A 72,089-nucleotide genomic window follows, 5' to 3' on the forward strand; every position below is an offset into this window, starting at 1 on the left:
GTTTCTGATAAGGAATGAAGATACTCCAGGTCGTCCATGGTCATCCACACCAGCAGTCGTCCAGAAGAAAGCACACTAGCAGCTGTCCAGAAGAAAGGACCAAGACGGGGCTTACGCCATGGCCGTCCATGAACGAAGACAAACCCACATCACTCATCCAAGGAAGGCGCCCATCCCTATTTAGAAGGGATTCGTCCACACGAGGATCCCTGGACGAGAATTTTACACTTGGGAATTACTAAATACATTTCACCACTCCGTAATATACGCATAACTTCTAGTGACCATTGTATGAAAAAATATAACTCCTAAATGGTTATGGGAGTTATCCAAGAACCCCCCGACCTCCTCAAATCCAGGGGAGGTTACAATTTCAATAACTGTCCTCAGGACACTATATAAACATCATTCAGACCAATAAAAGGTATGTTTTTACATTTCTCAAAAAACTGGAACTCCAAAAACACAGAGAGAAAACTAACTTTGCCATCGAAGGGTTCTTGGCCGACGATCCTGGTCACCTTTGATCTTTTTCCTTTGTTTTTCAGGCCATCAAGAAAGCAAGTGGTCCTTTCAAGTCTGAAGCATCCAGCCTATTGATTTTCTTTGCATTATCAGTTGGTTTCTGGGCAAGGCATCCTATCGAGATTGGTAGAAATGCATTTGCCCCTTATACTGGAGAATTAGGGAAAATTTTTGTCTTCCAGTTTCTGTCAGACGAAGGCAAAGACTTAATCAACCTACAGTCATTGCCCCTAGCTATAAACTGATAAAAGCCTAGAGATTGACTTATCTCGGAGGGTTTATAACAGGACAGGAACTCGTCCACGGTGATAGGACGGTTCCCATCAAATACCTCCTTCCATAAGACTTGCATAGAGACAATAAGTCTCCATGCGTTGGGGTTAAGTTGACACACTCCCAAGCCCAGCCTAGTGAGTAATTCCCTAGCAAAGGCATTCAAAGGAAATCTAAGCCCCCTAGCAAATAAGCTTCATAAATACCTATTCCAAAACGAGGTTGGCAACACCGTTCACCTCGGATGGCTAACCTAGGATTTAGGTCGTCAGGAATTTGGAACCAACTCCTAAGAGCATCTAACCTCTTCTCGTCCGTCTTAGAAGGGATTTTTATAGCACAACTATATACAGTTTCTTCCTCGCCCAAAAGGGAGGACGGCGGGACGCTCGTCGAGGTATCTGCCCCAGAGGCTGCCCTCGTCCTAACATTTTCTTGTAAGGTCTCGATGGGAATTCCTGGAACACCAGAGGTATATTCCTCTGTTGTGTGGCCACTACTACTACTATCATCACTGGAAGTATCATAACTAGAAGTATCATAACTAGAAGAATCGTGATACTCGTCTATGGCCTTGTCTACACTATCGCTAGACGAACAGGAAGCCATTGAGGACGTCCTAACACTTAAAAAGGAAAGCTTGAGAGTTAGAGTAAAGAGAATACCTGGCTCTAGAAGGAAGATACTAAGTATGCTGAGAATACTCCTAGACGAGGCGATAGACGAGAATGTCAAAACAGAAAATTTGAAAAAGTGAGAGGGGCACGAGAGAGAAACCACTATTTATAGGTAGAAAAGTCTCGGCATTCACAACGACGAGACCAATGGGAAAGTGACACATGGCGTCTGCCTTGAAGAGGTAAGTCAACGTGACCAACCACCTATGAAAGTATGACACGTGGTGCGCTGCTTAAAAAAAAAAAAAAAAAAAAAGGAGCTAAAAGTAATAAATGATTTTGAAAAACTCGTCCTAAAGCCTGGTGATATACTGCGTGAACCCTGGACGAGGGGCAACTGATGAGGAATGAAGATACTCCAGGTCGTCCATGGTCATCCATACCAGCAGCCGTCTAGAAGAAAGCACACCAGCAGTCGTCCAGAAGAAAGCACCAAGATGGGGCTTACGCCATGGCCGTCCATGGACGAAGACAAACCCACATCACTCATCCAAGGAAGGCGCCCATTCTCGTCCTGAAGGGATTCGTCCACACGAGGACCCCTGGACGAGAATTTTACACTTGGGAATTACTAAATACATTTCACCACTCCGTAATATACGCATAACTTCTGGTGACCATTGTATGAGAAAATATAACTCCTAAATGGTTATGGGAGTTATCCAAGAACCCCCCGACCTCCTCAAATCCAGGGAGGTTACAATTTCAATAACTGTCCTCAAGACACTATATAAACATCATTCAGACCAATAAAAGGTACATTTTTACATTTCCCAAAAAATTGGAACTCCAAGAACACAGAGAGAAAACTAACTTTGCCATCGGAAGGTTCTTGGCCGGCGATCTCAGTCACCTTTGATCGCTTTCCTTTGTTTTTCAGGCCATCAAAAAAGCAAGTGGTCCTTTCAAGTCCGAAGCATCCAGCCTATTGATTTTCTTTGCATTATCAGTTTCGAATAAGAAACAAAATTCTCCACCACCCTTCTATTCCATCCACCCACCCATTCTGAAAATTTGTTAAAAATTATTTTTGAACCCATTAAGTGTCTTTTTAGAAACAGTTTATTTAGCTGAAATTGAAAATTTTTGGCAGAAAATGTTGTAAATAAAACTAAAAGGTAGTTAAAATAGTACAGTGAGACCCATGAATAGTATCAAAAAGTGTAATGAAATCTATGCATAGTAGCAAAAATAAGCTGAATAATAAAAAAAGTTGGCTTTTTAAGCTATGCCAAACACACACTAGTAGACAACTTCTTGGATCGTGATGTCAAGTTCATACTATAATTATCATCTTGCTATTGCAATAGCGAATGAAAAAACACCATAAGTCACCATTAGAGGTGTTCCTTTTATCAGTGATATACACCAAGTACATGAAGATACGTTTTAAAGGATAAATATTAGCAAGGTTTCAAGAACAAGCAAGACTGGAAGAAAATAATCCGCAAGTACCATCAATAATGATTTAAGGAAGTAAGAATGAAGAAGATAACAATTTTCCAATTTTTTTGATTGAATCAAATCTTGAAGAAGGATCTGAGTTTTTTTTTTTTCCCTTCTGCTGCATCGGAGAGTGAAGCAACTAGAGCTGAGTTTTGGGGTGTAAAGCTCCTGAAATTGCTATTTTAGCAACTGAGAACCCAAAAAAGTGCTCCAACCCAGTATATATATTTAGAAAAAATTAGCATCTGTGAATAGTAGATACTTATATTTACAAACTATTGTTCACGAATTTGTAAACACAAAATAATATAATTTATTCTCTCTCTCTCTCTCTCTCTTTGGGGTAATTGTATTGTTTATATTAATTAATATAGTAGTTTATATTATTTTAATAAGTTGTATGTAAAAGTAGAAATTGGAATGTTGGGTAAGTTGTAAAATGGAATAGTAAGAACTAGCATCCGAGGATGCCCCAAAAAAAAAAAAACCTATTTTACATCCTCAAACACCGCTTATCTATTTTACCAATCTATTTTACAACTTACCCTACATCTCAATTTTATTTTTACATACAACCCAATAAAATAATATAAACTACCTAATAAAATAATAAAAGATATTATATATGCAAGAAAAGAGAGACTGTGAGAGATTAAAATATTATATTTTTTATTACAACCTCATGAACGGTAAGGTTGCATATGCAACCTTACTATAGCAAGGATGGAAAAAAATTTGGGTTGCATACCCGGATGGAGCGGGGGAGAAATAGCAACTGGAGGGTTTTTACACCCCTAATGTTAGTGCTAAAGTAGATTTTTAGGGTGTAAAATAGAGATACGTATGCTTCCCTGGATGCTAGTGCTAACTGCAAGAATCATGAAAAAAAAATCTTATTTTAAAATTTAGAGGAAAATTTGAATATGGAACGACAACAAGTGATTAAAATAAATGAGGAAAACTAGTCGTAAAGCATACCCAAATGTTGTCTTTATGGATCAATTAATAACCTAATTTATGCCCGCATAGAACACTGTTAGTTGCCCATTCAATTTCTTTGATGACTCGATCAACGACTATGTCAGATGATGTCGTTTCTTGTTTTGTAGAGACCCAACCTAAGGGTACTTAAATATAAAAAGTACTAAAATTGTTTCTCAAAAAAAAAATTAAAAAGTACTAAAATTATCGCATTAGAATTCAAAATGTATTGAGGCAACCTTGGCTCACAAGGAAGAAAATTGCTCTCAAAAGGCATCATAGTTCACTCAATGCTGCATAGTACCAAACCCTTAGGGCCTATTTGGTTGGGGTAATTTAAGGGAGGATGCCAAGAGGGGAGGAGAAAATATAAGAGAAAATGACTTTTTGTATTATTTGGTTGGGAGAAAAAGATGAAGAATTTTGGTGAGACCGTTGCATTTTCTCCTTTAATCTACCAAAAACCAATTTTCTCAACTTAGGGAGAAAATATGGAAAAAAAAAGGACTTAAAGGCAAAGGGCAATTTTGCCCCCATTATATATATATATATATATATATATATATATATTTATATATATATATATTTTTTTTTGAAGTCCATCCATTTGTCCTATTGAACTTGCTCATATTAGCTTTACCTTCTTTTCTTTTCATTAGAAATTTTTTCTTTATTTTTTATTATTTTATTTTAACCAATTTAATTAATCTCATTTTTTATATATAAAAGATCAATAGATAGAGGAAGAAGTTAAAATAAGTTAATAATTACACTGTGTCACTTGTACAATGTGTCTAATTATTATTTTTATTCTGTAATATGGACATAACAGTAAATTCATACAAATTGCTTTATCCATCCTCTCACTTTTCTCATAAACCAAACAAATGAGGATTGTATCATTTCGTGAGTTCTAATTAGCTTAGCTAGTAAATTTTTTTACGGTTGAATAAGAAATTTGAAATTCAATCATTGTCTACATAAAAAACTAATTGGAATTTTGGTTTGATGATAAAGAACACAATTATTAAAAGAAACTGATGTTATAAGTTAAAACTCAATAAAAAAACAAAAGAATTTTCTTTCATTTCATTTTTATATCCTTCAGACTAAAGTGTGTGTTTGGCAAAAAAAAAATTTACCAACTTATTTTACTATTCAGCTTATTTTTTCTACTATTCATGGGTCCTACTGCACTTTTTTGTTCATGTCCTATGAACAGTGCAAGAGGAGCTGATCAAAAAAAGAAGAAGGCAAAAACGCAGAAATGCAGATGTGATCCAAATAGACACTAAGGCTTTGTTTGAATAGAGAAGTGGAAAAAATGAGGGATAAAAAACGGAGAAGATATGAAAAAGTGGAGAGATAGAAAATATTTTAGTTTTCTCTCGTAATATTTAGGGTCTATTTGAGATCTGCTTATTTTGCTAAAACTGAAAATTTTTTACTGAAAGTAGTGTAGATAAAAATAAAAGTTAGCTGAAATAGTACAGTGAGACCTATGAGTAGTACTGACCGTAGAACTGATAAATCTTACCCGACCTTGACGTATGAGTTACACAAAACTAAAGTCAGAACCTAAAATATTGCAGATATATCCTTATACTTAAATACCTAGAGGTTCTTTCTTATTTTAGACCCAAGATATATTACAATTGTTTGTATTTATCCAAGAAGTGCCAAGAACTTCCAAACTTGAAATCAGAATTGATTTGATGATCTACCATTCTGCAGTTACTTTCCGCTTTTCTTAATATTCACTTTGCTCTGCGTGTGTTTTTTATGGGGGGCAGAAGTGCCAAGGCATCTAGGTTTAATGGGGTTTTTATTTTTGTGAGGGACAAAAGTGCCATATCCTGCCTTGTTTATAAAATTTAAACCTATTAGCAAAATATATTAGAAAACAAACATAGACCAAGTATCATATAAACTGAAAAGGAACTTCATTAGCACAATTTTTCAACAAAGCACAGAAGCGTACAAAAATAAAGAAAGTATTTAAGGAAGAAATCTAAAGCAATTTCAAGTAATATCAATTAGTCAATAAATTTCTTAGTAAGAGATTTAGGAAGCATGAGAGCAGAGTTTAACTTGATAAGCATTATGTTGTAATGCAACTCATATCCTAACAACCCACTCAACCAAACTTTAAATCAAATAAAAATTAAATCATGCCCCAAAGAAAGTAATAGAGAAACAAAGACATAAAAAAAATTATAGATTCAAAAAAGCAAACAAACACTGGAAGCTGCCTTCTTTTTAGTACAAAAGGCCATTTAGACTCAGAAGGGGATAAAAGAAAATATTTGATTATAGAATTTTGGAACAGAGAGTTGAGGAAAATAGATGTAAAGAAGTAGGGCAGGGGCTACACTGCATATTTAAATTTTTTAAAAGAAAATAAAAATGAGACCAAACAGATATGAAGAATGCAAATGCAGGAAAATACTCCCTTACATAAACCATGCATTTCACTTAAAGAATCTGTCTCATAAATATGGTCATTAACAAACTCTTCATGGAAAACAAAAAATAACCTTGAGCAAATATTCAAAATTCCACAATTTCACTCCCCTTTACAAATAACAAAACAGGTAAGAGAGAAAACAAAAAACCCAAAAATTATAATGATATTATTAAGTTTAAAAGATAACCAACAATTAAAATTTAGGTAGGATTCAAAATTGTAGAAATTGTATTTCAAAGAGTTACTATTGTGGAACACACAGTTGGTACACTCCTCCATGGATCTCAATAAAAAAAATACATTTGAGCAGTTCACATCCTAGAACTTCTAAGAACACTGGCTAAGTTTTTCATATAACAACAAAGATATACATCAAATTGAATCTCACATCAAATATTCACCTTTTAAATTGCTACGCCAGGCATTTACAAATTATTTTACTAAAAAATTACAGTATATATTTAATTTGATGCACTAATTCTAGAAATTTAATATAATCTCTTACTTTGGCATAAAAAATTCAGCAATTCAAATTTTTTAGTTAATGACAAAAAAATTGTATTTGTAAAGAACCGGTTATTGTGTAGGAGAAGAGAAAGAGTTTATCGCGAGGTGACATTGTTTCAATCTCTACTACCAAAACAAACAGCCCTAAACAAAATTCTTTTCTTTTGAGTATTCGGGTTAATCTCCATATTTATAAACAAATTATTCATTTCCATTAAAATTTGATTTTAAACAGCCATAGCATAACTGCTCAGATTTTAAAGTCCTACAACAGAAGGTAAGATCCAATTCATGTCTAGTGCTGTACAGGCGCATGATCTGTGCTAATAGTTCAATGTCATATGACCAGTGAATTTTATGAATAAGTAAACTTAGTATATATTTTCACCCATTCTAAATCACAGCAACAACCAATAGCCAAAGATAAATTGTATATGCCAACTTCTAAGTTTTAAATCCAGAATCATTACACATGCAATTACATAAAATATGATTTGACCATGTCTATTCCATTTTTGAGAGCTTAGTGCTTTAGCTTAATTCCATGAACTTACAGATAAATGTAGTCACTATTCTACTAACAAATGTGCAATTAAACAATTAGGAAAAAAATACACCAAAACATCAAAACAAAGAACCATAAACTTTGCATATGAAGAAGAATCCAACAAATTTAGACAATAATTATATATTTTGGTGAAGATAGATTCAGCTCTTACAAAAGATGATCTTGAACAACATTGAACAAATAATTATAATTATGAAAACAAAGAAAGTATTTTAACAATAAATAAACAAAAGGCAGTTGAACAAACAAAACAAAATTGCATGTGAACCGCTTTAATTAAACAAAGAAAGTATTTGCACTAACATAACTGCTTAATTCATTATTAAGTTTGCATCATCCCACTTCATGTACAACCCGGAATTCAAATAGCTACAAAATCTATTAATAAGTGATCAATAAATGGAACATAGTGACTTATCAAAAAAGAATAAAATAGAACATAGTGGTTATAATGAACAGCACTTCATGCGTGGGAATTAGTAAATTCTTTCGCAAAACATAAATCATGCATTTTCAACACTTACAGAATAATCACTAATAGAACTTAAAACCCTTAAAAGCAAGACAATGTAATCATTGAGTTAGACTGAATTGGAAACCTCACAAACACACAAATAAACCAACTTGATTACAAAGCATAGCAGGAAAAAAATCAAAGAGAACTCTAACTATCTATTTGGCTATTGGAAGAAGATTGAAAAAGAGTAATGAAGTCATAATAGTGTCTTAGGTCATTTGAATCCAGAACAAAAACCAATTCAAACCTGAGTCTACTCACACATAGATATGAAAAAACATCTTGATCTCCCTTAAAATTAGGACTTGAATCAAACCATTCACTTACAAACCAACAACTTTGAGTACAACACTACTTATTTAATAGGAAGAACAGCAGCCTGAGCCTATATTCAAAAAAATTTAAATTAAGACCCAACAAATAATTCAGAAAATTTAGACCCAACAAATTGCACTCCAATTAGTCTTACATTTGGGAGGATAAAAAATGACAGTAATAAATTGCAATAATCTAAATGTATAAAAATTGCATAGAATGTTGTTAACTACTGCAATTAGTCATATGCAATAGAACCCAACATTTGCAAATCAGAGGGCATAGAACCAAAGTCTTATTAATCTGATTTATGCATTTAACAACACATAAAATCATTTTTTTTTTTTAAATCAATTACATCAAAGCTTAAATCTCACCATGAAAACATAACAGAGCTAACAAAAAAAACCAAAAATTGAACATGCATAACAGAATGAACAACACATTCATCACAGGAAAAACAATATCAAAAGGGCCTAAAACAAAAATGTAACATAATAATAACAAAAGCGAATATATTGAATTGAACCAAAAAAAAAAAATTAATGAACACAACAATCGAGCAAACAGAACTCAAGAAATTGAAAAAATAAATCGGAAACTAAGGGAAAAGGTAGCAGATCGGCATTAGTGGAGGCAGAAATGCATTTTAATATTCAATACATCCTTATTCTCTATGTTTCAGGGTTTAATTTTTTAAAATCAGAAAAACTACAAACGAAAAACTTTAAATATATGCTGCAAATTAAAACCTTAACAACAACGGTAGAGAAGAGACATGGGTAACGAAAATATGAAAAGAGGAAAATATTTCAACAAAAAATTTATAAAAAAAAAAACATAATGAAAATTTTTTTGGCAACACATAAATCCATGTTCTTCCGTACGAAATCGATTTCAAATTGAGAAAAATCATCAATAAATCTACACTCTACAGTAATTTTCAAAAATTTAAAAACGGTAATTGAATAGAAAACCAAAAGAGGGGAAAAAACATGCCTACCTTCTAAATTGACTTCTGAATCACTTCTTGTTGCAGAGAACGAACAAAATTTTTCAGCTTTGATTGTTACAAGAGATGAACAGAGTTTTTTTTTTTTTCTTTTTTACTTCCTTTTGGGTTTTCTTTTTTCGTATGCTTGTTGGTCTGGAACAAGGTATGCTGATCTGCTGTCTATGGAGTTGCAACGAAGAAGAGGAAGTCAGAGTGAGTGAAATTTCAATCGGGAAATATGGCTTTTGTGTTTTAGGGTTTGTGTTTTTTTTATCTTTTTTTTGGTGGATAAGCGACTTGGTGTTTTTCTAGAAATAGGGTTTGCGTTTTTTTTTTTTTTCCTGAGGATAAGCGGCTTGTCTTTTTTTTCTTTTTTTTTTTTATATAGGAACACGTTTGATGAAAGCGTGCCTCAACAAACGCACCGTGCGGGTTTTTTCACATTACCATTATCGAAACTGGGCTTATTTAGTGGAGGGTAGTGGGAATAACTGCCTTAACCGCCAAAAGATAAAAAGGAAACACACACTCAGAAACAGTGTTTCAGAACCAAAAAAATAAAAAATAAAACACAATACTTTGTGAAAAAGCCATTCAGAGAACTAAAAAAAAAAAACTTTTGTTTTCTTAAACAAAAAAAATCCTTAGAAAAGTGAAAGTGTTTGTGAGAAATGTTAGAAATTTGAGAGTGAAAAAAAAAATGGAAGTGAAAAGAAATGAAGGTATACGAAAAGGGCCGTGGAAGGCAGAGGAAGATGAAGTGTTGTTAAACCATGTGAAGAAGTATGGTCCAAGAGACTGGAGCTCCATTCGATCCAAAGGCCTCTTGCAGCGGACCGGAAAGTCGTGCCGCCTTCGTTGGGTCAATAAGCTTCGACCCAACTTGAAGAAGTATGCCCCCATTCTCTTTATTTTTGTATATGCAAGTTAACGAGATAGAATTTTGTTGATGGGTTTCTTTCCAATTGGGGTTATATGTACAAGAATGTATGTAATTGTGTATGCAAGTTCCTCACATGTAGTGGTATTTGTTGAAAATTTTGATCATGGTTTGTTTTATTTTATATTTTTTTCCAGTTTGTTGTCAAAACTATGTTTTGTCACTCTTATGATGTATAACCATGATGTTTTAGATGGATGTTCTCTAACATTTTTTTTTTCTGGCGTGGGGTGTGTCTTTCCCTAAGTGGGTGCAAATTTTCAGTAGAGGAGGAGAGGGTGGTGATAGAGTTGCAGGCACAGTTTGGGAACAAATGGGCGAGAATCGCTACATATCTGCCCGGAAGAACTGATAATGATGTGAAGAATTTTTGGAGTAGCAGGCAGAAAAGGCTGGCAAGGATTCTGCAGACTTCAGGTACGGCCAACAAACCACAGAAAAATAAAAGGGCGGTTCAGAGTTGTCATGATGTTTCTGCTTCGCAGGTAAATGTATCGAATACATCCAGACTGTGAAAGATGATATTAATGGAATGTCATAGTGGTCATGCATAACACAGTGTCTTTTGATGTCTGCCGGGATTTTACATGAGAGTCGTCTGACTTGAATTGTTTGTCTTGAGATTCTTTGGGTGTACAAGTTTATTAGATAACACGTGTTTTCTTTATCTAGTTATTGTTTTCTGCTTTGAAAATCAATGGGGGAAGCAAAGAAATGAATGAAGCTTCCTTTCATAAAATGTCCCTTTTTGTCTCTTAGGAGTTAGGAATGGCAGAACAGGCTAAAACATGAGGAATTTTCAGTGCAATTCTTTCCTGGATTCCATTGCTCTTATGAAACTTCAATTGTCATCTGGTTATCTTTAAAATAAAAGTTTATGTATTACAAAATAAAATGATCAAAGGGTATTTTGTAATCTTGTTTGAACATTTTTCCAGAAGAATATAAGAATCACTCTATCTGCTTTCCAAAAAGAAAGGAAATTTTGGAATCTTCCAAAAATCAGTCCAATCGCAAAGTGACTAGTAGGTCAGGTGAATGCTTGTGTGAATATATTGTTTCTAATGTGAGATGCGCAGATGATGGTTTTGGGGGCTTTCTCTGTTTTAGGCTACCCTGTTTCTTGCGCTGTTTGAGAATTGAAACATAAAAAATAATAGAAAGAACTTAAAAAGAATCTAAATACACCAGAACATGGGGCTACGTGTATGTGTGTGTTTGTTTATTTGTTTTTCTCTTGAAGCCTTAGCTTTGGAATTTTTTTCTTGTTTGAATGTTGACTTGATGATGGTCATCCAACGATTTGGTTGAATGGATCTGATCAAATTGGACTCCCACATCTTTAAATTTATGTAAGAAAATTTATTACTAGTATTTATCTTACTAATAAATTTATATCACTAGGTAAATGTATTTGACAACCTTTTTTCCCTCTTAAGTTAGACTTATTTTGATTTTAGGGTGTTTGAACCAAAATCGTATATGTTCTCTGGGTTTTTTAAAAGTAAACATTCTTTGCAGGAACCTGGAATTTTACACAAGTTTTTGTGTTTTATTTGCATATGAGAAATGCCATTTCACAGGCATTGTTTATTGTTCTGATTTTAAGTTTGATTGTTGAATAATTTAGCTTCTTTAATTTTAGGTTGCAAAGTTCAGTTCTTCATCTGAGGGAGAATCTTCATCAAAGGCTCAATCAGCCTCATCATCCTGCATAGAGAACTATGAAATGATCAAAATGGTGCCATTAACGGATCTTCTTAACTCGAATTTGGTTTATTTCGGAAATGACCTTGCACATCATGAGTTGTCCCAGGATGAGAAGAACTCATGCACTGAGTCCCAATCACAAATCCCATTTTCTGAAATCCCACAACCCAAACCAGAGCTCACATTCTCACCAGAAAGTCAAGAACTCTTGGCTAAACTTGAAGACCCCAACGTTTTTGATATGTTCGGAACATTGGATGCTTGTGAACTTGGAAATGGAGCACAACTTCCCATTGGGGCACAATTATTTGAACCAGTAGGAAGTTGTAGAAGTGATGCTAAAGAAAATATTGACAACCCCATTACCCCAGACAGCTTCTTTGATGACTTCCCAACAGATGTGTTTGATCATATTTAGCCTCATCAAAGCCCTTCAGAGCAATAATTTGTCATAGCCATTGTTGTTATTTTCTGGTTTTAGAGGCTGAACTTTGTAGTTTGTGACTTTTAGTTAGAAATTGACGAAGTCCTTGTGGCATTGTAATTCTTGTAACTGCTATTATTTGTATTAAGACTCTGTGGATTACATATATAATAGTTTGTTAATTTGCTTCTCTGGTCTGTTGATGTTCATCTAGTCACCAGCAGCCTCATTATTACAGTTTTGTTTGGATTGCAACTAAACCCAGGGATAACAATCACAAAAGCATGTTGTAGATCTGCATAATGTAGATTAAGTTCCCAACATCTTCAAATATTTATCCTCTAAAAAGAGCAACATAGATGGTGGCAACTATCACCATTTCATGCTTGTAAGCTCCTTGCAAAAGAACAGATCGCTAAGTGTGTTAAAAGAGATGTTAAAGCTCGGATGGACAGTGGCCCCATTTATAATGACTCATTCTTAATAATCGTATGCAGAAATCGGAGCCTCAATTCTAATATCCTTGAAAGTCCAAGTGATGGAATAGCCTGGGCTCAACTAGGATCCAGGGGATCTGAATGGCACTGTTCGTGTGCGTAATGGATTTAACCATTAATCCTTAGTGTGTACCATTGAGGCTTGTAGGCTACCTTCTGTATTGGCTTGTCCACTGAACTTTGCACGGGGTATTTCTTCTTTGGTGGTTTGGGTAGTCTTTTATGGGATTGAGAATCTCTTTGTACAGGGAGTTTTGCTGTAACTTGGGTTTTCCTTTGTTACTTTGCCAGATTTTAGGCTTTGTGTATAGCTATTAAGGCTAGGTATCAGAGAAGCTGCAATTTGCTGTACTGTATGATGCAGATCTTGCTCTGCTGTCTACTGGTTTGGCTTTTGCCAGTTTTCTCTTTTGTTGAATAAAATTTCTTTCTGATTCCTCAAGAGATAATATTGAGAAAATTTTGGTATTTTCTGTAATACAGTTGAAATTTATACCATCATTTGGATTTGTTTTCACAGTGACAATCCTATGCTTTGTTTTTTATTTCAACATTTTGTGAGGCCTCTTCCTTTTCTTTCTTTTGTTTGTGGTTGGATTTGATATATGTAATAGCTGCTGCACCTTTTTATGAAGGTATGAACCAGCATTCAAGAACTTAAGTCAGTCATTACTCAGGAGAGTAGATTCGCAGGCACTATGTTGAACGTTTTGGCTTGGTAGGCTTAACAGTGTTCTTGGCAGAATTTATTGTTTTGTGTGGGATATGAAGTGCTTGGAAAAACATGTAGGTTGGATGCAGAAATTGAAGAAAAGCCACTTATTCCAATGCATAACTCTTTAGTGCTTTCAATTCTTTGGTATCAATAGGGCTTGATAAAGTGCTTCCGAAAACCATCATAATCACGCTTGAATTCAGGTGACCTACTAGTCACTTTTCTATTGGAGTCATTGGATAGAGTTGAAAGATTTCAAATCTCCAACTTTTTTTTTCTTTGGCATTGTTACTCTTTGCTGGTTTAACTCAATATACTAAAAAACCGTGTCTCCAGATTACGACTCCATATTCCAAAAACTTGAGCCAGAAAGAAAACTCAACCATAACAAATCAAGGAAGAAACTGAAAGTGATTACTTTCTTAAGTTATTTGATTAATCACAGTTGCACAGCACGTGCAGTTGCCAATGAAGGAAGACCTGGGCTTGCACTTCTCTTTAGTCTTTACCTTCTCGTGCAGTTGATGCAGCTTCCTCACTAGACGAGTTATACAGTTCTCTACTTGCCTTTTTAGGAACAGCTTGGTTTTCTTGTTTCTGTGGTGTGACTACAATAGCTTCTTCCTCTTCCATCAAGAAGCCTAGGAATGGAATTTTTGACTTCTCAGCAGTTCTTTCCAATGTGATAACTTCCTCTTCCACAGGCATTGCTTGATACTGTTCTGTTGGTTGTACTTGTACGGTTGTACAGTTGTACCTTGTACCCAACTGGGTTTCCAAGACTAATATCAGCCTGGCTTGATGAGCCCTCCATCATAGCCTTATCCTGAAGCAGTTGTGGCATTTGATCCAGACTCTTCGCCTCTAGCTTCTCGGAGATCAAGATCAAAGCTTGGTGATTTTCACATATGCACATGAGTGTTCTTTTTATCAGAACTGGACTCGTGGCTAAGCCTTCCCACACTTTCTTGTGCTTCAGTACTCCCATTTAAAATGCAGATACGTCACCTTGACACCTTCTGCACGGGACTGACTAGCAGAAGTTTTCGTTACTGTTATAGTCAACTCAACTGCAGAGATTAAATTTTCTATGTTCAAGCTTGTGGAATTGAAAGTGGAAGCTTTCACAACAAAGAACTCATCACATATTATTTGTTTCAGCTCAGGGATGGGCTTAATGATGCTTTGAATAATAGTCTCCTTCTAAGTCCTTGCAGCTTTCTTCAGAATTCTTATTCTGGTTGCTAACATGCTTGTCCTCAAATTAGAGTATTCTTAATAATCTCATATTCCTTAGGCAAAAAATTAAAGCTAGATCATAGAAAACCGTTCATCATCCTGTTTTTGTTTTGCTTTATTCCCAATCATCCTCAAAGTTTTAAACCATTTCACTGCCACCAAAAGATAAAAAGAAACATTTCACAGACCCGGTGGATAAATAAAAGTAGAGGAAGAAGACGGGGGAAAAGATCCAAACAACTGAGATTCTTAAAATAATTTTTCATTAATGGGAAAATTTTATAATTTTCATAATGAATCTTTTACAAGAAATAATCACTTCAATAAAGAAAGAAATTTTAGCTAATTATATAATAATCAGTACACGTGTCTATATTAGTACTTGAATCTGAAAGGATCTGGTCATTCCATTACCCAACCCATGTTGCTTCCCCTGTCAAATAATTCTGTGTAGCATGATAATGAAGGTGTCATAAGTGCAATACTCAAGCTTTGGCAATAACAATGTTGGCATCAAAACAGGCCTTGCTGTGCAGTATTAGTTGCTAGGAAGTACGAACACTTAATTCGGAGTGTCATAAGCATCGTGTCATGTTATAATTTTTAAGAAATTGCTCGTATCATCGTATCATGTTATAAATTTTTAGAAATTACTCATATCGCCATGTCGTATCCGTGTCCGTGTTAATTGTACTCTATCTACTCAAAGTTGAATCTTATAGTGCCATATGTTTTTTCATATAGGTGTTATCAAATGTTAGTATATTGCACGATAATAATATGTTCATCGTACCACACATTCTAACGATACACATTGAATGGAATACACTTATGGACTCAATCCACTTGATTTTCATCATTATCTTTTGTTCTCAATTATTTTTTCCCAAGGAGTTGGCCAAATAGTTCCTAGGACTCATGATATCCACGAAATCCTAACTTCAAAATATCTTGTCGGCATCTTAGGGTCACCCTCAAGGGAATCATACCTATAATAACTGGGTGTGTGTGGGATGGGGGGACTACATACACTTAAGATAATAGTCAGATATTTGAAGAGATTTGGATACTCTTTGTCTCTAAAATAAATAAAAAAATCCAATAAGTCATCTTAAACTATTTTATCTAGTCCTAGACCCCTAGGATGCGAGGAAAAAATGAAAACTCTTCATAGAAAACAAAAAATAACCTTGAGCAAATATTCAAAATTCCACAATGTCAAAGTCTGTACACTTGCTGCTTACCGTAGAACTGATAAATCTTACCCTACCTTAACGTATGAGTTACACAAAACTAAAATCAGAACCTAAAATATTGCAGATATATCCTTATACTTAAATACCTAGAGGTTCTATCTTATTTTAGACCCAAGATATATTACAATTGTTTGTATTTATCCTAGAAGTGCCAAGAACTTCCAAACTTGAAATCAGAATTGATTTGATGATCTACCATTCTACAGTTACTTTCCGCTTTTCTTAATATTCACTCTGCTCTGCGTGTGTTTTTTATGGGGGGCAGAAGTGCCAAGGCATCTAGGTTTAATGGGGTTTTTATTTTTGTGAGGGACAAAAGTGTCATATCCTGCCTTGTTTATAAAATTTAAACCTATTAGCAAAATATATTAGAAAACAAATATAGACCAAGTATCATACAAACTGATAAGGAACTTCATTAGCACAATTTTTCAACAAAGCACAGAAGCGTACAAAAATAAAGAAGGTATTAAAGGAAGAAATTTAAATCAATTTCAAGTAATATCAATTAGTCAATAAATTCTTCGTAAGAGATTTAGGAAGCATGAGAGCAGAGTTTAACTTGATAAGCATTATGTTGTAATGCAACTCATATCCTAACTGCCCACTCAACCAAACTTTAAATCAAATAAAAACTAAATCAAGCCCCAAAGAAAGTAATAGAGAAATAGAGACATAAACAAAATTATAGATTCAAAAAAGCAAACAAACACTGGAAGCTGCCTTCTTTTTAGTACAAAAGGCCATTTAGACTCAGAAGGGGATGAAAGAAAATATTTGATTATAGAATTTTGGGACAGAAAGTTGAAGAAAATAAATGTAAAGAAGTATGGTCCAAGAGACTGGAGCTCCATTCGATCCAAAGGCCTCTTGCAGCAGACCGGAAAGTCGTGCCGCCTTCGTTGGGTCAATAAGCTTCGACCCAACTTGAAGAAGTATGCCCCCGTTCTCTTTATTTTTGTATATGCAAGTAAACGAGATAGAATTTTGTTGATAGGTTTCTCTCCAATTGGGTTATATGTACAAGAATGTATGTAATTGTGTGTGCAAGTTCCTCACATGTAGTGGTATTTGATGAAAATTTTGATCATGGTTTGTTTTATTTTATATTTTTTTTTCAGTTTGTTGTCAATACTATGTTTTGTCACTCTTCTGATGTATAACCATGATGTTTTAGATGGATGTTCTCTTAACATTTTTTTTTTCTGGCGTGGGGTGTGTCTTTCCCTAAGTGGGTGCAAATTTTCAGTAGAGGAGGAGAGGGTGGCGATAGAGTTGCAGGCACAGTTTTGGAACAAATGGGCGAGAATCGCTACATATCTGCCCGGAAGAACTGATAATGATGTGAAGAATTTTTGGAATAGCAGGCAGAAAAGGCTGGCAAGGATTCTGCAGACTTCAGGGACGGCCAACAAACCACAGAAAAATAAAAGGGCGGTTCAGACTTGTCATGATGTTCCTGCTTCGCAGGTAAATGTATTTGACAGCCTTTTTTCCCTCTTAAGTTAGACTTATTTTGATTTTAGGGTGTTTGAACCAAAATCATATGTGTTCTGTGTGTTTTTTAAAAGTAAACATTCTTTGCAGGAACCTGGAATTTTACACAAGTTTTTGTGTTTTATTTGCATATGCGAAATGCCATTTCACAGGCATTGTTTATTGTTCTGATTTTAAGTTTGATTGTTGAATAATTTAGCTTCTTTAATTTTAGGCTGCAAAGTTCAGTTCTTCATCTGAGGGAGAATCTTCATCAAAGGCTCAATCAGCCTCATCATCCTGCATAGAGAACTATGAAATGATCAAAATGGTGCCATTAACGGATCTTCTTAACCCGAAGTTGGTTTATTTCGGAAAAGACCTTGCACATCACGAGTTGTCCCAGGATGAGAAGAACTCATGCACTGAGTCCCAATCACAAATCCCACAACCCAAACCAGAGCTCACATTCTCACCAGAAAGTCAAGAACTCTTGGCTAAACTTGAAGACCCCAACATTTTTGATATGTTTGGAACATTGGATGCTTGTGAACTTGGAAATGGAGCACAACTTCCCATTGGGGCACAATTATTTGGACCAGTAGGAAGTTGTAGAAGTGATGCTAAGGAAAATATTGACAACCCCATTACCCCAGACAGCTTCTTTGATGACTTCCCAACAGATGTGTTTGATCATATTGAGCCTCATCAAAGCCCTTCAGAGCGATAATTTGTCATAGCCATTGTTGTTATTTTCTGGTTTTGGAGGCTGAACTTTGTAGTTGTGACTTTTAGTTAGAAATTGACAAAGTCCTTGTGGCATTGTGATTCTTGTAACTGCTATTATTTGTATTAAGACTCTGGATTACATATATAATAGTTTGTTAATTTGCTTCGCTAGTCTGTTAATGTTCATCTAGTCACCAGCAGCCTCATTATTTACAGTTTTGTTTGGATTGCGACTAAACCCAGGGATAACAATTGCAAAAGCATGTTGTAGATCTGCATAATGTAGATTAAGTTCCCAACATCTTCAAATATTTATCCTCTAAAAAGAGCAATATAGATGATGCCAATTTTCAGTAAAATGAGCGGTATCCAAATACACGCTTAGTCAAATAAGGATTAATTATTTTTGCTTTCGACTTTGATTTTTTGATTTTCTTTTTTGTGGTAAAATTACTTTTGATTTCACCCCACTAACTTCAGGCTGTTAAAACATTGCTAACAGCGGCATTTTTAAAGTCAACAAACCCATTAATGTCAAAGGGTTCATCACTTTCTGATTTCGCAGTACTAACTGCAGGATGTTAAACCTTAATTATCCATTCCTAACAAAATCACAACTCTAAGCAACATTATGCTTGTTGTGATGCTATCAACACTCCCTACACCCTACGATCAAATGACACCCATTTCACCCAACGGCTGTGATGCTCCTATCATGCCCAAACCCTCGTCTGAAAATCACATATCACTCTGAATAGTATGACCCACAAATAACTTAACTTCTAAACCTTTTTTTCATTTTCAAATCCTCCCCATATGAAAATGAGACCTATTAATTAACTTAAAGTCTTAAACCAACAACCACTAATCACACACACACACACACACACACACACACACACACACAAATCCCCATCTCACCAAAGACCGAAACTGTGATCACCCAATTGAAATACGCCACGTGTACAAGTAACATTTCTCTTGGATCCTTCCTTAGACTGTCGGCAACTTCTCTCTGCTTAGCTGTCACTGCAAACAATCTCACACGCACAAACACGTGGCGCTCTTCCCATTGGTCAATCATTTTCCAAGTCATTTTCCCATGTGTTTGTAAGCAAAAAAATACTTTCTTTTTTCTTTTTTTCTTTCCTTCCTGAAAGAAAGAACATTTATAAAACCCCACATCCCACGTTAAACTCTAGTTTGTGTCGGCAGAGAACACCACCACACTCATTCATTCACGCCTTAGATATTTTTCCTTTCATACTTCCTAGAAGAACTTAAAAAAATAGAAACACAGTTTGGGAAAATATTTTCTGGGAAATTAAAATCTTTGGGGTTTCTTATTGGACCTGACAATGATGAAGAAAAGGTCAAATGGGTACGGTAAAATGAGTGAGAGCTCAACCACAACCTCCACGACCTCTATGCCTAGAATTGAAGAAGAAGAAGTTGAGTGGGAGATGAGGCCAGGTGGAATGTTAGTCCAGAAAAGAAGCGACAATGTTAAGGACCTTCCACCAGCTCCAAATGTACGGCTTCGTGTTGCTTATGGTGCCCTCCGCTACGAGATCTCGGTCAATTCTAGTGCCACTTTCGGTAAGATCAACTCCACCGATCTATCTTTGTTAATTTTTCTTTTTCCTCTTAAAGTCGTGATTGTTTTGTGTTTGGCTGCGGAGAAAGTAGAGGAAAGGAAATGATAAGAGTGAAAACATAATTCAACAGTTAAAAAGTGATACAATTATATTCATTATCATGATCAGTTTGTAATTTTTTTAAATTAATTTTGTAATAGGCTTGACGTTTTCCATATGATAATGTGTGATATTACTGTTTTAATTAATCATGTTATGGAAAAGAAAAGGTAGGTTCGGAACGAAAAAAGTAAGCTTGAAATTTATAATTATGACTACGTGGGGTTTGTTGCATGGTTATTGCAAATATCTATTTCTTCTGTTCTCTTCTTGAATTTAGTTTTTTACATTATTACTAATTTTTATATGATTTTAGCAAACGAAGCAAATTGGTACAAGTACAATTACCATTCTCAGATCTCGACCTGGAGAATAATGATTACTAATATAACATTAGTTAATTTCTTTCCATTTTTCTTGGTTACCAAACAATCTTTTTTACCATCGATGGTAATGATTGTTTACTTTTGACTATTTTGGAGGGAAAATAATGACGTACTTACTTTATGTTAAATGACCATAGTACCCACGTTAGAGATTGAAGGTGATTTATATGTTTCAATAAAGCTAGGGATAGTGGGATACAACAATTCACAACATTTCTAAATTAAAATACCCTTTACGCATGAGCCCACCACAACATATAATTTGAAGTTTTCTTTTAACCCTAATTAGGAAATATTGTGAAATTTTTGTGAATTTTTTATGTGTCATAACTCATTGTGTTTATGAAAATAAATAATGAAGTTTTGGAGATATTGTGTGTTGACTTTGACAGGAGAGGTGAAGAAGGTTCTAACAGCTGAGACAGGACTACAGCCAGATGAACAGAGGGTAATGTTTAGAGGGAAAGAGCGAGAGAATGGCCATTACTTGGACATGTGCGGGGTCAAAGACCGTTCCAAACTCATACTAATCCAAGACCCTTCAAGCATCGAGCGGAGATTCATCGAGATGCGTAGGAACGCCAAGATCCAAAATGCTTATCGTGCCATCTCGGACGTGTCTATGGAGGTCGATAAACTGGTGGATCAAGTAAGCAAAATCTCATTTCCTTTTTGCATTATATTTTATTTTTTTAAAGTTTGCATTATATATATATATTTACAGTATTTATTTATTTATAGTGTGGTATTTTTTGTGCTTTAGTAAATAATTTTCGAAAACCAAAATATTAAATTCTATAGTTTAGGAGTGTAACTCATTAAGTGATTAAATGGTATAATATTAAAAGTAATAAATTAAACTTTTGAGATATCAAAATACAATGAATAAAACTATATATAAGAGGATTCCTTCTTTTAACTGGATTTTTATGTAGTTCAAAAATACTCTCATTAATGAAGGGTTACTTCATTTAGAAATAGAGTCAGAAATGTGAAATAACAAATATCATTTTAAATTCAAAAAGAAAATTCCTAAAAGTTAGGATTCTTTCCCATGTTAAAAAAAAATTATAATTACTGATTATCTCTAAAGCTTATCATAATTTTTTTGAAAAACAAAAAAAAAAAAAATTTAAATTATAATAGATGCAAATCATTAACTTTTATCCCAAAAAATAGAAGAGCCTTTGAGTACGAAACAGAAGAGCCTTACTCAGGTTAGTAAAACTATAAAATCATATTGAACCTCAAACACAAAATCATATTACTTAAATGGGTTAATATTTTGATTTTAAAAAAAATGTTAAGATTTAATTTGTTACTTTTTAGAACTCATAATTAAATTTTTTATATCCCATGAACTATATAATTTAAAATGTATTTTTCTAATAATTTTTTTATCTTTATCTCAGGCCTAAAGAAATTATGCTTAATTATGAACTATGATACTTGACAAATTTTTAAAAAAAAAGTTAATTCTAATGTTTATATAAGATTTAACTTTATTATTTCAACACAATTTAAAATAATCTGTTATACCAAGTAAATAAATCATTTATATAATATTAAATATTTTTTAAATTATGTTTTTAAGACACTCCTTAAAGACTTTTTTTAATAAGTCAAATTAAACACAAATATTAAAAAAAAATGAAAAAGCAAGTGCATTTTTACCTTTTAAAGACCATCAACATGTTAGTAATACAAAATCTTTTACAATTTTTTTTATATGATAGTATCAATATGTCTATAAAATCTAAAAATGATGTTATTTTAATTATAAATTGAAACATTAATAAATTTTTGAAAAAAAGTTAAAAATAAGAAAAATATAAGTTACAACTCCTAATAATTAATCCTTTTAATATTCCAACAATAAGTGGATCCGATAGTCTCCTTATTTTTCAATAGAGTGTACTACTATTTGTAGTCTATGATTGGTGATTGACTGATTGGCTTTGTTTGTGGCGGGTGAATATGGGCCGTTAGATGGGTGGACCGTGGAATTGTGGGATTTAGTAGTGTGAGTGTCGTGGTCTGACAGCTGGAGCGCGAAGTGGGGGGTCTTACATGATAATTGGGCATAGAATCTTAACCGGCAAGTTGCGTTTGGGGTGGGGCCCACTCATTTATTTGGTGTACCAATTAGGCTGTGGCCTGTGGAGGAGTGTCCCCTGGCCACTGGTCGTTTTGTTGGACTATAATTATTAAAAAACAGAGTGAAAAATCAGGTATAGTCCCCATGGACCACACGGCACCAGTCTCCAATCTCATTCGTAAGTTCGGATGGTACTGGACTGGACCACCATGTCTGCCTATAATTTGAGACTCTTCTTTTTAGATTGTCAATGTCATTTGCCAGTTATCAGCTGATTTTCTAATGGGTTGTGTGGCTATCCTTATTGTTCCTGTACACTGGATGTGGCAACGATAGATCACATGTCGGTTTGGTGTCATGTTCAATGCACGGGAACATTGAATCAAAGCCTCACTTTTTTCTAATTTCATTAGCTTTTAAGGCACTAATTTTGGTTGCACCTTGCATCTTTAGTTGCGTGTTACCTAGCTAACTTATGGATTATTGATACACGAGTAATAAGTTTAAGAGTCATGTCATTTTTTTTTTTTTTTTGAAAATAGAGACACATCATATTTCATAACTCTTGAAACAAATTGTATTATAAAGAGGTATCAAATTCATATAAAAATCAATAATAATTTTTTAATTTTGGTGACAAATATTAGGCTGGTATAATTACTCTTACATGAAATCATGATAAATGAAATTGTAGATCAATTGGTAAAGCCTCTTATCTTCGTGTAAAATATCTAAGAATATTTTGACAATATATTATTATATATAAAGCTTTAGTATTCATTTAAATCATTGTTATATAATAAAATATTATTGTTAAGAATTTGGGTAAGACTTTCTTCTAAAAAAGAACCTCTAATATAAAAGATATAAAAATTAGTGTATGAACTCGTTCCAAAATCCTTCGATTATATGTTGTAACAAAAGAAACAAGTTGAAATAGTTTGTTTTGGTAGACAACATTGTACATATTTACATGCATACTTTTTTTTTGCTGAATACATGCATATGTACTTAACAAACCATCCCAAAAAAAACGAACTCCCAATGGTAATTTCCTTCCATTCACCTCCTCTCTCTCTCTCTCTCCACAAACCGACTTTTGTTGACTCTCTCTTACTTTTTTTCCTCCTTCCAAATGGCTTTTATGCTCAAACCAGGCATATTTTCACTTAATTTTTCAATAGGATTCTAAATTTGGCTTTCAAATGACATAAAAATAGAAAATGTTTCTTATCTAGGGTATGCTTTTTTGAATGAATATTTTGTTCATAACTATTTAAAATTGTAAGGAACATTAAGTTTTTTTTTTTCAAGGACAAAGAAATAGGAAAAAAAAAAAAGGAAAAGGATAATCAGGTACGAGTACTTGTTAATAACACTTGCTTACAGAAAGAGTGGCTGAATGAATCTAATTTGTTGTACATTACTAGTTAATACTGGTAACTTATGGCCCGAGTAGCTCAGTGGGATCTGATTTACTGTAAATATTTAATCGATTTGATGTTTGCTCTGAATGCGACCTGCCTTGCGCGAGTAATTAATCTTCAGTACTCGTCAATGTATCCTGTAGAAAGTAGAAAAATGGCATTTACATTAGACAGTCCATAATGAGGTTGTTGCATAGAGTTTGAAAGAATGGAACTAATTAGTTCTAGATAGAATCATAAAGCATTAATCTTGATGTTCAGTGCTGGTTTGGATCCAGCTTATAAGTGCGCGTCTGCGTTTTGTTTTTTTTTTTTTTTTTTCTTCTGCTGCAGAGAACAAGCGTGCAGTGTGCGCACTGTTTATGTATATTTTTAGCAATTTTTTTATTAAAAATAGGTCCCGCAGCACTATTTACATATTTAAAAATTATTTTGCTACAGTGTTTTCAGTTTTCAGTTTTCAGTAATAAGTTCTATCCAAACGGACCCTCAATGTTCCCTGCACAAAGTAGAAAGTTAGAAACATTGCATTTACATTAGCCAGACCGTACATGAGGTGTTTTCATAAGGTTTGAAAGATTATTCAGAAGGTTGTTTGAAGTTTATGTCATATCATGACTTAATATGCTCTCTCTTATTGACAAGAAAATCATTTGGTAACCATATGAAAATAATTACTTTTCTCTTCAATAGGTCTCTGCCATTGAAAAGTCCATCTCAAATCGGGTTAAGGTACCGGAAGTTCAGATCACAACATTAATTGAGATGCTCATGAGACAAGCAATCAAGCTAGATAACATTTCTGCAGAAGGAGATGCTTCTGCTCAGAAGAATTTGCAGGTAGTTACCATATCATATTTATTTTGCTTCTCTTCTCTGTATACTACTTCCATAACGGTACTAATTGTCCTTCTCTCTTGTTCCCTAAGGAGATAATATTTCACTGCCTTTAGCAATATAAATAGATATGCTAATTCATCTTACCTTAATGCTTTGCTACACTGCTATGTTTCACTTTCAATCTGGTGTGAATTTTGTGATCTTCTATATTGTTACCTGAAATGCACTAGTTTAGTTGTTCTTTGACATTAGTAGTGCTAAAATTATGCCCTATATATAGGTAGCTGATATTAATGATATTCATTTTGCAGGGCAAGAGGGTGCAAAAGTGTGTTGAAAGCCTTGATGTTCTGAAGATATCAAATGCAAAAGTAAAGCCTGTTATTGTCACGACCAAGTGGGAGACATTTGATCCTCCACCTTCAGTAGCCCAATGGGAATTTTTCGATTGATCTCTCCCCAATGTTTTTATTTTCTTTCTCTTCCTTAATTCACTTGAATGTACTTATCTTGGGAGGAATATAAGCGAGCTGCTTGCTACGTTACTTGTACTTAATAGCCGTCCCTCCTCCCTATCAACTTTGCCCATAAGCATTGGTTGTGATATATACATAATAAATTTTTTTTGTAACTCTTGGTCCACTACAAATAACTACTAGCCATCCATGCAATTATATATAAATAAGATAAATAGTAGGTTACAGTTACTTGAATTGGTAAAGTGTGTTGCCCTTGAATAAAGGACTTAGATTCAAATCCCACCTACATAAATAAACCAATTAGGATTTTAGCTTAATGATAAAAAAAAAATGATCATTAAGAAGTGGACGCCTTAAATTCAAATCATATCGTATATATAGAAAATCATAAAATTCAACCTTAAATTTAGTAAAATATAACTTCTAAGTTATATGAGAGTGTGAATTGTTGAAAAATATAGCAATATAAACAAGTTTTGATTCAATAAAGTATACCCTAAACAATTAGCAATAACAAAATAAATAGATAGAGTTAAAAAGATCTTACAAATTATAGAATCACGTAAATAGCGTTGTCCTTAAAAGTTGATTCGTACTGCTCAGAGTAGAACTTGGTGCAAATGACTCCCTTGGCCAAACAACCTCCTATAATTAGACTATAGTAATTTCTTCAAATTTGACACATACCCAAGTAAAAAAAACAAATAACAACCTTATTTGCCTTTCCTTAAAATAAAAAATTAGAAGTTGAAATTTTTGTGGAGAAAAATAAGAGCATAACAGATGGAGAGAGATGCAGTTGTGAAGAGCTGAAAAAATCCTAAAGAGAAAAGAGAGGAACTATGGTTTTATGAGCCAACACAATGAAGACTATTGGGCTATCTAATGGGCTAGACCTCTAATGGTCACTGTGCAGATTTGGTGCCCAACGGATTGCTCAATCATTGACCATCGGGTTAAAAGAAAGAAAATGGGTTGCTTAATCATTGACCAACTGGCTAAAAGAAAAAAAAATTGAGGAGAGAGTTAAACTAATGACATGTTTGGATGGAGGGTAGAAGGAGGGGGAGTGGAGGAGAGTAGAGTAGAATTGGCTAAAAATAAGTTAATTTTGTGCTAAATCTACTCTACTCTACTCCACCTTCTCCACCTCAATTCAAACAGACCATAAGGGTTTTATAAGTCAACACAAGGAAGACTAATGGGTTATCTAATGGGCTAGACCTTCAATGATTACTATGCAGATTTGGTGTCCAATGTGTTGCTCAATCACTAACCATCGGGCTAAAAGAAAGAAAACGGGTTGCTTAATCACTGACCAATGGGCTAAAAAAAAATTTGAAGAGAAAAAAGTGGAACTAAGGGTTTTATAAGTCAACACAAGAAAGACACTAGTGGGCTATTTAATGGGCTAGACCTTCAATGGTCAAAAGAAAGAAAGGGAATATGATAAGGCCCAAGAAAGATATAACAGATCCTAACTCAAACCTAGGCCAACACTTAGCCCATTATATTCCAATTTATTACTTAAGTTGTGCAATGGTTGATAAACATGCAAGATGACTCATCTCTAACTAATGTGGGACACAAAGCAGAAGACTAAGTGTTTGAAACACAACCCATTAAAACATGCATACCTTAGTATGGGTTTTCTCAATTTTCTCTGAATTATCCTAATTTTTATGATTTTTAATTATCTATTAGAAACATAAAAACAAAAAACAAAGAAAAGTACCAAAAGTGATCCAAAAATCTCAAACACGTTTTCATGGGCTTGTCCTCAACTCCTATTGGAGGCTGGCCCAAAAAAATCCCAAAAACATGTCACATGCCCCATGCGTGCAAGGGGGCCCTCAATGGCTATTTTCTATTTAAAAAGTCTTATTACATTTTATTTTTCGAACAAAAATTAAAAATATATATATTGAAAAATAGTAGAGGTCAAGATGGTTGCAGTAGACACAACTAGAGGCTGAGTGTTGAAAGAATCTTTCATCATACTAGAAATACATACACACAAAATATGTTAGGAACTTAGGATCAATCATTGAAAATATTGAGATTTCACAAAGAAAAAATATGTTGTAACACACTGGATTCAACACAATCAACTACTCCTATATTAAAAAAAATGTCATATATTTTCACACCAACATATCTAAATAATACATCGTCTATTCCTATGGACTCTTAAGTTTGAGTGAAGTTATATGGTATCAGTGGAGTGATTGGGTCAAGAGAAACTTGATGGCTTGTGGAGTCATATGAGAGTTAAGGCTAGTGGCAGTGTAAGCTTTGGTTGGAGGCACAATGCGATTGTCTAGGCTTTGTTAGGGGAAGGGGGTTGTGATTAAGAGAGAAAAAAATTAAATGTAAATGATAGTGAGTTTAAAAATATAAGGACCAATATGAAAGCAACGATAATTTGAGGACCAAATTAAAAATATGGCCAAAATATAAGGACAAAAAATGTTTTGAAAAGCACACTATTTTAACTGATTATAATATTGCAATTTGCAAATGCAAAATTCCCATACTCAAAAGTTGTTCTATTTTCAAAAACCCCCCATAGTTTACTAATTTACTTTTTAGCACTCCAAACAGCAAAATGAGGCGCGTTAACTTGAGAGGTTTTGGCGGGTCAATAAAAATTCAAAAAGCAATTAGAATCATTTTTTGTGAACAAAGTAAAAGCTCCCCATCTTCGCACCATTCATCTCTCTGACCTAAACTTAAGACTTAAGACTCTTCTTCTTCTTCCTTAACTTTCTCTCTCTCTCTCTCTCATCGGAGCAAAAAAATGGGTGATCCGACGGCCCACCTGGAAAAAATGGGCAGAGAACTCAAGTGCCCCATTTGGTATATCCACTCTCTTTTTTCTTTACCAATGCCCAAAACCCTTAATAATATTCTTCTTGTTTTTCAAAATTTTCTCAGCAGCCAAACAGACCCTTTTTAAAATTCTTAATTATTATTTATATTATTTTGTGGATATCTCAATTTGGGCTGAATTATCTCACGTTTTATTCTGCAGCTTGAGTTTGCTAAACTCCGCGGCTTCGCTTACATGCAATCATGTGTTCTGCAAGTGAGTTCAATCTTTCTGGTACAGTTCAAATGGGTTCAATTTATTTATTTGGTCAAAATAATTGAAGCTAATATTTTTTTTTTCCCTGATTGTTTTCAGTTCGTGCATTTCGAAATCGATGAAATCGGGCTCCACTTGTCCGATTTGTAAAGTCCCATATCGGCGTAGAGGTATGAGACTTATGATTTTATTTTATTTTAGTTTTTGTTTTATTGATTTAATGTCATGAGCATGATCTGTTTGTGTAAAGTCCCATAATGTTTTGGGGAACATGTTGGCTTTGTGGCTAATTAGAGATAGCACAATAAAATGGGAATGTGGAAAATTAGATATGGTTTAGCATTAAGCCAATATAGCCCATGGAGATGAGTAAAAGTTCTCGAATCTTGATAGATTATCGATTTTTGCAAAAGCTTAAGCTGTTAGAAATTGGTGAATACAGTTTTTAAATGGGAGGTAGATTGGAGGAAATTTTCAAACTCGTAAATTGTTGATTGTTCCAAAAGTTTAAGATGTTAGAAAATTTGGAATTTTATTAATTAACCATTATGCTTTTGTTGGTAACATTTGGTTAGCAGTTTGGAAGCATTGGATGTGTAATATTACAAAACTATGTTTTTGTTGGTTGTGTTTTTAAAGTTACATGGTCTTTTCCACTGGCTTCAGTGCTGCTGTATTTGTTGTTCGTTTGTGTTTAGTGCTTATGATTAATTTTTGCTGCAGAGGTTCGTCCTGCTCCTCACATGGATAATCTAGTGAGCATTTACAAAAGCATGGAAGCTGCTTCAGGAATCAATATATTTGTCACTCAGAATGCACCCTCAAATAAATTATCAGGTGGAATTTCAGCACACACGTGGCATATGAATAATGCAAAGTATATTTTGGAATCATTCAGCTGCTATTGGATTAAATAATATAGGGATTTAAACTTTAAAGACATTAAATTTTACATGCATAGGTGGTTTCTATCACCAAAACTTACATTTGTATATCCTATATCTTTTGGAAATATGTTTCTTAGTTGGACACTGTTCATTGTTCCTGTGCTTCCTTTTGCCATAAAAACTCACTGATTCTTCATTTTCATGAGCTATGAAGATTGTCACTATGTTTTAAGTATGGCACACCATTTGGACCATGTGACATATCCTCCCAAAAAGAAATGGGTGGAGGGTCAGTTTACAATTCAATCCCATAGGAGTGTGAGTTCTACTTACGTAAGAAATATCTTGCAAAATGATAATGAAGGCGTTAATGCAAAAGGAGATTTATTTTCACAAAAGAACAATATGAGATTCATGCAAATTTTTGCAGTATATACTAGTCCAAACATCAGTTTGTTGCCTTGTACAATACAAGTCAGATATACTTATTCTGTCACCCATAAAATTCAATTAATATGTTGTTTTTTTTTTCTTTGTTGTTGTACCATTTTCTTATGTTACAGACAGTGAAAAGCAAGCTGAAGGTGATGACAACCATGGTGAACAAGTTATGATAGGAAATTGCCGGGATATTGCAGAGAAACAAAATACCTTGAAAGGAAAAGGGTCCAGAAAAAAATTTAAATCCAACATGAAAAACACTAGTTCTATCTCTGTGAAACCTTCATTTCCAACCAAGAAAAGGGTTCAGGTGCCACAGTGTCCTCTTTCAGAAACCCCAACAAGGCCCTCAAAGTTTGAAGGTCAATTGAGTGAAATTGCCAAAGAAGATCCTAAAAGAAGTTCAACCACTTCAAAGGAGAACTCTGCTCTAAATGACAAGGGAGAACTAGTGCTTTTACCTTTCTTTTGGTTGAGAGAGGACAATGCAGAAAAGTCAAGTCAGCATACTGATGAGAGTCACTTCATGGATCTGCCACAGCTAGATGCTCCTGCCTTCAGTGATATTAAAGACTCAGATGATGAAAACCCTTCCAATTTGACCCCAACTGTGAGTACATAGTTTATTATGAGCTTGGGAAATGTTATGAGTAATATTGTTTAACTAACTTGGCGAAAAATTATCAGTACTTATTATGTCTGATAAATTCTAAGTAGACTGGTTCTTGATTTTGAAAACTTTCTTAGATTATCTCAAATTTGAAAAATTAGCCTATTTGTTCTTCCTGTAATTTCTAGTGAAACTATCTCTGTATGTGATTTGTCATGGATTATGCTATCTCCAAACTAAAACAGGTTGATTTGATCAAGCTATTTGTAGTGTATGGAGTTTCTTCACTGTATTAGCTTCGATTGTTTGATTCTGTATTTTTGTTTTCTTATGTTTTGCTAATATAATGTAGGGGGGATTGCATGGCAAATGCTCCACTGTTTCAGATCTTTTTGATAGCGAGATGTTTGAATGGACACAAAGACCTTGCTCTCCTGAACTTTGTTCAAGTCCTTTCAAAACACAGGTATTGGTTTCATTGTTTGCAGTAGTACATTTTAATATCATACATTTGTTCTTTCTCTCAAGACCTCTTTCTTGAGTCATTAGGCTCTTACTAAAATTAGAAGTGAAAAGCAGGTTGCAAATGTGGAAGAAATTAATGGAATTCAAGAAAATGAGGTAGATGTAGCCTTACAAGGTGCGACTGCTGGTAAAGAACAAAGCACTGAAAATGCAAAATGCGTGAATTCTAAACAAGGAAGTGTTATTGCAGATGAGCTGTCCAATGCGTCCTCTCCCAGAACTAAAGGTTCCAACAATCAAAACGAGAGCAATAAATCTAACAAGGGTCGTAAGATTGGGAAGGCAAGTAAAATAGCCCAAAAGAAGCCTGCCAAAAGACATACAGATTTGGATTTTGAAATTTATGTTGATTTGAATAAAGCATCAGAAAATTATATCCAAGAGCCAACTCATGATAATAAAGACGGTTTAAAGTTAGATGAGACAAGGAAAAGGAGAAAGAAGACTTGTTTTGGTACCAGTGCAATTAAAGCAACACCTAAAAATGTTCATGCTGTCTCCGTGGGAGCAGAAACTCTGAAGCATGGTAAAGAAAGCATGGCTACTGAGACCCCTGCTTCATTAGGTAAGAAAGAAGGCAGTGATGAAAATTCCACCTTGAAGAATGCTAGAAAAGGGCGTAAGAAGATTGATTGCTTAATAAGGTCTGAGAAACGGAAGCTTGATTCTGTGAAGGACAACATGCTTGAAGAAATATCTAAGATTGAAAACCATAAAAATGAGCATAAAATCCCAGAATTGGCCCCTGTATCTAAGTCTGGTGATCGAGAACTGAGAAGTAGGAAAAAGACGAAAGCTTCTGCTGATGGCATATTAAAGGATGATTTGGTCGATGACAGCCAAAAAGGTCATACTTTTGTTTCTGCAAAGGAAACCCAAATGAGTGAAAAAATTCTATGCAATCCTGATGTCAAAATTCAGGATGATTCATCAGTGGTGCAGAAGCTACCTTCTCGGATAAATGAAGTAGTCTTACGGAAATGTGAGACTGTTTCTAAAAAGTTTCAATGTGCTTTCTGTCTTTCTTCAGAAGAATCAGAGGTATCCTGTACTCCCTCAATTTTTTTGGCCACATGAATGCCCTTTTTGTCCTTATATCTACTTCAATTTATTTTGATCAATTAACCAGCAATTCCATTTGCAAACCAAAAGCAGGCTTCAGGAGAACTAGTGCACTACTATAATGGTAGGCCTGTTGCTGCCGATCACAATGGAGGATCTAAGGTCATACACTCACATAGGAATTGTACTGAATGGTAAAGATCCTTCACATTGCCAAAAGAATTGATTTCAAAGTTCTGTGTGGGGGTTAGATGAATTGCCATCTTGGAGCAAATAATAGCTTATTGGATTAGTTAAATCTTTTAAGTTGCATAGCTCTTGATTAGAAAAGAAAAATCCAAAGTAGTTTTTGAAATTATTTGTTTAATAGATTCATTATCTGCTGTCTATGCCAAATATGCTAGTGAAAAAGTCAGGTTGTTAGGATGAGGATAAGCTGTTCAAGTGTTTATTTATTACTCGTTACTACTGAGATGAACTTCAATAGGGTTATGTGGTTTTTAACCATGACTAGTGTTAGGATAAGATCAATTTTAAAAACTTGGTTTTCTAGTTTAATTTCCAAATATTTTATGACTTTAATGTTGTCAATCCTATTAAAGGTATTCAAAACTATAAATGCAGGGCCCCTAATGTCTATTTTGAAGATGATATTGCAATTAATCTAGAAGCAGAATTAACTAGAAGTCGGAGAATTAAGTGTTGTTGCTGTGGAAATAAGGGGGCGGCACTTGGCTGTTATGAGAAGACCTGTCGCAAGAGTTTCCATTTTCCTTGTGCAAAGTTGATCCATCAATGTCGATGGGACACTGTAAGTGAAATTGAGATTCAAGTGCTATTTAAGATTTTGTACCAAACATTTTTGTTCAAAATTTTTTATTTTATTTTATTCCCTTGTCTCTTGAAATAGGATAACTTCGTCATGTTATGCCCTCTTCATGCCTCTTCTAAGCTTCCCAGTGAAAGCCCTGAATCTCAAGGAAGGAGGAAGGAATGCACTCTTAAAGGGTACCTTTTCCATTAAGTGTTCAGTAACAGACACAAGAGCACCGACTCTCTTATTTTGGCATTACATCAGAGCATTTCTTACAATTTCTCCTTTTATGACTTTTCTTTTTAGGCGATTATCTCAATGTGATCATGTTGCAAGTAAAAATGATGACATTACTGGTAGAAACTGGAATTCTTGTGGATCCCAAAAGAAATTGTTTCTCTGCTGTTCAGCTATCACAACTCTAGAGAGGGTAAAACAGAATCTGCTTATATTGTTTATTTATTTTGTGAAAGAAATCTGATTTCCAGTATTTCCTTGATGGCTGGAATTGCAGGAAACTGTTTCTAAATTTGAGAAATTATCGGGAGTTACAGTTTTGAAAAAGTGGGATTCGTGTGTCACCCATGTTATTGCATCAACTGATGAAAATGGGGCATGTAAAAGAACCCTCAAAGTATTGATGGGTATCTTGGAGGGAAAGTGGATACTGAATATGGAGTGTAAGTACTATTCATAAATCTTTTGGTAAATGAGTGTAAGGACTATACCTTCCATTCAGAATGTATTCCTTTTAAGAATTAGACTTCTATATTTTTACAGAGCATAAAGCATGATATATTTTGGAGCTATCTACGCATAAATATTTTTTGCTGAGTCATAGATACAGACTTATTTTACGTATATAATATAGATGTGCTCATGCTTCCTTCTGTTTATGCATGTGTCTGTACAGGGATTAAGGCTTGCATGAAGGTCATGCAAATTGTTGATGAGGAGCCTTATGAAATTACTGTCGACATTCATGGGATCAAAGATGGCCCTCGACTTGGAAGACTAAGATTGCTCAACCAGGTTGGTTGCTTCTTGCCTTAAACTGTAATGGCGATGATAGTTCCTTAGACACTCCTCTAGAAGATGTGAATCTCTTTTAATTTTCATAAATTAACAGCATGTAAGCATACTCTAGTTGTGATTCATCTAATATAGCTTTTGTCCTGTTCTTCATTGGCCATCTTTAACACTCTATGTTCTAACAATGAGGAGGTTTCTACTCCTTCAACTTTTAATATACTTAGTACTAGCACTTAAGTCTGGGAGGAGTCTTATTATTTAAAGACCTTCATATGGTTATTGTGTTCACTGTTCATCCCTCTAAGATGCAAAAAATTATGAAATTAGTTACCACTTGCATTTGAACTGTACCTGGTTGTGTGCAAAAATGTGAACTTGCATCTTTTATTGATAAACACTTCTACATGCAGCAACCAAAGCTTTTCGATGGGTGTAAGTTCTATTTCATGGGAGATTTTACACCCGAATACAAGGGATACCTACAGGACCTTGTAATTGCTGCTGGAGGAACAATTCTCCATAGAAAACCTATTTCAGAGGTTCAAAAAGCCATGTTATCTGGCTCCTCAACATGTCAAACCTTTATAATTTACAGTATTGAGCTGCCAGATGAATATGATCCTAGCAAGAAAACTACAATTATCAACCGCAGGAAGTTTGATGCAGAGGCCCTGGCAAGTTCAACTGGAGCCAAAGTAGCCAGCAATTCATGGGTTTTGAACTCCATAGCAGCCTGCAATTTGCAAAATCTTGCTGAGTAAAATACCTCTTCCAATTCCAGGAGCCTTGTACATGTTTAAGAAGCTTATTCCGAACTTTATATATCCTTTTCTTTTAAAATTTTGTTGACTTTATACATCTTTCTTACAAAGCTTGTAATCCCTTGCATTCGCACAAATGCATTAGAGATAACGTGCAATTAGACACATGTTAAAGGTTGCACCTAACTTCGAATGTTAGTTGGTAGAGTATGTAACTTCGAATGTTAGTTATTAAACAAAATGTAGTTTGTTGATTTATTTATATAGTTGGCTTTTACTTGACATAACTTTCGGTATTGTGATGCAATGAATATATTAAATATCTGATATTTTTCAAAAAAGTTAAGAAAATTGAGTTTTTATAAAATATATTGATAAGGAAAAATCTTTTATTTAGAACTTCATAAAATTTTCATTGAAGTTTGAATTTGAATTAATAATAAGTTTTGGTAAGAATATTTGGTATAGTTTGGTTTTGTTTCAAATGGGTTGGAAGTAGTTATGAATGGATTTGAATTTATAAGTTGTTTTAAATGGTTTGGAAGTATTTTCAAAATGGAGGGATACTTGGCATAAAATTAGAGTATGAAAAATATAATTGCAATGACATTTGACACAAAATAAGTCTAATTAGAATATAATTTAAAATTGATGGGAAAAACACATTAGTTGAAATTGGGTTTAATGAGGGATAAAATGTTTCTATCCATGAGTAAACATTCAAGCAAGGTTATTTAATTTATTTTCTTTTTCATTAATTTTCCTTGCATAAATGCATTCTATTCCTTTATGATTATTTCAAACCATTCATTTTCATTCGCTTATGAACTCCTAAATGAAGCCTAAACGAGCATTGGGCAATGAAATTGGATACCAATCAAAACACACAAGCAAAACCCCAATCACATGTGAACCAAGCATATGAAATCAACCATCTTGCATTTAATTTAAAATAGTACTAATTAATTGATAAATAATTTGACTCTAGAAAGATAGCAAAACAAGAAGAAAAACAAAAGCCTCAAATCATTACTCTGACTGAAAACTAGAAATTGATAGTAGGCTACCCATGTAAAATAAGACATTCGTTTCAGGACAAAATTCTGGAATTGGGATGTTCCTTAGCACACCAGTCTTTAGGTTATAGGAAAGAAGATTTTCATTTTGCCTTAATAGTATTCGGCCAAGCTTGCATAGCCCTATAACTTCAACCCGTACATTATGACGATATTGCCCCTCAATTTGGGAATTTGGATCAATTTTGTATTCTTTGACCCATTCTTTCTTTTCATATTCCTTCGTTACCCATACGTCAATGTGTCTATTAAAGTATTCAACCATAGCCGAGTGATCAACCATAGCCAAGCTTCCTCCTAGAACAAGCAAATATCCAAGGCAATCATATTTGGGCTTAGAAATCAAGCCAAATTCTTCCTTCCTAACTTCAAAAGAAACAATATTCCCAATATCACCATTATATTTACAAGGTCCTTCCCAGTGAAGAGCTCCACATGCAAATATAGGCTATCCAAATAAACGGCAAGGAGGACCTTGGCTAAGAGGCCTCCATGAGCTTGTACCAAGAGTGTAAACTTCAGCACCCAACTGGTAGCATGGTTTCTCATCAACACTTTCGCGTAAGAAAACTGCAACAACAACATTGTTGTATGTGTTCTTTGGACGATCGAACCAGAATCCATATTTTCTACTGCCTAGCTTAGGAGAGACTGTAGATGGTGGCAGTGGTAGAAGTTGTTGCCTTAGAGGATTAAACAAAACCAAGAATCTATCATCATAACTTTTTGAAAGGCAAAGCAAACCATTGCAACAATCCTCTAGGTAACATGTCACTGATTTTGTGAACTTTGCAACTTGTTAACATGTATAATGTCGTGGGCTTTAGGCCCAACTAGTTTACTTGTATATTACTCTTACTTGTACTACACTCATATTTACTTGTACTGCACTCATATGCCTCCTATATAAAGGCACTCATGTATATTCTTTCAGTGAGAAATACAATATAATCATTCAATATTTCTAACATGGTATCAGAGCTACTGCTCTGACTTTTATTGGTGTTACTCCATTCTCAACATCGCTTCAGCCGTCACAACAACTGCTGCAGCCTTTCGCTGTTGAACCTTCGATGTCTTCCAAACATCATCCTTGGGTTCCGGACCTGTAACAGTCATCGTTGAGGAGTCACCCGTCACGTCATCGTTGACTTGTGTTGACTGACATTGACTTGTGTTGACCCGTGTTGAATTTGACTTGAAGGTTGACTTTGACCGTTGACTTTTCTCTAGGGTTGACTTTTATTTGCAGTCCAGGTGCTCCTTACCCAGTTTTTCGCGTAGATTTCATTTTTGCCATCCATTTTTGCATATTTTGCTTCTAAATGAAGAATAAAGACAGGTCTTCTTCCTTTTGCAACAATCGTCGTCGACAATCCAGCAAACGTTTTTGCAATTTTTGCAAACGTTTTGACCATAATATTGAGACTTGCCCTCAGCGCAACAAATCAGTTGTTTCAATTTCTACTGCCACTATTGAGAGTGTCCAACCAATGGTTCCCGTCTCTGCACAGTCTAAGTCTTCAGGTCGTACTTTCACCATGTCCACAGATGACCTTAAAAACATCATCGCCAATGTCATTCGTATGGTTGGTAATGCATCTTATTCCTCTTCTCTTTCAGCTTTATCCGGTATGTCTCCTTCCTCTTGGCTTATGGATTTTGCTTGTTGCAATCACATGGCACCTCACTCGTCCTTATTTTTTGAACTTAAACCTGCACCACACCCTTTTACTATTCGCACAACAAATGGTTCCACACTGTCTGGTCATAATATAGGTTCCGTTTCAACCTCCAACCTCTCAGTTTCTGGGGTCTTTAATGTTCCTGACCTTTCTTACAATTTGTTTTCTGTGGGACGATTAGCTGAGTTGGGTTATCGAATTATATTTGATTATTCTGGGTGTATTGTGCAGGATCCAAGGACGGGACAGGAGCTAGAAACCGGTCCCAGAGTTGGGTGTATGTTTCCTGTGGACAACCTTCGTCTTCCACTTATTGCTCCTGTTTCTATTGCTGCAGCTACTGCAGTTTCTTCTATTCCTTCCCTTGCACTTTGGCATGCTCGTCTTGGTCATACATCTTCTTCTCGTGTACAACAATTGGCTTCTAGAGGTTTGTTAGGTTCAGTGTCTACAGAAAATTTTGATTGTGTTTCATGTCAGTTAGGAAAACAATCAACTTTGCCTTTCAATACTAGTGAATCAATATCCACTAATATCTTTGACCTTATTCATTCTGATGTTTGGAGACCTTCCTCTGTCTCTAGTATTGGTGGATCTCGATATTTTGTTGTCTTTGTTGATGATTACTCTCGCTATAGCTAGATTTTTAATATGAAACATCGTTCTGAATTATTGCAAGTATATTCTAATTTTGCAAAAATGGTTGAAACTCAATTTTCAAAACGTATCAAAATTTTTCGATCTGATAATGCTCTTGAGTACAATCAATATGCTTTCCAAGCTGTTTTGCATTCCTATGGCACTGTTCATCAACTAACTTGTCCAGGTACCTCTCAGCAAAATGGTAAAGCCAAACGAAAACTTCGTCATATTCTTGACACTGTTCGTGCTCTTCTTCTCTCTGCCAAAGTTCCTGCTCCTTTTTGGGGTGAAGCTGCTCTTCATGTTGTTCATGCTATTAATCGCATTCCCAGTCCTGTCATCCAAAATCAAACTCCATATGAGCGCCTTTTTAGGTCACCTCCAGACTATCACCACCTTCGCTCATTCGGCTCTGCTTATTTCGTTCTTCTTCAGCCACATGAGCATAACAAACTTGAACCTAGGTCAAGACTTTGTTGTTTTCTTGGCTATGACGAAACTTAAAAGGGGTATCAGTGTTATGATCCTATTTCTCATCGTCTTCGTATCTCCCGCAATGTTGTCTTTTGGGAACATTGCCTCTTTGTCGAGCTCTCTCACTTCCGTGCTTCTCTATCTTCCTCTTCTGTCTTAGATCTATTTCCAAATGAGACACATATTCCTTCTGTAGCTGCTCTTGACCCTCCTATAGCTAATCCTGATCCTCCTGTAGCTGCTCCTGATTCTCCTATTGACTTCTCTATCCACCAGATATCCTTGATCCCTTTCCTAGTTCCCCCTTTAATGAACAGGTGGAAGTTGAACAGGTCAAAGACGAGCTACCCAACCCTGATCTTGGGTCCCCTGCTCCTGCTCTGCCTGAAGATCATGCACAAGACATTCCACCTCGTCACTCAACTCGAGTAAGGTCCATTCCTGCACATTTACTTGACTATCATTGTTACATTGCCCTTGCTACACTGCACGAGCCTCATACCTATCGTGAGGCTTCCACTGACCCTTTATGGCAAATTGCAATGAAAAAGGAGCTTGATGCATTATCTAAAAACCATACTTGGGACTTGGTCACTCTCCCCCCGAAAAATCTGCGGTTAGTTGTAAGTGGATCTACAAGATTAAGACTCGCTCTGATGGGTCCATTGAGTGCTACAAAGCTCGTCTTGTTGCAAAATGTTTTACACAGGAGTATGAGATTGATTATGAAGAAACCTTTGCTCCGGTTGCTTATATCTCATCTATTCGTGCCCTCTTAGTTGTTGCTGCTGCCAATAAATGGGATCTTTTCAGATGGATGTCAAAAATACATTCCTTAATGGGAATTTAAGTGAAGAAGTTTATATGCAACCTCCTTCTGGTCTCTCTGTTGAATCAAACAAGGTTTGTCACCTTCAACGTGCACTTTATGGCCTTAAACAAGCTCCACGAGCTTGGTGTGCTAAATTTAGCTCTACCATCTCTCGCTTGGGTTACATGGCCAGTCATTATGATTCTGTCTTATTTCTTCGTCGCACTGACAAAGACACTATTTTACTTCTCCTGTATGTGGATGATATGATCATAACTAGTGATGACCTCAGTGGCATTCAAGAACTTAAGGATTTTCTCAGTCAGCAGTTTCAGATGAAAGATCTTGGACATCTCAGCTACTTCTTGGGTCTTGAAATCACTCATTCTACAGATGAACTTTACATTACTCAAGCCAAGTATGCCTCTGAACTCTTGTCTAGAGCTGGACTCACTGATAGCAAGACTATTGACACTCCAGTTGAGCTTAATGCGCATCTGACTCCCTCAGGGGGGAAACCATTGTCTAATCCCTCTCTTTACAGACGCTTAGTTGGCAGCCTAGTTTTTCTTACTATTACTCGTCCAGAAATTTCCTATGCTGTTCACCAGGTGAGCCAATATCTGTCTGCTCCATGATCGACTCACTATGCTGCTGTTCTGCGTATTCTTTGGTACCTAAAGGGTACTCTCTTCCATGGTCTTTTCTACTCTGCTCAGTCTTCTCTTGTTCTCCGTACATTTTCTGATGCTGATTGGGTAGGAGATCCCACTGATCGCAAGTCCACCACTAGTTATTGCTTTCTTCTTGGTTCTTCTCTGATTTCTTGGCGAAGTAAGAAACAAACTCATGTGGCCCGCTCTAGTACTGAAGCAGAATATCGTGCCCTTGCTGATACCACATCTTAGCTTCTTTGGCTACGATGGCTTCTCAAAGACTTAGGTGTGTCTACATCCTCTGCTACTCCTCTTTATTGTAACAACAAGAGTGCCATTCATATTGCTCACAATGATGTCTTCCATGAACGAACTAAACACATCGAGATCGATTGTCATTTTATCCGTTATCATCTTGTCCATGGTGCTCTCAAGCTAATATCAGTCTCCTCTACAGGTCAACTTGCAGATATCTTCACCAAGTCACATCCTACGGGACGCCTTCGTACTTTGGTTGACAACCTCAAGTTGGTCTCACATCCACCTTGAGTTTGAGGGGGGCTGTTAACATATATAATGTTGTGGGCTTTAGGCCCAACTAGTTTACTTGTATAGCACTCTTACTTGTATTACACTCATATTTACTTGTACTGCACTCATATGCCTCCTATATAAAAGCACTCATGTATATTCTTTCAATGAGAAATACAATACAATCATTCAGTATTTCTAACACAACCAAATTCAAGTCAGCGTTCAAGAAGACCCCAACATTTGTAACTGTTACATCTATTGGTTTTTCATTTTGGGTGTGATGATCGAGAAGTAGGATTTTGGGTTCTTCAACACATCGAGAATGGTGCATGTGAGTAAGGTGTGGATCATCAATGATATTGCGCCATTGTAGAGAGACGGATTTGAATTTGAGAAGTGACTTGATGGGTATTCGGGGAAAAGATTTCAAAGAGGACATCTGTGTGAAACTTCACCATGCTTGTTTACCATGCAATCGGTGCAGAATGCTTGAGTTTGAGAAGGAAGACTGCGCTAATCTAAACTTTCGCTATAGGTAAAAATATACTAAGTTACTAACAATGAATATGTAGGGTTCAAGGAAATATATAGGACCTGTTTGGTTAAAGTGTTTAAACAATATTTTTTCAATGTTTAAACAATAATAACATTTTTGACACGTATTTTTATAACACTCAAACACGTATTTTAAAACATTAAAAATTGAACAATAATACTTAAACACTGTTACTAGACAGACCATTATATACGTAACATAACAATATTCAGAATTTTGAGAGTTCTGATATGATTCCGATACAAATAAAAATAATTTCCTTAGAATTTAATTATTTTTGAGTTTAACCGTGACTCAATTTTATGGTGGAACTGACCTACACGATTCAAATTATTCAATATAGTCTTTTAATGTGATTTGGATTCGACTGTATCCTTAGGTCAATTTGGCTATTTCCCCGATCGTACGTACCACATCGGTGGGTTGGTCCAAGCTTAGGGGTAGGCTTTTATGTGTCTGTGTGATTCACTCCTTCGATTTGGGTTGCTTAGTCTCACGGGGGTTGGGTTAGAAATAGTTTTTTTTGTTTTGTTTTTACTTGAATATTAGTTGGGCTTTTTTTTTTTTCCCCCCCCCCCCTTTAAGTTGGGCTTAAAGACATTAAAAAAAAAAAAAACTATTACAGTACACTTAACACATTTTTTTGTTACAACAGTTTTATAATGAGTGGTTAAAAAAATGATGGTTTTATGTGATAATGACAAACAATTAATCCCAATTTGCTATATAATCCTGTCAAAGTGTAGTGAAGGTAGGTGCCATTAATATTATTGAAAAAAAAAAAAAATCTCTTTTATGACTTAGAAAATTAATTGTGAACATAATTCACAAAATTTATGATGTCTAATAGAGGTCGGATGATACAATTCATCCCTATTTCATCTATACTACTATTTAAAGGGGTTTTCCCTATTTGGACCGGATTTTTTTTTTGTTCAAAAATACCCCAACAACCTATGCTTAAGTAGGAACAAAATTTGGTAAAAATACTACTTTAACTCTCACAAAATATTGCCTACAAAACAAGACCACTGCCCTAATGGTTTTCAAATTACTTTATTCATTTATAAAAAAATTAAAATAAAAAAACACAATTTTCTTTGTAAAAACACATATGCCTTACTGATATAAAAAAAAAAACACTGTTATTTGAGACACACATGCAAAAAAAAAAAAAAAAAAGAAGATGCCACACACACATTTGAAGCACAAACTCCATACTTCTACCTAGCAATTTTAAATTTCCCCCTTATCATTAACCGTTTTTTTTTTTTTTTTGAGAAGCATTATCATTAAACAGTTAAGGTCACGTTGCTTTTTTTTTTTTTTTTGTTGTTGGTTAAATACACACACACACACATATATTAGCTACAAATTAAAAACTCCTCAATTTTAGCTACAAATTTTACCATTCCACTAATTTCTCCCCACTATCAGCCATTACTTGATTGGTTATTCAATTAGCCCACTACAAAAGTAGTTAACCAAAATCACAATACTTACCCCTACCTCTAGATTATATATAAAATTCATTTATTATTATTATTATTACTATTATTATTATTATTATTATTATTATTATTATTATTATTATTATTTTATTTCTACGATTGTGCAAAGTACCTTCAATGTTGAAGAGGGGCATTGCACCTCCAGATTACAAGTAAAATTGATTTTTACGATTGTTGAAAGCACCTTGAAAGTGTGAAGAGGGGTACTGCAGAGGAGATATGTTTTTCAATGAATATGACTAATATTTTAATTTTACATATATATTTACACATGATATGTATTCTTTCGTTCTTTGCGATAATTTCTATTTTTTTTGATCAAGGTTGCTAAAGTTTTGTAGTCACTGTAGAAATAGATACAGGAAAAAGAAACTCTACTTACAAAAACAAAAGATATTTTCTAATTGTTCCGGCTCAAAAAAAAAAAAAGAAGAAGCTTTTCTATCTCAATGGTATCTTAATGTACATATCTCATTTCTTTTTTAATAAAGAAATAAACAATCTTCTAACACTTTTTTTTTTAATCCCGTCACCGACCATTTGTAAAATTTGATGAGAATTACACAATTTGTAGTTGGTTTTTGTTGAATTTGGGTAGGTTACTTTTGTCAATCCTTATTCTAAGGTTACTTTTGTTAACCCTTATTCTAATTATATGGACTTTGAAGTGCTTTTCTTTATTTTCATTTTTCCTTATCATTATCCCTTTTTATTTTCCCTGTATGATATGCGTTTGTGGGTTAAAGGTTCCTTTTTTTTTTTTTTTTTTTTTTTTTTTTTTTTTTTGTTGTTGAGAAAAACACACACACACGCACACACATATATATAGGGGAAGGGGGATAAGATAAGGGAATACATTCACATGCCAACACCAAAACCGTATGCAGCAGTTAGTATCGCGCAGCAAGTAATAAACCATTTATCAATATCACACCTTACCGATGTGGGATGACTCAACAATACTGAGTATCTTTTTTTGAGAAAAACACACACACACACATATAGGGGAAGGGGGATGAGGGGTTAAAGCTTCCTCATTACCTTAAAATAAAAAGGAATATTTATTGCTTTTCTTTGAATATAATATTGCAGATTAAAAAAAAAATCTTTGATTACAATATTACCATACGTAAAACTTTGTTTTTTTTATAATAAATAACTGTGCAATTTGGATAAGTATCAAACTGTGTTACTCAACTATTAACCAAAAAAATATGAACATATTAATTATATTGCAATCTTAATTAATGAAAAAAATAGTATTACACTTGACAAACTGTTCAATTTGGATAAGATTGCAATATAATTAATACATTTATAGATTATTTAGAGAGAGTACTTATATTTAATCCTTACTCTTTTTTTTTAGGGTGACATATCAACAATTTTGTGGAATTGCATAGTGGGCACATTGGATGAGTTTGTTTGAGACACTTGGATGAGTTTGTGGAATTGCATAAAAAATTATTGTTTGATTCCAAGCTCACATAAAGTGGTGGTCATCTATCAAGTGGTTGTTAATGACTCTTTTTTGTATATAAGAAAAAATATTTATCCTACCTATGCCTATATTTATCAATTTGTGTAATTATATGTTGGATTCAATTTATTGTATTTGAAATATTAATGTACATAGCATTCATTGAAACTCCTACAGTTTAACTTTATTTTTCTCAATCACATCTCTTTCATACAAAATTAATTAATTATCCCTAACAATCCTCATGCCTTTCACTACAACTTCTTTTCATTTTTTTCAAGAAAATACATTTTAAAAATTAAATGATATTATTGCTCACGTGAGAGACTTCCCATAATCACAATCTTATTAAATTATTTAAATTAAAACTATTTAATTTTTTTTAGGCATTTGAAACTTTTGTTATGGATGCGTACTTAATGGTTGCATATTATGACTAAGTGGTTACCTTTTAGGATTAAAAAAAAAAAAAAACTTGATAAATCTCATTAAAAAAAATTCCTTTCCCATACTTTCTTTTAGAAGGCATTTGAAATTTTTTTTTTTTTTTTTTTTAACTTAGATAAGTGAGAAATGTTGGTGGATAATTGAATATTCTTTTAACTATATTGGATAATCTCATTAAAATAAAAAATAAAAATTACATGAGATGATGGGATAAGGATAATAATTAAAACAAAGAAAAAGAAGAGCGATAAGGATAATGATTTTATCCCATAAAAAAGTAAGGTTTATTTATTTATGAAACCAATTGAATGTGAAGGCGCTTCTCAGAAAAACTTAACATGAAGGAGAGGGGAAAAAAAGTCGATCTACAAAAGAGATTTTTTTTTAAATGGCAAATTACAATTTTTCACCCGAGGTTTGGTCGAAATTTAAGTTGCTTTCTTATGATTTGAAATTTGACACTTTACTCACCTGATGTTAGCTCAATTAGATTTCTATAACCCACCTATGTTAAAAACAGAGCTAAATATGTTTTTTTTCTCCACTTTTATGTCTCTCTTCTCCAAAAACACAAAAAACATAAAAATACAAGATCAAATAAGATAAAAACTATCCATCAGAACACTTGCATCATGGAATTTCAAATCATAGGTAGACAACTTAAATTTTGGTCAAACTTTAGGCAGATAAAGTGTCAAATTTTAAACCACAAGTAAGCAACTTAAATTTCAGCTAAATTATAAGCGGGTAAGTTGTAATTTGTCCTAAAAAAAAAACTAGCACCTGAGCACGCGCGTGCTAAGAGGCTCTTCAATTTTTTGGTAAAAGTTAATAATTTATATCTATTATAAATTGAGATTACTACATTTTTCAATCACAAAAATACCTAAGGGTGTGATGAGTGTTATATGTATGTACCAAATATTAAAATTATTAACCTTTCTCCAAGTATAACACTCATCACACCCTTAAGTATTTTTTTGATTGAAAAATGTAGTAATCCTAATTTATAATGTATGCAAATTATTAACCTTTACCAAAAAAATCAACTAGCCTCTGAGCACGCGCACTCATCACATCTCTAGGTATTTTTGTGATTGAAAAATGTAGTAATCCTAATTTATAATGGATGCAAATTATTAACCTTTACCAAAAAATTGAAGCCTCTAAGCATGCGCGCAAAAAAATGAACTAGCCTCTGAGCACGCGCACTCATTACACCCTTAGGTATTTTTGTGATTAAAAAATGTAGTAATCCTAATTTATAATAGATGCAAATTATTAACTTTTACCAAAAAAATAAAGAGCCTTGCGTGCTCAAAGGCTATTTCATTATAAGAGTTTGTACAGAAACTACAAGCTTTGTGAATATCAATTATGTAGAGAATCTTGACTCAATGAGTTCCATTACAAATTGTGTGTTTATGTTTGTTGGTGGCCCAATTTACATGAAGTCTAAGTTGCATGAAACAATTATTCTATCCCACCACAAAAGGTATAATGTTATGATTCAGACAAAGGGAGGAGATAAGCATACATCAGATAAGGAGTGAACTGATAGGAGTTGATGACTATCTGATTAATTGTTATTTCAAGTTGTTGATTAGGATGAGTTGTTGATTAGGATTGTTATTTGTTGATTAGGATGAGTTGTTGGTTAGGATTAGTCATGATTTGAATTTACTGCAGAACTATCAAGATGTAATTTAATTTGAATTTCCTAGTTGAGCACTTTGCTTGAGACTATTTAAGAGCAGAAGCAATTGATAAATAAGTAAGCAAAAGTTTTTTTAAAAAATTCTCTTCTCTCACCCCCATTAAGGAGATTGGTCATCTCGAACACGACTAACTTATCGTTTTGTTTCCAACTCATAGCACATAATATATGGCAACAATAGATTTTGTTTGTCCAGTTTGAAAAGTCAAATTTTTTAAAAGAACATCATTTGTTATTTTGTGTGTCTTATAAAAATGTATAAATTTATAAAACTACTTTTAAATAAATTTATGAGCTTTTTAAAAAAAAAGTAATTTTTAATGAGGCAACTAAAAAGATGTCCCAATTGGATTGATTTTTTAAATATTTGTTAATTTTTTTTCAAATAATTTTGAAAATAAAGTAGGGGTATAATAGAAACATTAGTAAATTAATGACTTTTATTTTTAGAAATAGGATAATATTTTGGAATATTCTAAAATGGAATAAAGGACAAACAAACTTAAGACAGTTTCAGTTTCCTACAAAAAAAAAAAAAAAAAAAAAAAAACAAAAGAAATAATACTAGTTAAAGGAGCCCGAAAACAAGAAAGATAGTGTGGTGTTATATTGTGAAAGTCAGAGCAATTCACTTGATGAAAAATAAAGTATATTGATGTGCGATTTCACAAAATTTGAAAATGAGATTTTTTTGGGATGTTTATCTTTTGAAGATTCATCCTAATTAGAATGACTTTGACATATTGATAAAGTTAGTTCTTATGGAAAAGTTTGAGCATTGCTTGGACTTGGTGTACGTTACTCCATATATGTTGAAGAGATAGAGCGTAGTGTACTCCACCCATTAAGAGAGTGGAGATGGTACGTAGTATTTGAAGTTAGGTATCATATGATTCATATGATGACATCTACTCTCTTTATGATGGTTTAAGAAAATAAAAGTCAGAGGTGAAGATTTGTTACGGTATGATTTGTTCTTGTGTTCAAATTGCGTAGCAAAGTTTTCTCTTTTTGGCTGCTCGTGAATGTGGGCATCTTGTGGGGAAAAAAAAAAACCTCGTTATCCTTATCCCTACATGTACTTTACTTTTTTTTCTCGTGGAGTTCAACAGACCCATATTTACAGTGCAGTTACAAAATCTACCTCTTTGGAAGAATGGCTTGAATTGGAGCCCAAACAGCTAAGGATATGGATGTCGGAGTCATGTCCTGCTTTTGAGCTCCAATTGTCCTAAAAAAGGTTTGCAGTTCCACATGCAGGTACTATAATAAAATGCTTACTTTGTCATTTAGTATTTAGAACCCCTATGATTATAGTTATCTACTATATAAATCTACACTGCTTTGAGATCCTAAAGAAAAGTGTATGGATTCCAGGCAGTGAAATAACAGTAATTTAGGAGTTTGGAATTTGGTAATTCTTTGAAGAGTAAGTGAAGAAACTACTACAGCTTCATGCAAAAGCAATATCAGGTGCCCATCTATAAGAATTAAGAAGTGCTTTGTTAATTTACCTTCAAGAAGACGGGGAAAAAGAGAAGAAAATTTTGGAATTATACAACTTTCTAGGAAACTATATCAGGTATACAGTGAACTTAAACTAGAAACCTGAACTAGTCAATGGCACATTAACAACAATGAGCCATGAGTCTCCTTTGACACCTTACAGTTGCTTCCTTCTTATTTTCTATAATTCCAAGGTAAATACTAGTGTTTTTTTCCCTGTCTCGAAGACTGAAAGAGAAAGGGAAAAAGAAAAAAAATATAATAACCAAACCAGGCATGCCTGGTTTTTTATAGCTGATAATAATACCCTTTCTTCTCATGCTAGAACAGAAGGCTTACTGGCATTGATCCCAGCTTTCGGTTTGACACAATCACTCTTCTTATTGTGACCGTACTTTGTTATTTTCATATTAAAGCCCTCAAACAAGTGCTCTAATGCTGAAATCTCCTCTTCAACATTATCCACTGGTTGTTTATTCTTTGAGGCAGCCATTCGTTGCTTCAAGCTGCATATTCTATCAAGGCCAGCTTTAACTTCCATCCCCATTTCTTCCATTGCTGCAAGAATAGCAATGTTTTCCTCTTTTGTATCTTTAAACTTTCTCTTTAAGGATCGATACGCGTCAAGTGACTTGAGTAATTTCTCTGCAAGCGTCTTGTTTCGCTCTAGAAGAGCTATATTCCCTTGAGCCTCCATCCCACCAGACTTCTTCTCTTTGTGTTCTTCTTTGCAAGTTTGCAATTTGCCTAACAAAATCTCATTTTGCGCTTTAAGATCATTAGTAAGTTCCTCCATGCCATTCAATTCTTGGACCTTTCTTGCAAGCTCTGATGCAATAATATCCTTCTCCTTTCCCAAACTTGAACACATTACTTCAAGGTTCTTTTGTGCTGCCAAGCTTGCATTGAGTTCTTTTCTTAACCTTTCTTTCTCATCAGTTACTGGATCTTGTGACCTTTTGTCCTTTGGAGCATTATGCTTAACATCTGTGTGGCACCGCCTAAGCTCCTTTTTCTTTCCAGAAGATTGAAAATTTTCAATCCGGGATTTAACATCATCAATGATTGTTATCATTCCGGCCACCCTTTGCAGCATGCGTTCGTCATTGTCTTTTGTGCTTGCCTCATTATGATCTTGGATTAGTTTTAGTAGTAGCTTAACATTCGTTGAAACACCTAAAACATTGTAGAGGATCATATAAACAACATTTAGTTACTCCAATCTATCGTGGAAAAAATAATTAGACTAACTAATATATTTTATATTGTTGCTTTGTATATGAAGAAGTAAGATGGACAAGTATATACTTTTTTATCCATTTCATGAATGTTAAAGAATTACAAATGATAATGGAAACGATTAAAGTAAATTCATCTTTAATATATATATATATATTTTATTATAAATTTGCATCAAAGTCATGATGAATGCAGTGATAGCTAGGTTTCTGCAATGATGTATGTCATGGATTTACATTGCACAAAATTCTGCAAAATTCAGTACCAAGAAATATCTATATACGTACAAAAAAAGAAAAAGAAAAAGAAAAAAGACATCACCTTCTAAACTACATTCTTCTGGATTTTCGTTATAATTTGTCGAAGGTGGTACTAGGTCCGGTGATGAAAATGCTCGAGACCAATTCATATTCTTACAGAAGATGAAGGAGAAAGGATCTGTAAGAGAAAAACCTGTGGTCTAAGATATAACCACTAATTAGGAAATGGAAGATAATGATGAATATACAGAAGAAAAGGGTATGTATAATTAGAGTTTACTATCACTCTAACATGTATTGTGAGATCCAAGAAAGAGAGATTGCTTTTGCACTCTCTCTTTCTCTTTTCTTCTCTCTTAATTTCTGACTTTCTCTGTTCCTGCCTGTCATATTTTATATGTTTAGCTGGTTTCTGGTTGTAATCAAGCGCAATTATTGGTGGTAGTTTGACTTTATTATTGGCTCTCGTTGCTTTTGACTTTTTTTATTACAAAATGATTGGATCCTCTATTGTGGATATTGTTTGTATTAAACGTGATCCGTAATTTTGCTTGTAAAGTTAGCACCCATTTGAGATTCGTTCAACTTTTAATTAGAAATACATGTGTCATGTAACCTTTTATATGACAAGTTTTTTATCGGAAAATTTTAACTTATAATATTTGCTTGCGATGATTTTGGTGTAGATGGAGATTTAACCACAGATTTCTTATTTAACGACAAAAAACTTTATCAATTGAACTAACTGAAAGTCATTGTGTGCCGCATAAGTTAATACAAAAATTGCATATTAGTCGTAGCTTTTCCTTAATAGGCGCAGTCTATTATGTGTTTATCTGATTAAACTCTAAATTACATAAATCACGGCAGTTTTTACAAATTTTCACCATAAACAAAATGTTGGTTATCATATGAACAAGATCATTACGTTGAGATGATCTTTTTCTTTTAGTATAATAGTATAACAACGTTGTTAAGGAAACGATGGTCGACAAAAACCTTTTACTCAACTAACACTTTTTAATGTTTTTAATAGAGGTATTTAAGATTCAAATATTTCAATCTTATTATTGAAACTAATGATTAAAAAAATAAAAACAAAAACAAAAAACCACCTATGGGATGTTAATCTTGTATTAAATGTTAGTATAGAACTCATCAGAGTATTAAACTATGTTGGGCACATAGTACCTAACATATTTGGCCACTAGTTTCCAAGTCCCTATGCCAATAGAATCATGGGATCTTTGACCAGATGTAAAATCAAATCTGGGATTTAGCCCCCAATCCGGCCATGCATGTGGGGACTGGGGATCAAGCGCAACACACGCTCCTGGATGTGGATTCTAGGTCTGTAATTGTATTCCTTGCTTTTATTTAAAATTAAATTAGCTAAACTACGTACAAATTGACACCTCCATAGGGTTATTTATCCCTATTTGAATGAGGGCCTGAACTCAGATTTTGTATGAAGTACAAACTCTCTAATATGTTTTGTACAAAGTACAAACCCTCTAATATCAGCATTTATTATTGACAACCACTATCGATCGCAGTAAATAACAGAACATTTGACAGGTTAAAGTAAATTGCAGCAATTATAATAGATTAAAGCCTACATGATTATTCTAACTTCAAATCAATTCGAAGCAAGCAGGAAATTAGATCAAACATAAACAAACACTTAAATCTTTCACTAATATTTAATTGAATAATATAGCACATACAGAAGCAACATTGCAAACATCATTCACAAGTTTATTGTGATTTTAATTGGATTTCCATAGAAGCAATTTTTTTTTTAATGAAAACAATAGATATGGATATTATTGATTAGGAGGTAATAAAGCTATATATGATTTACAAAATAAAGCTAAGGATGCCATTCAATCAATGAAATGTATCATAGTCAAATAGAAAACTTAAGTGAATTTCCTTTAAACAGCTAGCATACCAGACCACTATGCATATGGGCAAATCCAGAGGACATGTGTGACTGGTTCATTTTTAAAAAATAAAAAATAAAAGAAAATGCTTAGGGGAAATTGGGGAATGGAGCAACTCTTACCCACCTAAGGCAACTGAGAAGGAAATGGGCACCAATGCTCCCACTAATAAAGGTGGAGACATTTGAACTCAAGATCTGAGTCTTGTTGGCCCAAATCCCTTATCACTAGCTCATTTGCTTAATTTTGCTGTGTTGGCAACCAACTCATGCTCTTCTCCACAATTTAACATATCAACAAGTTGAGCTTGAAAGTATCTTCCTCTTAAAATGGTCGCATTTTTTAGTCGGTAGTAAGTTTACAAACTTTCCACATGAAAATTTTGATACTCAGATAACCAAATTCTCATAAAGCCCATGGGCCTTTTTTATTTTATTTTATTCTGATGAAGCACATGGGCTGTGACTGTGAGCCTATGATTGTAATTTGCTCATTACAAAATTCTTATTTCGTGGAATTAAAAAAAAAATGATGATATGCTTATTTATTTAAAAAAAACCCGCCCAATTGTACAAGCATTTCAAAAAAAAAAAAAAAGAGGCAAATCCTATTTATAAATTATAATCTATATATACATCCATTTTCTTTTAGTCTCAAATCTTATTTACCTATTTATTTTTAAATTATTAATTCTCCCTACAAATCCTATTTTGGAAAAACCACAATCTGCCAATGCCTTGAAAGAGAGCATGCAAGAAAAAAAGGAGTACAGAAAATTGCTGGATCTCCCTATAGACGTGATTGCGTCGATTCTCCAGAGATTGGGCGCAATCTTGATCCTAGAGAGCTCGCAGAAGGTAATGTGCATTCATGCCGCATTGGTTAAGTGTAAGCTTAACCATGTGTTTAATTATGAGCTCTTGGACACCTTTTCCTTGTAAGCCAGTTTTCAAGGGTGAGTTTTGCCCATGAGTTCCTAACATTTGGTATCAGCGCTAACCATCACCTCGATTAACTAACCATCACCTCGATTAATTTGGTGTAACTCATTGAGTATGATATCAAATGAGTTGCGGCTTTGTGGTTGGATCCTGAAAGGGGAGACCTAAAGGCTGGATTAAAATTACTAATAATTGAGTGGAGCCAGCAAAAAGAGAAAGGGTTACCAATGGGTTAGTGTCACTAGAGTGAGCCGTCGTGGACATCGGCTGCAGAGCGTAGTGGTATGTTATGATCTTAGTGTCCCACATTGGTTAACTGTAAGCTTAACCATATGTTTATAAGCTCTTGGGTACTCTCCCTTTGTAAGCCGGTTTTCGCAGTTGCAGCCAGTTACAAGATATCAACATTGACTACATCACCCATAGGTACTTGTTAATTTTTTTATGATGGTTGTATGGATTTTGTTCATTTTTGTTTCAGGATTTTAGTTTATTGTTGAGTTTAAAATACACACACACACACGTGTGTGTGTGTGTGTATTTCACTTGTTTTTATTATGTTTCGTGTGTTTTAATTATTGTTGTAATTATAAAATAAATGAAATAATAATTATCAAGCCTATGGACACAGGTTAGCTCGGTGCATCAGAGCTGACATGATGCATACATGTGGCAAAAATTGGACATGTGTCTGTATCACAATTTATATACGTGTTCATATTATGTTGGCTCTAACCCCTACCCTATAAGTCTATAGTTCAACTAATGAACCACTGGTTGAATCAATGAACTAGTGAACTAGTCTCTTTTATCGGTTCAATTGTTGGTTCTATTTTGATAACTACACAAAGTAATTTTAAAAAAACAACATGATCAATGAAATCAATAAAAGAGTTCACATGTCACATAAAACAATTTTTTCGGACCACTTGAGCAAAGATCTCGAGTGTTTGGATTTCAACTCAGACTCAGTAACAGTTAGCTCCACGCTATTTAAGCAAGGTGGGGTTGCCTTGCACACAAATGAACTCCTATGTTTTCCAAACCAACTTCTTCAGCCAAAAAGAACACTGATAACCCTCTTAGGCATTGCCACTGTATTCCAAAAATTAAAATCCCATAACTCAATATCAATTTAGCAATGGGTGAACAAATGATCCACGGTCATGCAACACTGATTTATCGAAGTTGCATAGACATGTGGCCAAACCTAATTAATCTGTTGAAGATTCTTTAAGTCTTTGCTGTTGTTATTCTCCCTCGTCATGGTTTTTCACCAAGTTGCTGTCCCCACATGCGCACACATACAAAGGAAAGAAAGAAAGAAAGAAAGAAAGAAGAACGAAGTTACAAATTGCACCCTCTAATTGTTCCCAAAATTCAATTATGTTATGTAACAAATGTATCTCATGAACAACTTATTAAAAAAAAAAAATGTACCTCACGAACTTATCCTATCCTTTACATTGTCCATAGGCCCAAGCTTCCCCACACCAATCACTCGCCTTCAAAATTGATCTCCTGCCTCTTCAAAGTACCACAATATTGAAGGTGTCTAATTTTCTCACCCCCAATCCCCCATATTTTATTGGACAAGACATTCAGCAGCTTGTTCACCCCCTAAATCCAATATTTCCAAGCTATATTTAAACTACATACCCTATACCTTGTCCTAAATCAACAAGTATTATGAACTTTAAGCACACCACAAGCACATGTATAGTCGTTTTTTAATTTGTCCTACACTAATGATCACTTATATCAAGGAGAAAAATAGTCTGGCTTGTTCTTTCTTCTTTAATAAATTTTGGGCGTGCTATCAGTTTTGTGACTCGTGTACGAAAAATTCTTAGGTAGTCCTGGAGCATAGTGAAATGATACTTCCCCCTCTCACATTCATATTGGACTCTACCATGAATTTAATGAGCAGACTCTACCATGAATTTAATGAGCTAATGAGCGAACCCCACCATAAATGTGAGAGAAGGGAGCATCATTCTCCGTGCTCTAGGAGTACCTAAGAATTATACAATGTAAATGTGTGGTTTGTTTGTTTGTTTTTTTTTTTTTTGAGATAGATAAAATTTTACTTTAATTTAATCTAAGTGTACATGTGTGTGAAACTATTTTCTAAAGACTTGAATCTCGGCCCTTGTCCCCCACACCTCATAATCATTTATATTTGTGGAGTGACCATCGTATTTAAGGTGTGCAGTGGTTGTGTGGTTTGTTGCAACCACATCAATGCATTTTTTTTTTTGGGGGACAATTAATGCACATTGAACCAATTATCAATTGACAAATTATTTTCATCTCTAACAATTTTTTGTGTGAGTTGGATCAAATTGACCGGTCAAACTACCTCTCTATAGAGCGGTTACAAACTTGGAATAGTTTGGTTGCTTTTGATACTTGGTTAAGCTTGCTTATGCTGTCAGCGGACACATGGTCACAAGTACTTGGGATTGATGGCTTCAAATTCAGGTAGGAAGCTTGGATGATTTGGCCTAGAGAATGTTCCAAACTAGATATGTAGATTTCTTACTCTTTGAACATTTTTGTGTGTACAATAGCAAATAAACAACACACCAACACGTTGCAGCCCTCATGGGTCACACTGAAATGGAGGTCCTAGAGAGAGTATTTCTTTGATGACTTACTGCAGTTCATAATTTATATGGTGGGTTCAAGCTATTTGTCTCCAATATTGAATTTACAGACGCAGAATTCTTCCACCATTTTGTATTTACTTGTCTGTTTATGACTGCTGGTTCATTAATCTTTATCACATCCTTGGTATCTTTGTAGTACAAGTCAGCTAAGATGCCCTCGTCTTGTATGTTGCTATTACATTACGAATAAGAAATTGAGTGAAGTGGCTGCAAACTTCCATTATTGGAGGAGCTGGATATGACGATTTCTTCATTGTCAAAAGAACCGCTGGAAGCTAGCTTTTGGGTGCTGTTGTCCTCTTTTGAAGTCACTAAAATGGAACCAGCTGTGGCTGTGGTATAGAGGGTGATGAGGACTATGATGATGATGGCTTGCAGGCCATACTTGATGGCTGTCCTTGTGAGATTTTGAGCTTGGAATGTGTACAACAATGGCGGAAAAGTTAGTGAAAGAACTGAGATAGAGAGAGTGAGAATGAAAATTTTTGAGTGATACTGAAATTATATTTCCAAGCTCTAAATCTTTACAAATAGATTAAGCTCTATTTATAAAAGCATACATTAGGAAAGGTTCTAGAAACGCCTACTCTAATTGAATCATAACAAACTCATAATAAACATTCCATCTAAGCACTACTCTATAACCGTATTCAAGAAACTGTTGAAGGAACTGAACTTCGTGGAACTGCCAGAGCAGAGCAAATCCAGACCAAGGCTCTTCGAAGAGAGAAGATAACTTCGTGTATTAAACCAAACGGCATCGTTTTGATCTAGATGATCATTGGTTACTAGCCGTTACTACAGCTGTCTCTTCTTCCTCTTTCTTCAACATATTTGAATCTGGTTTTTCTTCTTCTTCTTTCTTCGAATCACTTAACTCAAAACCAGTCTTCCTCTCTCCATTTCCAGACTCAGAATCTCCTTTAACAGTCCTCACCTTGAATAACTGTTTCAGTGTCACCCTGTCCCCGTTAGGAAATTTAGGAAAAAGATATGCTGGACGGATTAAAAACTTGCGGCAACCAATGATTCCACTCATGACTATGGATTCATGGCAGGAATTTCTGATAATGGACCTTTTTGATGAAGATGACTTTAGGAGATTTTTATTTTGACTAGTTCTTTATTTTTTTTAAGAACCTGAAATTTTAATCTGTAGTTTCTAATCAACTAAAATATCCTATCCATGCGAAAATAATATATTTAATTGTGGGTAAAATAAAATAACCAAGTTAAAGTTTATAATGCTTCGGTGCCAAAGCTTCCAATTTATAGTTTTACATACGAGAGGATTCTCCAAAAAAAGAAAAAAAAAGAAAGAAAAAAAAAAGAGTGTGGTATAAGCTATGCAAATCTTAGCAAAATAATAATTTATGCGAGTGATTGTAAACACAAAATTTCCTTTCAGTGATATAATTCAGTTGTTGAACAGGGTGCTACCATATTTGTAGAGTATTCATTTTAACGTGGACTCAAAACTATCCCTTAACAGGTTTTATGCTTTTCTATTTTCACTTTCTTCGCACTTAGCAGAAGGGAAGATGTCTCAAATCACATCAATGTTGTAATATTTCAATGCCCATTGTTAGACATATTATGGTTTAAGTGATCCAAACCATTTGTAAACTAATGTACTTTTAAAATAATCAAATCAATCTTGGTTAGTCTATGGTTAGTTCTAGGGTTCTTTAGTATATAAATCCTACGTAGGTTCATTGTAAACAAGAGTGCTTAATAAAGAATATGTAACCATCAAGAGCTTTATTGTGGATGTAGGGCATCAGGTTGAATATTTGCTCTCTTTTTCATAATTTTGCTCATCACTTAGGGTATATTTCGCAACTGTTTTTCCCCCTTATTTTCTTTTTTCAAAAATAATTTTCTATTTTTGAAATTAAAAAACTTTTTTGGCACCTAAAATGGACAGAAAATAAAAGCTGTTCTCAAAACTCAATTTGTGAAGGAGACTGAAAACATACAAAAGATTGTTTCCAGTTTTTAATTTTCAAAAGTTAATGAAAATACGCATTTAATTTAATAAATCTGTCTTATTTAATGACTTAGCATTAAAGTTTAAATTCTAGTAATAACATATTTTAGTATTTTCTATTTTTTTCTTTAAAAAACTATTTTTTTTTTAATTTCAACTAACCAAATATGTTTTTGATTTCAAAAATACAAGAAAATTGTTTTTTCTTTATATTCCAAAAAACAAGTTTTTGAAAATAGATAAAAAAAAAGAGTTACTAAACATAACATTAGTCTCTCAACGTTATAAACATCCATGATATCGCTACACTTTAATTATAAATCAAAGCACATGATAACAATGGGTTCCAGTTAGCTCAACTGGTAAAATCTCTGATGGTTGCATAAGAGATATGAGATTCAATCTCCGCATATATTAAAAACTAATTAGTGTCTTGGTCTAATGATAAAAAGTTATCATCAGGAGTGGATGTCATAGATTAAAACTCTCTTCAAAAAAGAAGAAGCACATGGTAACATGAAGTCTACATGGGTGGTAAAATTTTGAATCATAACTCTTTTGTAGATTTACTTAAAGAAATTAGTTTTTTTTTTCTTTTTTTTGGAAGGCACAAAATATTTAATGGAATTACTTATTCATCTTGTCTTTTGAATATTGGCAATATGCAAATATTTAATTCTTTTGTCATTATACAAGAGGCTAGTCAAAGATCCGATCTTGTTTGCATTATGAGTTTAAAAAATGTGAGAGGACCACATTAACATTACGAGTATAAGATATATTAGTCTAAGATCCATTGTTTGTTAATACATATCTAGTAAAGATTATATTTTCATTTTAAGAAAAAATAATAATTATCTAACGTGCATGCGTTTTATACTAACTACTAACTAATAAAGAATTTAACAAACACTGTCAATGCTTAAACTAACATGACATTAAATTAAAACGTAATCAGAGTTATATCATACCTAAAAGAGAAAAGTTTGCTTACAAACTAGTTTGTAGGTAATGACTACAAATTCTCCTTATATCTTTTTACTAGATATGAATTTTGACAAATCCACTATTAGATTATATTTTCTTATTATATCTTCTTTTCTTGCAAAGTTTCAAGAAGATTAAAGATCAATAGCTATGGCGTCAATCAAATGTTTACATTTCATATTTTTGTAGTATTAAATTATGCATACAAAATAAGTTTGTGGATTGAATAATAAATAATATCTGATTTGAAAGAAATTTGACATGTATAGGGACTCTTTATGCTCCTGGGCTAGGGCCCCTCTTGATTTGGGTTGTAGAGTTGGGCCTGACCCACTAATTCTAGCAGAACCTTGCTAAAGGACTAGTTGGTGCACAAGAAAAATATCTCAAAAGAAAGACAACATGTAATAATGAATACATATATGTTAGCATGCAAATATCCGTGCGTGTTTGCATAAAAATTAGCAGATGTGTTATGGAAAAAAGGTTAATCATAAAAATAGTTAGTATTGTTAAAGAAGCAAAATGTAAAATAATTGGTCTTTCGCAGGAAGTGAACTAAAGAGAGCCCAAACTCCAACTTGGAAAGCCTTATAATAGGGCTAAGACATCAAAGTTTTGCATTTTGGAGAATTGGTCCAGATAGCTACTTTATGTTTTATTGGGGTTACAAAGAGTGAGTTTGCTGCTAGAGTGAGGGAAAATATTGCCTATTGATGCATGTCTTTTCTGCCGTATTCATTCTTTTTACTTTTACTTCACTCTTTCTTTTTTCTCTCTTATTTCCCTTTCAATTCTCTTTGTTTCTTGTCTTAGTCGCTGTCTTGCTTCCATTTATGGCTACTGTTCCTATTTATATTGGGTTAACCCTATATGATTTCTCTCTTTTGCCATTGTTGCTCACCAACTATTTTTGTCTGCTGTGAACACCTCTTTAGAGTTGCTCACTACATTGCTGGCCATTCGGCCTCCACTACACCTGGACGTGCCTTGTGTTTTCTCTCTCTTCCACTACCTATCCTACGAAAAATTCTTATTCGCTTGGTTCTGCTGTGAGTCTTTCTCTCATTCCGACATGTAAAGCTTTGGGTCTCTCTTTACCTATCTCTCTGGCATGCATCAAGTGGTCCCAACCATTTACTACATATTTTGGGCAAAGATACCTTTTCGGTAGAACACCTCTCAAAAGAGACCTTAATTGGATACCGAAAATAGGCCCTTTTCCCCCTCCCCCCTCCACCAAACCACACTTTTTGTAAGTCCTTTTTTTTTTTTTTTGAGACAACTTTCTGTAAGTCCCTTGACTGTGGGCCCACCTCCCTTACATTGGCTGGGAATAAGTTGATGGCACTTCAGCCATAGCATGGTTGTCTTATTACTTCATGCTTTTGTTTTCTTCCTTTCCTACGTTGTTTTTGTCGTTGCTACTTAGCTTTGTATCGTTTTTCTCCTCTGTTAAGTCTGAATCTCCTTCACCCATAGTTGCCTCTTATGAAGAACGGTATGGGCTTATTGGGTTTGCCCCATTTTGCCTCTTCTTAGGCATGTGGGCTTTTCAATTTACTAATGCTTGCTATTGATTTTTGCCAGGCTGGCCCATTGGGCCTTCTTCCTTTCCCTTTCCTTCTTTGGGCCCATTCCCCTTTTTTTCTTGTAGGGGGCCATCTTTTAGTGGTAGGCCTATGGGCCAATGGGTTCTATTTCCCATTCTTCATGGGTATCCCTTCTCTTTGGGCTTTTATAGCCTATTGTTTTGCCATTACTTTCTAATCTTTTCTTTCTTTTCTTTTTGCTTGTTACGAGGCTTTTTTCTGCTGTTGGGCTTCTCTTATCAAAAATGGGTATCAACAACATGCATGTTAAGAATATAAAGAACATACAATTTAATAGTTATATTTTCAAATTATGTAGCCATGTTAATTTTTTTAGTGGCAATTGTAGCCATTGCATACAAACTTTGTCCAAACGAAAATTATGGTGTCTTAGACATCATAAATCACACTTTTATTCTTTTTTAAGCTAGCTATAAACCAAGATCAACAAAAGTACTCTTAAGAAAGTGGCACACTAAGATGAAGCTGGATAATCTTCTAGTTCTAAAAATCATTTAAAACTTAAAGACACAAAAGATTAGGGCTTAAAAAAAATGTTATGTCCACAACATTTTTACAATATTTTTACAACAAATCCTAGGTGGCAGGTTGTTACTTGTTGTTATTGGTGGGAAAGAAAATAATTTCAGTAGTGAATTCAAATTAAAAACCCTTAACAACCTGCCACTTAAGATTTGTTGTAAAAGTGTTGTGATAATGTTGTGGACGTAACACTTTTCTAAAATCTACACATCCACTATAGGTCTGCTTAATATTGTTTTTTATTTTTATAAATAGTTTGGGAAATGCTAACTTACTTGTTTATCTTTTATACCAATTAAAAAAAAAGATGTCCTATCAAAAAAATAAAAAAAAAGATGTAAAAGGGCTATAAATGTATTAGTTAAGAATTATTATTTTTGAATATAACACTTGAACAAAGACATCATAACAATAACCATAAACATGAAAATAAATATTTTTGTTTAATTTTATCCCACAAAATATATGTTATTATTTATTCAACTAGAAGTATAGGAATATATAGAAATTTAGATGTCAACATTTGAATTTTTAAGGCTATTCATACACCTTTTTACTTCTTTTTTAACATAAAAATAATTTATTTTCTATTTATACGAAAGAAGCTAAGATTAAGAGTTTCTAAACTCTAAAGAAGTTTCAGCATCTAAAGATAATCTGACCTTATTTTTTTATATTATTGAATAATTTTTTATTCTCACCTATAGGTGCATTTGAGGGAAAAAAGAATCAATGATATTTCCTGAATCTTCTAAAGAAGTTGACTTAAAGAGATGTGCTTCTAGTGGCAACCATGGTTTAAATTGGTTAAAATTTTGTTAGCAACAAACTCATATCTTATGTGGCTCCTAAATTAGTGAATACTTTGCGACATTATTAGAAATACACTATAAGTATTTTTATAACGCATGGGTATATATAAATAAAAAATTACTCATTTCAATATTATTGACAATCATACATGTGAGTTGCTAGTTTTGATATATTCACATATACATGTTGCTTTTCTAATTTGGTGAACTATCTTGTCCCGAAATGTAAATTCTCACGTAAATAAAATGTTGGCAAGGGACCCAGATGAGTATAAAAGTGGTAGTACGAAACACAGTTAAATGAAAAAGTTGTGGAATGCATACGCGCCACGAAGTTGCAATAAAAAAAAAATGCCAAAGTGTATAATGTTATTTTGTAATTAAAAAAAAATATTATCACAATTCACAATGCAATTTAATTCCAATAAAATAATTATAAATTATATTTATTTTGCTTTGTTTTTTTATTGTTGTGCCTTGCATGTATGTAATCATGGATATCATCTAACTAATAAATGCCACCTTACTTGTTTATCTTTTTATACACAATTTAAAAGAGCTAAAATAGTTACAAATATATTAATTACGAATTATTATTTTTTTAAATATAAAAATTAAACAAAAACATCATAAAAATAAACATAAACAGGAAAATAATTTTTTTAATTATTTGAATTGACAAACATAAGTTATTCTTTATTCAAATAGAAGTATAGGAAAATATGAAAATTTACAATGTCAACATTTGAATTTTATTAGGCTTTTCAGACCTGACCCATTCTCCTTTGTTTTTAATATATAATAAAATTCTGATTATTTATGTTAGAGAAGCTTAAGTTCTGAGTTTTTAAGCTCTAAAGTCTAAACAAGTTCTAATATCAAAAGATAATTTGACCTTGTTTTTGTGTGACATTTCTCTAATTAGTAATTTTATTAATTAATTTTTGTAAGCAGTTTAAAGTCACAACTCAACATGTTAATGTAGTTTTTGCAAAAGAAGACATTTGAATTTACAATAATTTTTAATAAATTAAATATCTAAATAATAATCAGATACAATAATAATACACAAAAATACACATTTTTATACCTATGTAATATGAAATTTGAAAAAAAAAATAAAAATAAAAATATCAAGTAGTATTTATCCCTTATCACTTGCTCATCAATCCCATGGACTCAATGAACACTACACTGGCAATGTGGGGTACCTTTAATTTCACAGTCCTTGCAATAATCATAAATAACAAAGTTTCTCTACACTCAAGCATAATCCATTTTTTGAAAATCAGTCAGATGCCAAGTAGAATATTGATCCCACCAATTTTGAGTTGTGCTTAAAATTGGGCCTTCTTTCAATATGTCTTCTTGAGCCCACTTCTTGTGGCCCAATCATCGACATTCTATATATGCTGGAAAACAAGTATATGGGCTTTAATTACGCTGGGGAAAAAATTATTTGCTTCCCCATTGATCTTGAACACCCTTATGGGAATAATGAAAGTTCGTACACTTAATTACTAGGTACTATTTTAGACCCTCATCTTTAATTGCGGCTTAATTAATTTTAGGCAAAATACAATTAAAACAGAAAATATAAGTAATTAGCCAATTAATTAATTAAACCACCAAACAATTGCATGATGAATATAAATGTGCAAAGCAATAATATAAAGGGCATAGGGAAAAGATGATGCAAATCCAAGATAACACTTAATGTGTTATCAATGAGGAAAACCAAAGAACTCGCTTAAAAACCTCTTTGTAGCCCTCAAAACCAGAAATGATCTACTAGTAAATAATTGAGAGTATAAGAATACACAAAGACCCTCTAAACCTAAGCTACCAAATGTACTTGAGACCTTTAAGTTCTATTTACCAACGGACTTCACAGAGTCTTGTTTTCATTAGTTTTTTGGATCTCGCAAAACTGGCCAGTTGCATCAACACGCCTTACCAATTGAATATGTGGTCAAGCTCTAATGCTTCCTAGTGGTCCAAGACACTTACTACACTCAGAATGTGTATGGGTTGTGTTTGGATAGATCTCCTCTCATGAATATTGAATTTGGAGAGGGAAGAGATGTGGAGAAACTAAGGTGTTTGACTCTCACAATGAAAAACACAATTCTCATACTCTCAAGGGATTTTTCTATGGTTTACTATATGATTCTCACCTTACAATTTCTTATGAAATGAGAGTATATATAGTGCAGGAATAAAGGAGGAAGTTTGCCTTCAATATATTAGTTGGCAATGCAACACGAGGGTTGGCCTACCTGCAAGCTACTCATGAGCCAACATAGCTGTAACTGGGTTATAAAATTCCTCACGTGCTCACATGACAACTCACGGGTGCTGCAGTCCCGAGCCACTCGCTAGTTAGTCTCAAGTTCCTCTAAATGTGCAATTCTTTACCAACTCTAGGCTAAACTCATGTACATTAAATTCCACAAAATACATAGAACTAGATTATGAATTGCAAGCAAATTAACATGGAATAAAGCCAACAAAAGCAACGAGGAAAATCACAACTTAACAAATACTATCCACGAAAAACTTGTTTGCATATTTGGATAGAAATTCAAGTTATATAGTGTCTGTTAGTATGTTCTTCCAAAGCCCATGTTAGACTTCTTGTGTGTACCTATATGTTGATGAATTGTTATGTCTTTGGAGTATGGAAAACCTCATGTATATATACAGGTTTCCAAACCCACCAATCCCACAACTAGAAAAATTAATGAGAGTTGTTACACATGGATAAGACCATGAAAAATCATGGTCTTATGGCCCATGCCACCAAAATAAGGCCAATGACCTAAAGGTATGTTGCCTCTTAGGTGAGGTACTAGTTTTTGGGTTTGAGCATCCTACATACATAAAGAAAAACCAAAACAAAACAAAACAAAACTTAGGTGCATACCTTAAGTATCTCAAATATGGGTCACACTGAACTGGAGGTCCTAGAAAATATTTCTTTGATAACTTACTGCAGTTCACATTCTATATGGTGGGATCAAGCTATTTGTCTCCAATATTGAATTTACAGATGCAGAATTTTCCACATTTTTGTATTTAATTGTCTGACTGCTGCTTCATTTTTTATCACATGTCTGTTTAATAAAAAAATGTTTTTAAGTTAGGTAACCAAATAAGCAACTCAAGTAAATTAAAAAAAAAAAAGAAGAAAAAAGAATCTTGTTAGGAAACGTCACCTACAGTAAAGAAGTAAATGATTGGTAGTCTTCTCACTTGTTTTTTTGGTAGTCTCTTGACTTGTTTTACCCATACCAGTCTACCATAATAACATATTGTTTCCTTAAATTTTCTACGGCTAAAATTCAATTTTCTTTAAAAATGACATTCTAGTTGAGACCTTATGATAGTGCAATCACTTTTGTAACTTCTCATTGTGGTTGCCTTGCTGGGGATAACTTTAATAGATCTCCATTTTAATTAAAAAAACACGTTATCGTACATTTTAATTAAAAGAAAAATTTAGTGGTGTAAACATCCTTACAAGTAAGAAAAGAAACATGTTAACAACTAAGCACAAATAAGCTTCTTAAACAAATTCAAGAAAAGGAATCTTATTCGGAAATTGTCATAAACAGTAAAGAAGAAAATGATAGATAGCACTTGTTTTGTACATACGCTATCATTAGTCTATCTAATGATATATGTTTTCTTAAAAATTTTTATGGTTAAAATTTTTCTTTAAAAGTGCAATCCATATAAAGAATCACTTTAGTTGAGATTTACATTATGCAAAAATTTATGTTTATTTTAGCATAATAACTTTTTTTTCTTTTACATATTCACTTTTCAAAACATTCTATATCAAATTATTTATCACAATCCGCCAAATGCCTCGAAAGAGAGCTCGGAAGAAAAAGGAGTACTAGCTGGGACTGGCTGGAACTCCCAAAATGATGTGATGGCTTCGATTCTCTGGAGACTTGGAGCAATTGAGATCTTAGAGAACGCACAGAGGGTGTGCATGCAGTGGCGCAATCTCTGCAAAGATCCTTCCATGTGGCATGCAATCGATATGTGGAATGTCGGTGACCGCCATCACATGCACTACAAGACAATGTTTTTTCACGCCATCGATTGCAGTTGCGGCCAAGTTACAAGATATCAACATCGAGTACTTCGGCACCGACAAGCTTCACACTTACATCACCCAAAGGTACCTTTTTTTTTTTTCACCCTCCATTGGTGATATATCTGTTTTTTTCACCCTCCATTACTTGTATTATTATTTTTATATCTTAATCATTGTTATAATAATAAAATATAAGAAATAATAATTATTAAGTTTATGGACACAAATTAGTTCTAGTGCATTAGAATCAACACGATGTGAACATATGGCAAAAATCAATGAATCAGTCTCTTTTATCAATTCAATTGTTGTTGATTCTATTTTGAATCTTTGATAACTATGCAAAGTAATCCTAAAAAACTACATGATCAATAAAAGAGTTCACGAACATGTCACATGTGCCTATTCTTTTGGATCACTTGAACAAAGATCTCAAGCGTTTGGATTTCACCTCATACTCAGTAACAGTTAGCTCCACACTATTAAGCAAGGAGGGGTTGCCTTGCACACAAATGGACTTCTAAAAACACAATTACTCGGGTGGCCATTGCTTAAAAAATTAAGCACTTATGAACAGTAAGTTCTTAAATATAGGAATAATTGTACCTTGATGGTAAAACTAAAATATCATATTTTATTGTTGGGCAGAAGAGAGAGTGAAGGAAAAATTCTGGTTTTGTATCTCATACAAAACACATAGCGGAAGCAGGAAGCAACAAACAAAGATCTATTTCATTCATGATTGATAACGTGCACTATGTAAATTTCAGAATTTAAGAACAAGATAGCGTACCTTGGTGTGGAGAAATTCAAAACAAAGATTAGAAGCACTTGGAAACAATTTTAATCTTCACTCCAATTCCACTTTACTCCCAAGATGTGTGGTCTCTCAATCAGTTTTTCAAAGGGAGAATTAAAGTGTGTCTCACACTTTCTCACACATCGTTTTTTATTTTTTCACTTACTTAAAAAAAATTCTGCATGTTTCTCCCTTTATAACTAACTCATTATCTTATTGGGCTGGCCTATTGGGCCTTTCCAATTGGACTTTAGTGTGTGACTTGTAGTGGGACCAAAAGGGACCAATAAGACACTAGCTCCAATGAGCCTTGGGCTTTTCCGTCAACTCTTGACAAGTCCAAAGTTACTATTAATTATATTTAATATCACTATATAAATATAATTGCACTCTAGGCCTTATTAATAAATTATATCCCAAGATTTTATTATACACGTAACCCCTTCATAAAATATTCGTAGTAACACAAAGTCATAAATGTAGATTGCCACTTTGTAAATTACTACATCTTATCCTTGAGTACCCGGTTTAATTCTTTAAAATTATTCATTATATATTTATGAAATCCAATTTCATAAATATATACTTTAGTAATTTTTTACTAAAGTGGTTAGACCTAACTCTCTGAATAATTGAACTCATTAAACTTATCTCAAGGGAATATTTTATATCTCCATCAAGAGACTATGAATTCCATCTTGAGAATATATGTTTCATCAACACTAAATATGGCTGCCCAACATACTGAGATTTTGACCGTCACTTTAGATCTCACTCATGATATATCAAAGCAATCTACACCTCATGATCAGGTCTATTATTCTCTCAGGATTAAGAATTCATGCAAATAGAAGTCGTGAAATTTATTATTCATTTGACAGTCGTTAGGAGAATAATAAATCTCATAGCGGTCCTGTTCAATATGTTTTAACTCTTAAAACATATCAACTAGAAGTCTCCATTTCTATGATTAAGACAAATCATCTTAGTTGATACGTCATAGTCTTCGCAGATGAAATGCCCAATTTCATCACCGACTATGAACTATAAATTTTGAGTTTACAAAGAACTTGTGATTTATATTTTCTGTGACTTTTCACATAAATCACATACAATGCATCTCATGGACTATATGATAATGTCCCATATTCATGTTACCATTATTTTATATAATAATAAAATAATTTTATCAATCACAATATTAAGTCATACATAATATCATACATAGCATCATACAATAGGATTTAAGGGCACTAATCCTAACAATCTCCCACTTGCCCTAAAGACTATTGTGCACTAATCTAACTCCCATTACTTCCAAATGTGACTCGAAAGTCCTTTGAAACAAGGTTTTGGTAAAAGTATCTGCTAGATTATTTGCACTTTCAATCTTTGCTACCACAACATCTCCACGAGCAACAATGTCTCGAATGATGTGGTATTTCCTTTCAATGTGCTTTCCTTTCCTGTGATTCCTTGGATCTTTGGATTGTGCAACCGCTCCACTATTGTCACAAAACAATGTGATGAGAACTTGCTCCATTTTTACAACACCAAGATCAGAAAGGAATTTCTTGAGCCAAACAGCCTCCTTTGCTGCTTCACAAGCAGCAACGTACTCGACTTCCATGGTGGAGTTCGCAATACAGGATTGCTTAACGCTCCTCCAACTTATGGCTCCACCTCTCAAGGTGAAAACACATCCTGAAGTGGATTTTCTGAAATCTAGATCCGATTTAAAATCTGAATCTGTATAGCCAATGGGAATCAAATCCTCACTATGGTAAACAAGCATATAATCTCTCGTTCTCCTAAGATACTTGAGAATATGCTTTACAACTTGCCAATGTTTTGGTCCTGGATTTGATTGATATTGGCTGACCATGCCAATTGAATAACAAGTATCTGGTCTAGTACAAAGCATGACATACATGAGACTTCTCACTGCAGAAGCATAAAGAACTTGTCTCATCATATTTTCTTCCTCTTGAGTCCTAGGCCTTTGGTCATCAGACAGAGGAACTCCATGTCTAAAAGGAAGCAATCCTTTCTTGGAGTTTTGCATGCTAAACCATTCTAGGACCTTATCTATATATCCAACTTGTGATAAGCCTAACATCTTATTTTTGCGATCTCGCCAAAGCTTGATCCCTAGAATAAACTTAGCCTCACTCAAGTCCTTCATATCAAATTGGCTTGACAACTCTACTTCTAGGAGTAAAATTATTCATATAGTCATTTTTCAAGAATTTGGCATTTGTGCTAACAAATACTTTATTATCCTTATGACTATAGAATAAACCTCCAACTATTCCTTTTGGATACCCTACAAAAAATACCACTTCTGTTTTAGACTGTAACTTGTTAGACTTTCCTTTCAACACATGTGCTGGACAACCCCAAATGTGGAGATGTCTCATACTAGGCTTACGCCCATTCCCCAACTTTACAGGTGTTTTAGGAATAGACTTCGAAGGTACTAAATTCAGAAGATACATTGCAGTATTTAAGACATATCCTTAAAAAGAAATTGGTAGAGTCGAATAACTCAACATGGACCTAACCATATCTAAAAGAGTCTTATTCCTTCTTTCTGCTACACCATTTTGTTGTGGGGTTCTAGGTGCAGTCAACTGGGATATAATCCCATTTTTAGTCAAGTAATTCTTAAAATCACCAAGAAGGTATTCGCCACCTCGATCTGATCGAATGACCTTTATGTATTTACCCAATTGATTCTCAACTTCAGTCCTAAACTCTTTGAACTTTTCAAAGGTTTCGGACTTCCGTTTCATTAGGTACACATAACCAAATCTAGAGTAATCATTAGCGAAAGTAATGAAATACTCATAGCCACCTCTTGCTTGGATTGATATAGGACCACATACATTTGAATGTACTAGTTCTAGCAAATCTTGGGCTCTTCTACCCTTTGCATTAAAAGGCCGTTTGGTCATTTTACCTTCTAAACAAGATTCGCAAACTGGAAAACCATCAAAGTCCATGGGCTGTAAAAGTCCATCTTTGACTAATCTTTGAAACTTTCTTGAATTAATATGACCTAAACGCAAGTGCCATAGATATGCATCACTAGTAGAAGGAAACTTTCTCTTTAATGATTTCACATGAGAGCTACTATCTAATTTAGAATTGTATAATTCATGCTTATCAGGAGTTAAAATATAAAGACCATCCACAATATTGCCAGAACAGATAAACACTTTATCCTTCTTGATTACAACATTATCTTTCAGGATAACACAGTATCCATGTTTACCTAAGTAAGTTGCAGAAATTAAATTCCTACGAACATTAGGTACATACAAACAGTCTTCTAATATTAAAACTCTAGACTTAAAACACAAATTAAACACTCCAACAGCTTCAACCGGAATCTTGCTCCCATTAGCCAAAGTAAGAAATAGTTCTCCCTCATTCAACTTTCTGGTCTCCTGGAACCCCTGCAAAGAATTGTAGATATGATTAGTACAACCTGAATCCACACACCAGGAATCTGTTGGATTCTGTACCAAACATATTTCAAGAAGAAATGAACTTTTCATACCCTTATTCTTGGCAGCCTTGAATATTGGACAATTCCTCTTCCAATGTCCTTTCTCACCATAATGGAAACACTTTCCTTTAATTTTCTTTCCTTTGTTGGCAACCCCTAAGGCAATTTGTTTACCATCTTTCTTAGTGAAGTCCTTCTTCTTCTTCTTCTTCTTCTTCTTCTTCTTCTTATCCCTGCCTTTCGACTTAGGTTGAGAAGTAGAAGCTTCACCCACATTGGCTTCAACACTAGAAGTACCAAGGATACCTTCCGCCGCCACTAACTCATTCATTAATTCAGACAAAGAATAAATATTTTTGTTCATATTATAATTGAGACTGAATTCCTTGAATGATTCTGGTAGTGACTGGAGTATCATATCCACTTGGGATTCTCCATCAATGTCGGCACCTAAAACTTCTAATGTGTTTAGATTAGCAATCATCCTAAGACAATGCTCCCTCACTGAACTTCCTGCAGCCATTTTGGTATTATAAATTTGCTTCATGGTTTCTTGCCTTGCAGAACGGCCTTGCTCACCAAACATTTCCTTCAGACTATGCATTATGTCCGAAGCAAGTTCTACATTCTGCATTTGATGCTGTAGAACATTTGAGATAAATGCTAGAATGTAGCACTTGACCATCTCATTAGATTTCTGCCAACGATCATATCGCTGTTTTTCCTCAAGAGGAGTATCTAATGAAGGAAAGTTAGGATATGGTTGAGTAAGCACACATTTGTGCTCTTCAGCAGTAAGAACAATGTCCAAATTTCTTTTCCAGTCAACATAGTTGGATCTAGTCAGTTTGTTTTGGTTAAGAATAGAAACAAGTGGGCTAAACGATGCCATGATTAAATCTGAAAATAATAAACATGAATATAATAAGTAAACTGGACATTATCAATTTATCATATAAGCATATAATATGGAACCTTAATAAAACTATAAAATAATATATGCAACGACAACCCAATCTCATATTCAATATCCCTCAGCATAGAGTGAACATAAAATACTATGATTGATTGAGAAATATTCTCATTATTAGTGCTATCATGATAACTCTTATCAAACACTAATAATATGCCGTTTTATATTTAGTCTCTAAGTAATAATAGTAAAAACTCAGCCTAGAGGATACTATAATACTTAGTCTAGTGTATGTCATTGTCTAGAATCATGTGTAACCACATTTCATCTCTTTAATAGACTTATTTTGTAGTACCATGATAAAACACCTTCCGCATGGAATGCAAAGCTCGAAACTAAGACAAGGTGTTTATCAAACCACTATAAAGCAGGAAATTCAATCTTGTAGGACCATGAAATAAATGCTCTCCGCATGGAATGCTAAGCTCGAGGCAAAGATAAAGTATATATTTCACACTACTATGAACCAACAATGGAGGCCATGAGATGCAACCCTTGTATCTCTCTCCCACTAGATATTTTAAATTAAAGGTTTTTAAGGTTAAGAACCATAATAATGCTAGACACATGAAAAAACATAATCCTAATCTCATTAGGAATAAATTTCATTAAACTAGCATTAACATATATAAATATATATATATATATATATAACGTAATAAAAACCCTTATTACATATAAAAATTCATATTATATTATATATAATATAATACACAAATTAATATATGTAATATATAATTATTACTTTTTAAATATATATATATATATATATATATATATATATATATATATATATATATATATATATGCATGCAAGTTGGCCATAAAATATGCAAGAAATTAAAAAACTTTGAATAGGCAAGTCATGCACTCCATGCAATTGTATTAAGTCCAAGCCATGCAAAACAAATGAGCCAAGCAGTGCATGTACAAGTCCAAGCCGTGCATTCTTCTTAGAGTTACAAACAGTTACTACCAAACAATAACTATTTCAAGATACGGCACTATTCACACCAACTTGCAATATATATATTTATATACGAATTCAATCATTCTAACGTAACAATGCTTTTTATGCAATCCGTACATGAATCCTTTAACAATTCCTTATATTCAATCATCTGTATATAACAATTCTTGGTATACAATATATATATATATATATATATATATATATATATATATATGTTTTTCTTTTTTTCTTAAAAGTCATATATCAATGGCCATCACGAAGACACAAAGATGACAGTTTTCTTAAATTTCTGAAACTCAATCACACGCTATACAATCATGATATGAAAACCTGGCTCTGATACTAATTGAAGGAAAATTTCTGGTTTTGTATCTCATACAAAACACATAGCGGAGTAACAAACAATGATCTATTTCATTCATGATTGATAATGTGCATTATGTAAATTTTAGAACTTAAGAACAAGATAGCGTACCTTGGTGTGGAGAAATTCAAAACAAAGATTAGAAGCACTTGGGAACACTTTTAATCTTCATTCCAATTCCACTTTACGCCCAAGATGTGTGGTCTCTCAATCAGTTTTTCAAAGGGAGAATGAAAGTGTGTTTCACACTCTCTCACATACCGTTTCTTATTTTTTTCACTTACTTAAAAAAAAATTATGTATGCTTCTCCCTTATAACTAACTCATTATCTAATTGGGCTGGCCTATTGGGCCTTTCCAATTGGGTTTTAGTGTGTGGCTTGGAGTGGGACCAAAAGGGACCAATAAGACACTAGCTCCAATGGGCCTTGGGCTTTTCCGTCAACTCTTGACAAGTCCAAAGTTACCATTAATTATATTTAATACCACAATATAAATATAATTGCACTTTAGGCCTTATTAATAAATTATATCCTAAAACTTTATTATACACGTAATCCCTTCATAAAATATTCGTAGTAACACAAAGTCATAAATGTAGACTGCCACTTTGTAAATTACTACATCTTATCCTTGGGTATGCGGTTTAATTCTTTAAAATTATTCATTATATATTTATAAAATTCAATTTCATAAATATATACTTTAGTAATTTCTTACTAAAGTGGTTAGGCCTAACTCTCTAAATAACTGAACCCATTAAACTTATCTCAAGGAAATATTTTATATCTCCATCAAGAGACTATGAATTCTATCTTGAGAATATATGTTCGATCAACACTAAATGTGGCTGCCCAACATACTGAGGTCTTGAC

At 33.8% G+C, this 72,089-nt stretch overlaps 5 protein-coding genes and 1 pseudogene across 10 annotated transcripts; 4 read left to right on the plus strand and 2 right to left on the minus strand.

Moving 5' to 3' along the window:
• The first annotated feature begins 9,791 nt into the window (after positions 1 to 9,791).
• LOC142633301 (transcription factor DUO1-like) lies at positions 9,792 to 12,365 on the plus strand (annotated as a pseudogene).
• A 3,645-nt stretch (positions 12,366 to 16,010) lies between these two features.
• On the plus strand, positions 16,011 to 18,423 carry LOC142635454 (transcription factor DUO1-like). Its single transcript, XM_075809605.1, has 4 exons — positions 16,011 to 16,022; positions 16,715 to 16,986; positions 17,284 to 17,521; positions 17,763 to 18,423. Exons 1-4 carry the CDS (start codon positions 16,011 to 16,013, stop codon positions 18,255 to 18,257), a joined length of 1,017 nt encoding a protein of 338 aa, XP_075665720.1. The 3' UTR covers positions 18,258 to 18,423.
• A 1,018-nt stretch (positions 18,424 to 19,441) lies between these two features.
• Positions 19,442 to 25,335, plus strand: LOC142636405 (BAG family molecular chaperone regulator 3-like). Its single transcript, XM_075810621.1, has 4 exons — positions 19,442 to 19,855; positions 20,732 to 20,988; positions 24,558 to 24,704; positions 25,016 to 25,335. Exons 1-4 carry the CDS (start codon positions 19,615 to 19,617, stop codon positions 25,154 to 25,156), a joined length of 786 nt encoding a protein of 261 aa, XP_075666736.1. The 5' UTR covers positions 19,442 to 19,614; the 3' UTR covers positions 25,157 to 25,335.
• A 2,559-nt stretch (positions 25,336 to 27,894) lies between these two features.
• Positions 27,895 to 34,690, plus strand: LOC142634071 (protein BREAST CANCER SUSCEPTIBILITY 1 homolog). Of its 6 annotated transcripts, none has more exons than XM_075808346.1 (15): positions 27,899 to 28,042; positions 28,218 to 28,271; positions 28,371 to 28,441; positions 28,995 to 29,108; positions 29,722 to 30,209; positions 30,562 to 30,675; positions 30,786 to 30,849; positions 30,925 to 31,775; positions 31,887 to 31,990; positions 32,421 to 32,607; positions 32,707 to 32,804; positions 32,917 to 33,040; positions 33,125 to 33,290; positions 33,524 to 33,642; positions 34,053 to 34,690. In XM_075808346.1, the coding sequence occupies exons 1-15, from the start codon at positions 27,984 to 27,986 to the stop codon at positions 34,401 to 34,403; spliced, it is 2,964 nt and encodes a 987-aa protein (XP_075664461.1). In that variant the 5' UTR covers positions 27,899 to 27,983; the 3' UTR covers positions 34,404 to 34,690. The 6 variants fall into 6 exon arrangements, with proteins under 6 accessions (XP_075664459.1, XP_075664460.1, XP_075664461.1 ...); XM_075808347.1 differs by having other exon boundaries at positions 30,789 to 30,849; XM_075808344.1 differs by having other exon boundaries at positions 27,895 to 28,042; positions 30,789 to 31,775.
• Positions 34,691 to 35,432: 742 nt separating this feature from the next.
• On the minus strand, positions 35,433 to 36,598 carry LOC142635455 (uncharacterized). The gene is made up of 3 exons (XM_075809606.1): positions 36,489 to 36,598; positions 35,954 to 36,201; positions 35,433 to 35,845 (listed from the first exon to the last, which is right to left on the minus strand). The coding sequence occupies exons 1-3, from the start codon at positions 36,596 to 36,598 to the stop codon at positions 35,433 to 35,435; spliced, it is 771 nt and encodes a 256-aa protein (XP_075665721.1).
• Positions 36,599 to 47,666: 11,068 nt separating this feature from the next.
• LOC142636750 (uncharacterized) lies at positions 47,667 to 49,325 on the minus strand. Its single transcript, XM_075811036.1, has 2 exons — positions 49,059 to 49,325; positions 47,667 to 48,674 (listed from the first exon to the last, which is right to left on the minus strand). The coding sequence occupies exons 1-2, from the start codon at positions 49,144 to 49,146 to the stop codon at positions 47,815 to 47,817; spliced, it is 948 nt and encodes a 315-aa protein (XP_075667151.1). The 5' UTR covers positions 49,147 to 49,325; the 3' UTR covers positions 47,667 to 47,814.
• Positions 49,326 to 72,089: the final 22,764 nt, after the last annotated feature.

This window comes from Castanea sativa, chromosome 5 (genome assembly GCF_040712315.1).
Source record: "Castanea sativa cultivar Marrone di Chiusa Pesio chromosome 5, ASM4071231v1".
In the NCBI taxonomy this organism is placed as follows: Eukaryota; Viridiplantae; Streptophyta; class Magnoliopsida; order Fagales; family Fagaceae; genus Castanea; species Castanea sativa.

Bases quoted from the DNA above. Each gene is read 5' to 3' on its own strand.
- LOC142635455 (XM_075809606.1), bottom strand. From the start codon at position 36,598: ATGACTGTTACAGGTCCGGAACCCAAGGATGATGTTTGGAAGACATCG. The intron at 36,202-36,488 runs GTAACACCAATA...CCTTTCAAAAAG, and splicing joins GAAGCGATGTTGAGAATGGA to TTATGATGATAGATTCTTGG. The intron at 35,846-35,953 runs GTCCTCCTTGCC...TTTCTTTTGAAG, and splicing joins ATGGAGGCCTCTTAGCCAAG to TTAGGAAGGAAGAATTTGGC.
- LOC142634071 (XM_075808342.1), top strand. From the start codon at position 27,984: ATGGGTGATCCGACGGCCCACCTGGAAAAAATGGGCAGAGAACTCAAG. The intron at 30,676-30,785 runs GTATTGGTTTCA...AGAAGTGAAAAG, and splicing joins CAAGTCCTTTCAAAACACAG to CAGGTTGCAAATGTGGAAGA. The intron at 32,608-32,706 runs GTAAGTGAAATT...CTCTTGAAATAG, and splicing joins ATCAATGTCGATGGGACACT to GATAACTTCGTCATGTTATG.
- LOC142636750 (XM_075811036.1), bottom strand. From the start codon at position 49,146: ATGAATTGGTCTCGAGCATTTTCATCACCGGACCTAGTACCACCTTCG. The intron at 48,675-49,058 runs GTGATGTCTTTT...ACAATGTTTTAG, and splicing joins AGAAGAATGTAGTTTAGAAG to GTGTTTCAACGAATGTTAAG.
- LOC142636405 (XM_075810621.1), top strand. From the start codon at position 19,615: ATGATGAAGAAAAGGTCAAATGGGTACGGTAAAATGAGTGAGAGCTCA. The intron at 19,856-20,731 runs GTAAGATCAACT...TGACTTTGACAG, and splicing joins CAATTCTAGTGCCACTTTCG to GAGAGGTGAAGAAGGTTCTA. The intron at 20,989-24,557 runs GTAAGCAAAATC...TCTCTTCAATAG, and splicing joins TCGATAAACTGGTGGATCAA to GTCTCTGCCATTGAAAAGTC.
- LOC142635454 (XM_075809605.1), top strand. The intron at 16,987-17,283 runs GTATGCCCCCGT...TCTTTCCCTAAG, and splicing joins CTTCGACCCAACTTGAAGAA to TGGGTGCAAATTTTCAGTAG. The intron at 17,522-17,762 runs GTAAATGTATTT...CTTTAATTTTAG, and splicing joins ATGATGTTCCTGCTTCGCAG to GCTGCAAAGTTCAGTTCTTC.